We start from the raw sequence: 72,089 nt of genomic DNA, 5'->3' as shown, positions 1-72,089 counted from the left end.
ATGTACTTTAGTATCACCTTTCATCTTCAGATAGATGGACAAACTGAGTGAGTCATTTAGATTTTGGAAGACATACTTAGTTTACAACAACAACTTCCAGGTAAGAATTAAGATGGCTCCGTATGAAGCCTTGTATAGGTGTAATTTTATAACCCCATTATGATGGATGAAACTCAGTGAGGGTAAGATAGTAGGTTCCGACTTGATGTAAGGCGATTATACATACTTTGATGAAAAGAGTAGATAGCCTTATTGTGTCCCGATCTAGGATTGAGAAGTACTGATGTCCTTGAATTATAAGTTTGGGCTGCAAATAAGATAAGAAATAAATATGTTTAGTAATGGAAGGATAAATGGAATAATAAGATAAGAAATGAATTTAAAAGAATGGTATAGAGATGGCTGCGGAAATGGATGGTCTTGATGGATGATGTTGATGATGTAATGGCAATGGTGGTGATATTGTATCTCAAACACGCCAAAGATGAAATAGTGCTAAGGAGCACAATCCCGGTCTTCACAAACTTGCTTGTGGGGTGGTGATAGTGTCTTCAACCCACTAGATATCAATCTAGGAATTTTGGAATCAAGATGGAAAGAATGACGCCACAAGTATATGAATTATACTTGCTTAATCGATAAAGTTCACAAAGAACTTTGAAGAGAAATAACTCACAAGAGTATGTTTTATATAAGAGATGAGATGGGTACAAATGAAGGCAAGCCACTCTATTTATAGGAAATGAGAGGGCTTGGCCGAATGGTTACAAGTTGTTTCGGCTAGATACATAACTTTATGAAGATACATAATGTTTTAAAATGAAAAATTAAGTCATTTGGGCTTGTGATGGTTCGGCTAACTCTTCATGAAGGGCCTTAATGATTCGGTCAAAGGATGGAGAGACATCTCCCTTGGCCGAATGGTTCATGCTTGTTCATCTTGGCGCCAATTTCCTCTCCTTGGCCGAATAGTCATGTGCCTTATCATGTTTGGCGCCAAAGGCTCTCATGTGCATGCCATGTGATGTGGCCGAATATGCATGGCATTCTTCCTCATGATGATTTAAGCTTCTAATGGTTACAATTTCTTCACCAACGTGCTTCTAGATGAAAAGGCATCTTCATGGACAGCATCATTCATGGAAGGTCACAATGTTTGAGAAAGGTGTCCCTTCATGTTTGAGCAGCTCCTTGTGGAAAGGTACCTCTCGAGGTGGCAACTATTCGCGAAAATGTACGATTTCACAAATTTTAACTTAGGACATATTTGAAGTGTCCTAAGTGGTGATGATGATGGTGCAATTCCCCAGCTGAAATGAGTTCATCTTATAGCTCAAATCTTCAGCTCAATCCAGCTATGAGCTCACGGCCTCTTGACAACTTTTCATCAATTGTTCCTTGTGCTCTCTTAATTGATCCCATGTAAGTTTCCTTGTTGTTACATGCTCCATTTAGCTCCAATGTAGCTCCCAAGTGTTGGCCGAATGTGCCTACATGCGTAACATAAAAATAAACTAAGTATATAAACTTGTATATTATAAAAAATGTGACTATAGTATATGATAATAACTTGTATCTCATATATAAATGGATAACTTATTATCATAATAACTATAGGTATAATATATATATATGAAAATAACTATCTTATAACATATGAAATAAGTATCTATAGGTATAAAGATAGAAAGTTTCTTCCCTGGAGAGGTTGGAATAGCCATGGTAAATATGATGCTGAATTGGATCACATCATCCTCCCTTTCTTTTAATCGATTTGTCCTCAAATCGAATGATCGTCTTTTCTTAGTGTCCTTCCATTCAATCTTTACAAAAAGGTTCATATCCGTTGAAAGACTGCTTTGGAAGTTCTTAGGCTGAAAAGAAAGAAAACTTTTATTAGTATGAATGTGATCAAACAAATTTAATGTTAAGAAATACTTCCTGAAAAATGTAGGTTCAAAGTTCATGTCTATTGAAGACATTTGTCTTTGAACGTTAGTGCCCTTTTGTATTCCAAAAATCATGCTCCTTTCCATAGATAGAGGCATTGATTCATGACAGGTGGTGACTCTTGGAATGGTGATGTCCTCATAAGTCGTGCCCTTTGGATGAAAAATCATTTCCCTTTGGGTTTTAATAGGCATGACTCTTGATTCTTGGTGGATCACGTCCTTTGGATGAAGAGTTACCATTCTTTGCTCTTAAATAGTCGCACCTCTTGGCTCTTGAAAGGTCACGTCCTTTAATTTCCCAAATTGATGGATTGTGTCACTTGGATCATCCTGCAAATCAAAGGAAATTCCTGCATTGTCAAAGTTAGAAAAATCTTCATTGACCTTGCGCCTTGTCAGTAAACATCTTTGTAACAAGCACTTAGATGTATAAGCACTTGTTTTTGGAATGTTTTCTTCCTGGATTAACTTCGATTTTCCTTTCCTCATGTCCTCAACACTTTGTTTCATCTTGATTTGATCAATTTGAACTTGTCTAGGTGTCAAGGGTGTTAGGATGATCTTCTTCCCTCCATGGTTGAATGAATACTGATTGGTAAAACAATCATGAATGGTCCTCCTATCATATTGCCATGGTCTTCCAAGGAGTAAGTGGCTAGCATGCATAGGAACAACATCGCACATAACCTCTTCCTTGTACTTACCAATAGAGAAAGGAACCATCACCTGTTTGTTGACATTAAGTTCACCTCGTTCATTGAGCCATTGTAGTTTTTAGGGATTTGGATGTTTCAATGTTTGCAATCCTAATTTTTCCACCATGATGGTACTTGCCATATTCGTACAACTTCCACCGTCTATGATCATGAAACACACCTTTTCATTCACATGGCAGCGAGTATGAAAGATGTTTTCCCGTTGTACATCGTCTTCTACTACTTGAGCACTTAGATTTCTCTTGACCACTAGGGCTTCACCTTCCACCGGAGCACCAATTTCTGCTTCTTCCTCGACTTCGATTGGTGTTGCTTCTTCTTCTTCATGGTTAGATTCAATCTCACCATTTCCAAGTAGTAACATGGTGTTTCTATTGGGACATTGTGTGGATATATGCCCCCTCCCAAGACATTTAAAGCAACGGATGTCTCTTGTTCATTCAGGGATCTCTTTTCCTCGATTCTCCTTACCAAGTTGAGATGCATTTGATGATTTAGCCTTTTCTTTGGTAGGAATAGGGGTAGACTTCCTCAAATTATTGTTTGGACTCCATCTTGAAGATGTAGGCACTGAAGTACGAGAGATAGGTCTTCTCTGAAGTTGCCTTTCTATTTTCATAGCCATTTGCACCATTTCATCAAGTTCGATGTAATGATACAATTCTAACGTGTTGGCAATCTCATGATTGAGTCCAGCAAGAAATCTAGCCATGGTTGCTTCACGATCCTCCTCAATATTGACTCGGATCATTGCCACTTCCATTTCTTTATAATAATCCTCCACACTCCGTTGGCCTTGCTTCAAATTCTGTAATTTCTGAAACATGTCTCGGTGATAATGAGTAGGAATGAAACGTTTACGCATGATACCTTTCATTTCGAGCCTTGTTGAAATCGGTCTCTCTCCATTCCTTCTTCGAGTAATAGTAAGTTGATCCCACCATATCAAAGCATAATCAACAAACTCCATGGCTGCCAATCTTACTTTTGTTGAGTTTGGAATAGTTATGGCAACTAAACACATGTTCCACCTTGCTTTCCCATTCAAGATAGGCTTCTGGATCAGTCTTTCCTTGGAATTGAGGAATTTTGATTTTGATGTTCTTATATTATCATCAACATTGGCACGCCTAGGTCCTTGTATCAATGCTGGTTCTTCTTCATCATAAGGATTTGGAACATCATCTTCTGGAAGAGGTTGTTGCCTCCGAGGAGTATCATTGTTTCTAGTTTGTGGTTGATCTTGTCTTTGGTCTAGTTTCTCATGGAGAGCATCAAATTCTGTTCGAAACATTCTCATCATTTCTCCAATCAGTTCTTGTATTTGCAAATTGGTTTGACCTGCATTTCCTTTAGGACTTTGAGACATGGTTAGTAAATAAAACAAAAATAAACCTTACCAGCACACTCACAAAGTCTCACAATTTCACTCCAAAGAAAAGATAAGATCACTCCACTAAAAACTCGTGTTTACTCTCGGGAATATATATATATTTGGCTTTTAACAATTCCCCTTCTGATCTCACTCTCTCAATAGCCTTTTTCCACTCAATTTCTCTTGCTAAGTCCTTTGAAGAACTTACTCAAGATTAGAACAAGTTAATTCTTTCCTTGTGTGCGTCGGCTGCAAAATAGGTTAGGGTAGAAAAGAATAGAAATGGAAAGGTAGAAGAAAGGATTGAAAGGTATTTAAAAGAAAGAAATTATTGAAGACAAGGAAAATGAAAGGATAGAAAATGAAGAGGTGACTTACAATTCAAGAAACAACACTTACTGCAACCTTTCTCAAGAAACAATAAGGTTATCTTCTCTTAGTGTAGATGGCCTCTTTGATGTACTTGTAATGGTAGAGCACTTTCCTTGGCTTGCTTTCTTTTTGAATTTTTTTTCTTTTCTGATTTTTCTCTTCTTTTGTCTTTTTCGTTCTTTTTGCACTCCAATTCTGATGAAGGAGTATTTTCTTATGTTTTTCTTTTGCTTTGCACGCCAATGACACTTTTGTTGTCAATCCAACTATGCTCTGATTACCGCTTGATGTAAGGCGATTCTACATACTTTGATGAAAATAGTAGATAGCCTTATTGTGTCCCGATCTAGGATTGACAAGTACTGATGTCCTTGAATTATAAGTTTGGGCTGCAAATAAGATAAGAAATAAATATGTTTAGTAATGGAAGGATAAATGGAATAATAAGATAAGAAATGAATTTAAAAGAATGGTATAGAGATGGCTACGGAAATTGATGGTCTTGATGGATGATGTTGATGATGTAATGGCAATGGTGGTGATATTGTATCTCAAACACGCCAAATATGAAATAGTGCTAAGGAGCACAATCCCGGTCTTCACAAACTTGCTTGAGGGGTGGTGATAGTGTCTTTAACCCACTAGATATCAATCTAGGAATTTTGGAATCAAGATGGAAAGAATGACGCCACAAGTATATAAATTATACTTGCTTAATCGATAAAGTTCATAAAGAACTTTGAAGAGAAATAACTCACAGGAGTATTTTTATATAAGAGATGAGATGGGTACAAATGAAGGCAAGCCACTCTATTTATAGGAAATGAGAGGGCTTGGCCGAATGGTTACAAGTTGTTTCGGCTAGATACATAACTTTATTAATATACATAATGTTTTAAAATGAAAAATTAAGTCATTTGGGCTTGTGATGGTTCGGCTAACTCTTCATGAAGGGCCTTAATGATTCGGTCAAAGGATGGAGAGATATCTCCCTTGGCCGAATGGTTCATGCTTGTTCATCTTGGCGCCAATTTCCTCTCCTTGGCTGAATAGTCATGTGCCTTATCATGTTTGGCGCCAAAGGCTCTCATGTGCATGCCATGTGATGTGGCCGAATATGCATGGCATTCTTCCTCATGATGATTTAAGCTTCCAATGGTTGCAATTTCTTCACCAACGTGCTTCTAGATGAAAAGGCATCTTAATGGGCAGCATCATTCATGGAAGGTCATAATGTTTGAGAAAGGTGTCCCTTCATGTTTGAGCTATTTATGGTGTGAATGACCTGGTGGTGAGCTGGCCTTAGATGACTTGTAACATGATGAACGTTTGGGCATCTCCTTGTGGAAAGGTACCTCTCGAGGTGGCAACTATTCGCGAAAAGGTACGATTTCACAAATTTTAACTTAGGACATATTTGAAGTGTCCTAAGTGGTGATGATGATGGTGCAATTCCCCAGCTGAAATGAGTTCATCTTATAGCTCAAATCTTCAGCTCAATCCAACTATGAGCTCACGGCCTCCGGACAACTTTTCATCAATTGTTCCTTGTGCTCTCTTAATCGATCCCATGTAAGTTTCCTTGCTGTTACATGCTCCATTTAGCTCCAATGTAGCTCCCAAGTGTTGGTCGAATGTGCCTACATGCGTAACATAAAAATAAACTAAGTATATAAACTTGTATATTATAAAAAATGTGACTATAGTATATGATAATAACTTGTATCTCATATATAAATGGATAACTTATTATCATAATAACTATAGGTATAATATATATATATATATATATATATATAAATAACTATCTTATAACATATGAAATAAGTATCTATAGGTATAAAGATAGAAAGTTTCTTCCCTGGAGAGGTTGGAATAGCCTTGGTAAATATGATGCTGAATTGGATCACATCACGACTTGATTCAATAAATTGAAGAGAAAGTTTAGCTGATTCAAAGTCAGTTGAAAGAGGCTTCTGACAGACATAGGTCGTACGTTGATATGAAGTACAAGGAAATAGAGTTCGAAGTGGGAGACAAAGTATTTCTCAAGGTCTCCCCATGGAAAAAGGTTCTTCGATTAGACATAAGAGTAAGTTGACTCCACGATTTATTGGACCTTATGAGATTTTGGAGAGAGTTAGGCCAGTGGCATATCGATTAGCTTTACCTCTAGAGTTAGAGTACATCCAAAATGTATTTTACATCTTCATGCTTCGAATATACCGATTTGATTCATCCCATGTCATACCCCTTGAGTAAGTTGAAATGAGGCAAGACATGACTTTTGAGGAAGAACCGATCTGAATCATTACCTGAGATGTCAATGAACTAAGAAACAAGACGATACCGTTAGTAAAAGTTTTGTAAAGAAACCATGGTGTAAAGGAGCTGACATGGGAACCTGAAGAAGACATGCAACTTTAGTATCCATACCTCTTCTATTCTGGTAAATTTTGATGACGAAATTTCTTCTTAGGAGGGGAGAGTTGTAAGGCCTAAAATTTTGGCTCATGAAGAGTTTGACCCAAGTGGCTTTGATTTGGGCTTTAGGTGAGCCCAATAGTTACTAAAGAATGGTGTCTTCGGATGTAAGTCAAACGAGGAAGGACTAGATGGATAACTAACCCATTTATTTGAATCAAAGCTGAAATTTATTTATGAAGATGGTAGATAATGGATGTTATTCCAAGTGCGTAGACTATTCAGCTGACCATTCAATGTAGCTTAACACCAGTAGAGTCTCTAGCAGAGAGACTAAATAGGTATAAGATAATAGACTTTTATGGTTCAAACAATGATGATCCAATTTTGATCGATTAGTGGTTAAGAGAGACTATGAGGACTCTGAGGTAACTTCATCTTACCCCAAATGGTAAGTTATAGTGCGTTACTACTTTGCTCAAAGGTGATGCTATCGATTGGTGGAAAATTGTAGAGATGGCTCAATAGCCAAATGTGCATATGTGGGATCGGTTTCTAAGTGAGTTTAGAGGCAAGTTTATTGGTAAAAAACATATAGATGGATTGAGAATATAGTTCTCTTAGCTACTTTAGGGAGACCTCTTAGTGTACGAGTACGAGAGATATTTTCTTTGATTGAGTTGTTATGCTCCAGTGCTGGTTGTGATCGAGTCTTTGAGGTATGTAGAATCAGTAGAGAAAGTAGTCTTGTAGTTTTATTCATCAATAGAAAAGGGTTATATATACACAAGCTAGTATATCTAAACTAGGTAACTAAATATATTACAATTAATGGAATATATACTTTTCCTAAAAGTTAGCCTAATAATTTGTAACACTCCTTGTTGCATCTTCTCCGAATAAAATGGCAATCAATCTCAATATATTTGGCTCATTCATAGAAGACAAGGTTAGAACAAATTTGAAGCGCAACTTGATTATCACACCAGAGTTTTGCTAGTACTGAGAATTTAATTCCTACTTCATTAAGAAGCTGGTATACCCATATAATTTTATATACGAACTTGGTCATTTATCTGTATTCAGCTTCAACACTAGATTGTGAGACCACATTCTATTTCTTACTCTTCCATGAAACCAAGTTACCACCAACAAACACACAGTATCCCAACGTAGATCTTTTATCTTCCTTGCATCTTGCTAATCCGAACCTAAAAAACATTCTATCCTAGCTTGACATGATTGCTATATAAAATTCCACATCCATGAGCACTTTTCAGATAATGAAAAACTAGTTCTACTATTTTTCAATGATCAACAGTTGGAGATGGCATATACTGGCTCAAAACACTTACCGAATACATAATGTCAGGATGTATTACCATAAGATATTTTAGTTTTCCAATAATTCGTATGTACCTCTCAAGATTATCAAAATATTTTCCTTCTTTGGTTAATTATAGATTATGAACCATTGGAGTGCTATAAGGTTTATCACCTAATTTTCTCGTCTTCGATAATAAATCAAGCGCATATTTTCTTTGGGATATAATGATTCATCTTTTACTCCTGCTCACCTTAACTCCCAAGAAATACTTTATCTCCCTAAATATTTCATGTGAAACTGAGTGTGAAGAAAGAACTTCAAAGATGAAATTCCACTAGAGTCATTTCCAGTGATAATGATATCGTCCATATAAACCACTAACAGGATAATGCTTCCATTAGACTTTTTAAAGAAAATAGAATGGTCTTACTCACGCTTTTGCATCCAAACTTCTCAATAGCCTAACTAAACTTCCCAAACCACCCCTGAGGACTTTGTTTCAAGTCGTATATAGATTTATTCAAATAATATAATTTCCCATGCTCCCCATGAGCAACAAAACCAGGTGGTTACTCCATATACACCTACTCCTCAAGATCCACATGAAGAAAAAAATTATTTATATCCAACTGATGCAAAGGCCAATCAAACGTGGCTTCAAGGGAGATGAATAATCAGACAAAAGCAAGTTTAGCAACAAGAGAAAACATATAATAATAATCCTCTCTATATGTCTAAGCATATCCTTTAGTAATAAAGTAAGCTTTTAATCAATAAAAATAACCATCAGGATTGAATTCAACAGTAAACACCTACTTGCACTCAATAGCTTGTTTTCCAGCAGGTAAAGGTACCAAAGTCCACGTACATTGTCCTCGAGAGAATTCATTTCCTCAAGCATAATTGTACACCATCTCGGATGAGCTAATGCCTCTCAAACATTTTTAGGGATAAAAATAATATCTAAGGATGTAAGAAAAACACCAGAAGAAGAGGAAAAAGGATTATAGGAAACAACAGAAGAAATTGGGTATATACACTTACGTTTACCTTTTTGAATGGAAACATGAAGATCAAGATCATCTGTGGTAATCAGATCTGATGAAGAAGATATTGACTCATCAAGACATAATTCTGGAACCTCTATAACCGGGTTGGAATTGGGCAAATGTGGGTGACATGAGTAGGTGTTTTTAATGGGAGGCTTAACAATTGAAGGATGAACCAATGTAGAGGATGAAAAATCCAAGTTTGACAGTATATGATAAAGTAAGAAATCACCTTCCTCTTTATGCAGAGGACTTGAAGAAAAATGGAAAGGTGTTTCTTCTAAAAAAAAGTAACATCAACAGACACAAGATACCTACACAGACTTGGAAAATAACAACGATACCCTTTTTGTGCACATGAATACCCCAAAAACACACATTCAAGTACTTAGGATTAAGCTTTGTAACATGAGGATGAAATCTCAAAGATTGTTTCATAGTTTCTCAAAGGTGAAGGAACTTGGCATAATCATCCGCAGATATTGTAACAACCATTGAAAAAGTTTTTATATTCTTTTTATCAGCCATAAGTTCAAGATAACACACAACCCGCAAAGATAATAAGCGGAGGCAGTACGTGGTCAGCATCAAGCAGAGACGACGATGGAAGTAAATGGCATCGGAAAACAGACGGCCATGCGCTCTCACACGAAATCTTGTGGTGACACGTTAGTCTCACGCACGAGTATTCTGGCAACTGAACTTTCTAGAACGGTTGATCGATACACAGTAGACCTCCTGGAGCAAGCAGTATCGATAGATGGCCTTTAAAATCTTCAGTAAAAAAACCAAAAACCACTCATTTCTTTCGATACCTAAATAGCCAAAAAAAATATCAACTACTCAAATATATATATTAAACCATCCGATACCATGTAGAATCAGTAGATAAAGTAGTCTCGTAGTTTTATTCATCAATAGAAAATGGTTATATATACACAAGCTAGTATATCTAAACTAGGTAACTAAATATATTACAATTAATGGAATATATTTTTCCTAAAAGTTAGCCTAATAATCTGTAACAAGGTGCAAAATGTTGAAAGCATAATGATGGGTTTGTTGGGTGAGTCAGGCACACCAAGCATGAGGACTTGTGTATCAGCGGATTTATCTTAGTCAATGGCTAAGAGGGCCAAAGATTCATCTGAGAAATGGATACTGACGTCAGCTCAGTCACTCTAGCTCAGTCAGAGGTCATATTAAGTTCTCATAGGATTTCATCAATTCCTCCATCTGCGGTGAGCTTTGAAAGCTTCAATGTAGTAGTATGATATTTAGAGTGTGATCATTGTGGCGAGAAGCATAGATGAATATGCTTGAAACTCTATATGAAGTGCTACAGATGTGGATCATTGGAGTATGTGGTGAGGGATTTCCCTAGTTTAGAAAAACATGTCTTCGTTCAACCTAGGAGAGTGATCCCAATAGTTTAACATGGCATAAAGTTTGCTTAAAGAAGTGTCAACACTATTCTTAGATATGAGACCAGATAAGTGAATCAACCTATTTTTGATTTGACTAAGCGTAATTTAGTTTTTTAGATTTCTTCAAGAGATAAGAAGGATGTTGATAACGAATATGAGATGTCAGGTGTGTTTTATGTAATTATAGTAATTTATGTTGTGCTTGTAGTCATAAGTGTGTGCATTCTTTTGTGGTGTCAAGTGACCTATGTGGAAAAGTATTCTTGTAGAGGATATTGGCGTGAGAATCTAAGTACCTAGTTGGTGGGCCTTGGTGGAATAGATAGAGTTCTCTAAGATATTCTTTGAGGGATAGGGTCAAGCTCAGTAGCCGACCTAAGGGATGTTGTTAGCAAAAGAGTTGCTTTGACCTTGGGGTTACGAGTCTAGAGAGGTATGAGAACCATATGAATATAGGTGATCATCCCTTGTATGTTCTCATGGGGAACATCCTCGTGGGTTTTCAAGTTAGATATAAGACTATAAGGACGTTTTTGTATTGTTAGTTAAGAGTTTGTATGGCTGATCCCATAGGGTTTTAGTAATCCCAAGTTCATCATTAGATGTGGATATTTCTAGAAAAGTGTTAGGAATATCCAAGTCACTCTAGCCAGTTTAATAATCATCTTGTTGCCATAAGTATTAGGATATATCCTAGTTATTGCCAAGTCACTTCAGTCCCTAACTGGTGCAGAAGTCCTAAGTACTCGCAAGGAGTAAGCTAGCAGGTTGCATGTTTCTAATGCAACAGTTTCATATCTTACCTTAAGTACTAATGGTAATATAGATAAGATAGTGTGGTGTGAGTCTCGAGGCACAACAAACCCTCTAACTTCGCCATGATGAACTTTTACAAGAACAATAAGAGATTTAGCTAGGTGAGCCAAGCCTCATCCATGATATCTTCATGTTGGTATATGAGTACGATCAACCAGGGTTAGTTATGTAATATTATGGATTTTAGTCATGGAGTCTAAAAGTGACAAGACTTTAAACGTCGATTGACTAGGGTTAGTTATCATCGAATAGCACAATAGTGGTAAGTGATAGTGAGTGCAAGATGTAGAGTCACAGAATTCTTAAGTCAAAATACAGTTTCTAGAGATCTCTACTTTATGTTGTGTGCCCTCTAAGAGGACCAAATGTAGCATGTTTGCTAAGCAAGTAATCGATTCTCAACTTTGGTTACATTATAAGCATGAGGTGGTGAGTAGCGTGTATGTGAATTGCAAGAAAAGTGAGAACCATTCAGTTAGCATAGATGGATATTGAATCAGAGTTATACAGCAGAAATGTAGATTAATATCTAAAAGGTTGGGAGTTGTTGCACCCCTTTCTCGTATCCAACCCCGAACACGAGTCAGAGATGTAATAAAACATTTACAGACAATCTAGATTTGACAAGTGGTAAAATTTTGTTTCTTTATAAATTATACAATTCAACATAAATAATTTAATCACGTAAAATCAAAAAGTAATATTAAAAAATATTACAAACTTTTTTCTACAAGTATACATGCCAACTAGAAATCTAAAACAATAGTAGGATGTCATTACTGATACCTGTAAATGTTCATTGATGATTGATGCCAAGCTCAGCTTCTTACTCCTCTCGTTATATTTTACATACGCGAAAAAATCATCACACGCTAAGTATACACTTAGTGAGACAATAAATATAAATATTCAAGACAATGAAACACATAAATGTAAACAATAATAATAATATTCAATGCATTATGATCACTTTACATGTACTTTCATCATGCTACTAATATTAACATGATATGAACCACATATAAAATTCCTTACCAATATACTTGCTATTTTTTACATAAGCTCATAAGTTTATTCACATGTTTATCATTTAATAACCAATAAACCACTACCCAATATAAACCCTAAGGACCCTAGGTACTCGAGTTAAATATATGCACCATAGTGCTTCTACATAAGGTCGTATCCACCATATACACTATGTGTCTTGGGTATACACTCTAGTATTTTGCATCACGTGTCTTCGCTAGACACTTTAATACCTATACTATATGCCTTTGCTAGACACTCTAGTACATTTACTATGTTCCTTTGCTAGACACTATAGTACTACCAATTATGCAACTGTTAATGAACTCTATGGCATGCCAACTATACCCTGTCCCTCAATGACTTACTTGGGCATATAGTCTATATTTATTTAATCCATCCATGGAAAAGTATATTTGTATAGTTTCACACTGGGCAATTTAAACCCCAAAATAACATTCATAATAATCATTATATATATATATATATATTCATGATAAACATCATATATAACAACCAATTATCAATGCATTTTATATTCAGCCTTTGGCATATTTAGAATATGTCAAATATATAATAAATAACATAAATATCATTACAATATAAATAAGGTAGACTAATTGCAAGTCTTCCTAAAGATGTATAAAACATCCATGTATAATATCATGCATGTGTTTCACTCACTTTTACATTATATACAAGTCAAAATATAAGCCTCGCTAAGATTTAACTTGATCCCATGCTTTCAATTTGGTTCTATCCCAAATTTATTGCAATTTCATATTTTAGTAGTTTGCACCACCTTAAAAGAAATATCATTATTTATTAAATTAAACACTTAAAAATTATTCTATTTATACCATTGAAAACTAGACTCGAATGTGAATCCAACCATATAAGGTATTTCTTCTAGTTCAATTTGTACAATTTATAATGAATTTTCAAAGTTGACTTACCTAAGCTGTTTTGAGCAGAATCTGCTGCCCTATTTTCGGACCTATCATTGATTAAAAATTCATATCTTTTTTATACACATTGAAATCAGTATCCGTTTGTTTTAAACAAAACTATACTTATATAAAAATCCAAAGGTATAAAAATCATCCTCTAATTATTTTTGTGTAATTTATGGTGATTTTCTAATCTTAATGTTTAGAACCCAACTTTAGGCAAATTTCACTAATTTGCATTTTCAGCTTATTCAATAATTCTATTAGCTCACCAAATAAACATATATGCATGAACAAAAAATCACGTAACAATTAGGAGTCACTTATTGCCATATTAGCTTCGTCATTGGCTCATCGCAAGCCAATTTTTGTTCGATAACATAAGTACAAATTAAATTTGCACTCACCTGGTGTCCTTAGCTTGTAAACCTTCCTTAGAAATTTGCATTTCATCCTTAAGCTTCTCCTTAGCTTTAAAAATGTTTGATCTTGATTTCAATAACACAATCTAAATGATCACCATTACAAAACATATACAAATTCAAACCATATGTTAGAATCTTACTAACATAGGCACTCATTAGAAAATAAATTCCTAAAAATCTTTCGATGCTCATTCGATACGATTTCCATGTCACAACATAAATGTTAACTTTACCACTTTTAATTGACCATTCAAGTTCATTTTTGTCCAAACTTCACATAACATTTCACTTAAGTTCCCAACTTTTTCATATTTATGATTTAAACCTCAACTTTTACCAACTTTCCAAAATAATCCAATTTCACATTCTAATATCAATTCCAACACTCTAACATTAATTGCTAGCATAGTACATCAACTATTAAACAATTACACGTTATTTCCATAATTTTATATAATTACTAAATGGGTCCCCCAATATTCACAAAATTACATAAGGGACCTTATAAATTTCTAAGGCTTTTAGAATCCTTCCCACATCATTTCCAACGCTTACATAATCTTTCACAAATTTTCTCACTCATTCAAGCCATGGTCGAATACTTTAGTGCTAGGGTTCCACGATTTTCACTTGATTTCAATTTATTCAAGAATGAAATCAACCTCTAATCAACATTATAAAATCTCTACAATCAAACCCCTAATCAAATTTCATCAAAACATAAACTTCCCCAAATTTTAAGGTTATGCCAAAAATCATATATCCATTTTTAACAGGTTTGATCATGATTTGATCATCAATCAAGCTTGGAAATGATTTTACAACCTCAATAACATCAAAATACATAACTAATTCATGAAACCCTAACATGAATATAAACCCTAGAATTTGGGGTCTTTGAACTCAATAAAAATTAGAATGCAATAATGGTATCAAATGCTAGCGTTTTTTGAATAAAACAATTTTCTATTTAACGCCTTAATCCAAAATCCAAAGGAAATTGCTCAAAAAATGAAAAATAAAATTTTTCCTTCATACGTTACGAAGCTCTCATCCATGGCTGATTTTGGAGATGAAATATCATGAAATTTCTCATTAATTTCATGTTAATTTTTTATTTATTAAGCTTAAATGAATTTTAAATTCATTTAATGGGAAATGATAATTTTACCATTAATAAAACTTGATAATTACCTTCATACCAAGACAAAAAAAAACTCTTATCATATTCCCAAAGTCAAAGATGGCCAAAATATTTCACCCTTTACCATTTTATCCACATAACTTTCCAAAAAAAATCAATATTGTCATTTTAATCCAATAGTCCAAATTGAACATATGAATAAATCCTTAAATCCAATTATCTATATTATTTTCCATCATTTTAAAATATGGAAATAATATTTGTAAGGTTAATTTTAATATCCTTCAAATTTTCTCAAATTTCTATTCGATCCGATTTATCAAATTTTTTTACCGAACTTTAACACTTTCTAGCTTTTAACAATTCATTCTTAGGGGTGAAATATTCATTTACGGGACAAAATACATAACTTTTGTAATTACACTTTTGGTCCTTAAACTTTTGAAAATTACCCTTTTAGTCCCTAAATTTTTCTAAACTTTATGCTTTAATCACTAAACTTTAAAAATTTACATTTTGGTCACTAACCAAAATTTTGAGGTATTACAGGAGTTTTCATCATATCTTTAGTAGTCAACTTCATGATTGTGTATGACAATTGTCTGTATGATCTCGATGTGTGGTATGACGATTTACCTAAGTTTAGTAACTAAAAACAACTTAGAGGGTTATGCAAATGTTAACTCAATTCACAAGAGTTAGCTAGTGAAAGTTTAGTTGGGTGCAGACGAGTTGTGGAGAAGTGTTTGCCCTTATGAAATGTTTTGAGCATCCAGTGTTAAATAGTAAGAATGAGATTCTTTGGCTTTCTGACTCTCGAAGGTTTTTGGTTAGGATTCAACGTGAGTAATGTCCTTTGGAAAAATCATATATCGATTTTGTAAGTTGTTATTCGATTCAAGTAAATTTTGATGATGAAATTTCTTTCAAGGATGAAAGAGTTATAACACCCCGAATCCAGGGTTAGTAGTTTCGAGTTTACCCGGGAGGCATGTGGTCCTTGTGGAGTTGAAATTAAAGTCGTTGGACCAAGTTTGAACTTAATTAGATGAGAATTGAGCCCGATTAACCATAAAAAGGGGATTTTTAAATATAAGACAAAATACAAAAGACCAAAAGTGCCATTAGACCATTGATGGAAAAAAGGTTGATTCTTTGGGGTTTTATATCAAATTTGGATGTGGCGTTCTCCTACTTTGTCTTCTGTTATTCCTTTATTCTTCATCTTCCTCCTCCACAACAAGTGCCTAACCCAAATTAAGTGTTGGAGTTTCTTCCTTACTCCCTTAATCTTCAAAATCCGTTCTTAACCTCCTTCATGTTCATCTTGTTTTAAGAAATCTTTGTCTTTCATGCTTGGCTAGAGAAAATGGTGGAGAATCAACGAAGCCTTTGTGGTGTTAAGATAGTGTATTTCTAATCATTTGTGGTGTTAAAGCTTTCATTAACATGAAATTTTTTAAGATTTCAGTTTTTTGAGCAAATTAATGCTTATGCTTGATTTGTGCCATAGATAATGTTTTTAGTGTAAAACACGTGTTTTTATGATACTTTAGGACCCCAAGTAGCTTCAATAAGCTTTAGCACATGCTTAGGAACAAAACTAAGACCTTTGGGATGATTTTTGGGTATTTCCCGAGCTTAAACAACGCAATTCTAAGTTCAAGTATGATATTTGATTAACAATATTGATAATGGTTGAATTTAAATGATTTCTTGGCATTTTATTAGTGGAGCAATATAAGGAGCAGTATCAATACTGCAGCCTTGGTATCGGTACTGAGGGTAATAGTATCGATATTGAGAGCAATTTTGGCAAAACAAAAGCTATTTTCGATACCTATACTCTAAATGGTATCGATACTTAACCTAGGAGTATCTAGGGGTGTTCAATCAGTCGAATCGATTAACCGACCGAACAGAACTATCCAAAAATCATTAACCAAATTTTTTACCTTTACCCGTTAACTGAACCAAATTTTTTTGAAAATTTTTTAACCGAACCAAAAAAAGTTTGGTTGATTCAATCGGTTAACCAAATTAACCGAAATTTTAAATAATATATATTATATATTATATATTTAATATTTTTAGTTAATTCAGTTAAAATCTAAATTTAAACACTAATAAAGTTAAGTAATATACTAATATATAAATAGTATAAATAATATATTAAATATTTAAAATTTTCAATTAATTTAGTTAACTAATCGATTTCTAACTGAATTAACAGATAACTGAACTTTTAAAAAATCATTAACCATTAACCGACAGAACATAAAATTAATCAACCGAAAAACTAAAAAAATTTGGTTCGATCGATTTAATCAGTTAAAACCGAATAATGAACACCCCTAGGAATATCAATACTACATGTAGTGTATCGATACTACTCATTTCAGACAGTTAGGTTTGACTTCATTAAGGCTCGTAAGAGTTAAAGATGACTTGTAATGGTGGAACTTAGTCCGCGAGGAACTTAAATGGCTAAAGGTGCCTAGAATCATGTTTAGAAGTGGGTACGACTGAAGTAACCGTATTAGGTGTAATACATCTAAGAATCTTCGATATAGCACGTATCAAATTGCTAAGAATAAATTATTATTGTAGAGAATGTAATGACAAGCAGCATGATAAGCTGATCAGATTACAAAATAGAGGAATCATGTACTACGAGAATGTTTACGAATCGAGGACGTGCAAGTCGTCCCTCTAATTCAAGGGTAAATTGAGAGAATGTTTATAAGAGCAATTAGAGTGTCGCCACCCAATAACGAACTTTATTCAGGAATCAGGCTAACAAGTAATACAACAAGTGAACAAAAGACATAGTAAACATCATAAAATCATAAAATGCATAGAGACCTCCTCAGAGGCAAAATGGATAAAACGACCATAAGTGATAATTAACATAATAGAGCAACCTAATAAACTAGAAGAAGTTTCAGACTAATAAACCCTTGCATAACGTTCTAGATACATGAATGAGTGAGATAATAGCTAGTGAGGGGATGGCCTCACTTAAGTGTGTCGAGCTATTCTAGTGTGTCAAGCTATTCTAGTGTGTAGCTAACTTAGTTGCCCTAGTGGGGTATTATCAGTGTTATTGTTCTTTTGGACCTTAAATTACATGTGTAGTTGCGTCAATCCAATATAATGGTTGTCCTTAAATCTTTTCTTGATGTTATACCAAGCCAATGTTTTGGTTGAGAGAAATTTTTTGATGCTTTGTGACTCATGTTCCCCTTCCATGATCTACCTGATGATATGTGATACCAGAAGATCATTCAAAAAATTAGTGGTGATTTTACTGATGTTATGTGATAATGGTACCCTTCTCAATAGTATAGTATCTAATGATATGTAAGACAAGATACTAGCAGAGTGTTCCATTCAGATAATGCACAAGAGTGTTAGTGTCGCATTCAGATACTGCACAGAAGTGTTAGTGTCACATTAAGATAATGCACATTATTGTCAGTGTCGCATTCAGATAATGCATATATGTGTTAATGTCATATTCAGATAATACACAATAGTGCATCACGTGTCATATTTAGAGAATGCAAAGCAGTTACATTCATTATTATTAGAGACCCAATAGAGGTGTACTTATGGTAATGCTCTTATTAGATGATTAAGGGAAACATGAGACTTCTATTTCAGCGATAGAACAATTAAGACTTAAGTAGGTAACCCTTGTTTATGATCATGCATGTGCCTACTATTTGGTATCATTTCTTTAGCATGCTATTGTTTATGAGACTCGTAATGCTGCTTTAGATTAACGATTATATTGTTGGGCTTTGTAAGCTTACCGTTCGAATGCTTTCAGTCATGGGTTATTAGCTTGATTAATTCATTGAACAACATTGTAGAAGGATTTCTAGAATCTCTTCAAAAATAATGTACTATAGCTTTAGTGGCCATGTGTATTAATTGGACCCTTATTATTTTATTCACATTTATAACTATGAGTTTGTATTATTTTGGTTTTAAATGATGTGTCACAAAGTTCTAATTTATAGGAAGTTTTTTATAACTATCATGTATGTCTATTTTGGTACCATCCAGTATGTTTTGAAATGAAAATGAAAAAGTTTTTAAAAAATTAGGGTTGCCTCGGTAGCCTAATGTGGAAATTTAGACCCAATCAGGTTTAGGGTGTTACACTTTTGCTACAACAAGATTAACATCCATTGCATCCAGTACTAAGAGCATAGAAGATCAATTGGGCCTAATGAATAACAAACTAGGATTTTTTTTTTTGCTATATCAAAGAGAGGGATCATATGTTATTATCCATTTTTTTAGAAATGATGCCCCATATGATCATAGAGTTTCCCCTTTTCTTGAACCACTATTTGATATTCATAAGTAGAAGTTACCCAAAAAGACGAGCAACTAGTAGAAGTCACCCAGGAATGGAAATAAAATTAACCTCCTCAACAAGCTCATAGGGGAAAGACTCTCACGAATACTACACGCACTCGAGCCTAAGAAGATCAGCCCTTCGCGATTGACAACAATGATGATTTAGATAATAATGATAATGATTAACTTCCACCACTGACACCACCAACAGCTTCGACATTGATAAAGAAGCATCACTTATAGCGCAATGTCGGTCGTATTTGGAACTTGCCCACCAATGTTTTTGGTGAAGATACGACTACCTCTACTGATGAAGAAATGATACACATCACAACATTGAGAATGAAGAAATGTACAAGAATGTGGTACCCAAGAAAATCCCAACACCACCACATTAGGGCTTAAGTCAAGGCATTTTAGTATAGTTTTCATGTATTGAGGGTAATGTTTCTTTCAAGTTTGGGGGAGGTAGTGTTCATAGTTAGTCATTTGCATTTGTAGTAGTTAGCATAATCTTGCTATGGAATTTGTTTGTTTTGGAGATAGTTTTATGAATAATTTGATGATGTCCGATGATGAGAATTTTTTTATGGTTGCGAATTGAATGTACAAGATTATTGAGATTGGTAGAATTGACCCTAGGACTTGTTTCTTTGCGCTTAACTTTTACATGTTTGTATGTTCTCTATGCTTAAGAGTTATAGAAATTTTTTTATGAAAAGCTCTTGCATGACTTACTATGAAATAAAATAATGAAAGTTAATGGTCAATGTTATCATGAAACTAAATTGAACTCCCCTATGCTTGTTAAAATATTTTGATAAAATGTGAATTAATGACAATGGCATAAACTTTTTAGGGACACTTTGCTTTGCGTTGCTTGCCTAGAAACCTACCTTGAGTAAATGATAATAATTTCGTATGAGTGAATCAATGTCTTCACCGGATGACTTTTCTTAACAGGCTCAATGATGGGGTGTTTGCTCTACTTCATTTCAAGTCTATGATAGTAGGTGTCATGAGCTAAAGCCCTTTATAAATAGTACAAACTTGTTAAATTACTGGAGCAAAAGTGTGTGTAAATATTAAACAAATACTAAGGTAGACAAGAGAACATACTTAGGAAATTTCTATGCATTAAGCATAGATTAGATGCAAGTACGCACAAACATGCAAATAAACTGGTCTTAGGGAGTCATAAAATCTTGAAATGTCTAGCATGTTGAAGCTTAATATTTTGAGGATTGGAAATTTTTTCATAACATGTCTTGAGATAAATTATGCAATAGCATTTTTACTTTTGATTACTTTTCATTGCTTGAGGACAAGTAATAACTTCAGTTTGGGGGATGTTAACCTCGTAAAAAGGGTATATTTCATGCCTTTTTATCTGGGTTATTATTTAGTTTCAAGGCTCATTTAGTTATATTAATCATGTATTAATGGGGTTTGTTTGTTGATCTTTTAATTATTTATAAGATGATGCTTTGATGAAGTAAAGCTAGTGCTTTGGCGGTGTTTTTTGCAAGTTAACTAGGAAGGAGGAGGAGTGACAAATTGTTGTAGCATTTGTGCCCGCGGATAGGACAAAACAAGATATTTTATGGCTATGCATGTGATCTCTTACCAGTTGTGACCTACACGTAAAGGGAGTATTTCCCTAAGGCACACAAAGATTGGAGGGCATGAAACCCTAGGAGTCCCCACTAGATAAAGGAAATGAAACCCACAATTAAAAGTGGTTGAATTTATGAGATAAGAATGAGAGACTAAGTATCCAACAAGTGTGAGGTCTCATCATCTTATCTTGTAAAAATCAGTTCTCAACATCTTTCGCTGCATTATTTGTTCATACCACTTCACATACAATACTTTTGTTTATATTTCATGTGCAATTACTTAGCTTAGTTTCCCTCCAATTCATATGGAGATGATCCCACTCATCACTTTATTACTTGATCGAGGTATATACTTGCACAATTTATGCACCATAATTGCACACACAACAAGCAATTAAGCTCATCTTGTGTATGTACATTATTCACATAATCTCATAGGGATAGGTAGGTAAAATATACATTATGAGTCTTTCCATGGCTTTATTATACCACATTGAACTTAGATAACTAAATTAGGTATCCACCATGAATTCCTCAAACAATGGGCTTTGGACATATCCCCTTCGACGAATCCAAAACCAATTTCTGACTTAATCCTTTAGTAAGTGGATCAGTAAGATTCCTTTCCGACTTCACATAATCTAATAAAAGTACTTTGTTCCTTATTAAGTATCTCACTGATTCATGCCTTATGTGAATATGTCTTTTCTCATTATTGTAAGCTTGGTTTTGAGCCACACATATCGTTCCTTGTGAATCACAATATAAGAACACCAGAGGAGTCAATTTTTTGCATAAAAAAATTTTTGCTAACAAATTTTTGAGTCACTCAGCTTCTTGCTCTGATAAGTCAAGAGAGATAAACTTTAACTCTATGGTAGAATGTGTGATACAAGTTTGTTTAGCAAACTTCCATGAGATTTTTGTGCCACCTGAGGTAAAGACATACCCACTTGTAGAGTTTACTTCATCATTATTGGTAACTCAATTGACGTCATAGTATCCTTCTACAACCACATGATGTCTAACAAACTCAAGTTTCCAATCTATAATACCCTTAAGACACTTAAGTAAACGTCTAAGTGAAATCTAGTGATCACCACTAAGATTATGAGTAGGGATGGGCATGGGTCGGGTTGGGTCAGATTTTCGGTCCACCCGAGCTGACCCGAGAACAATGACTCCTCCACTAGAAATTCGACCCGACCCACATAATATATACGCCGAACCCGACTCGAAATAATAAAAAATATTATTTTTATTCAATTTAATTGGAAAAAATAATATATAGAGGGGTATTATTGTAATTATTCCTAAATATATAAAGTAAAATTATATTTTTTCCAGGTCGGGTCGGGTATTTTCACCCTAAACTCTAATCCGACCCGACTTGAACACCAACTTTAAAAAACCCGACCCAAACCCGAACTCGAATTTTTTTAAAAACCTGACCCGGTCGGGTTGGGACCCGTCGAATTCGGGTCCCATGCCAATCCCTAATTATGAGTATATCTACTCAATCTATTCACAGTATAGGCAACATCAAGCTAAATATAATACATTAAGAACATAAGACTCGTAATAATTTTAGCATACTCTAGTTGAGAAACACTACTTCCTTTATTTTTAAAGAGTTGTATACTAAAGTAGGAAGGAGTTCTAACAAGGACAACATCAAAATTTTCAAATTTCTTTAACACCTTCTTAATATAGTATGTTTGATTGAAAGAAAATCCCTTTTCATTTTTTGGTAACCTTAACTCCTAAGATCACATCAACCTCTCCCAAATGTTTCCTTTCAAATTTAGTGGTCAAGATTTTTTTTATTAATGGTTCAATGTTAGTATTTAATATCAACATGACATCAACATACAAACTTATGATGACGCAATCAGTCCAAAATATTTTTTTAATACACGTATGCATTCGCTTCATTTATAGTAAAACCAAAAACTCAGAAATGTTTTGTGAAATTTCTTATACCACTACTTTGGAGATTCTTTAAGGCCACAAAGGACTTTTTAAGTTTATACACTGTCTTCCATACTAGGTGCTTTAAAATTTGGTGGTTGCTCTATATAGATCTCCTTGTCTAGATCCTCATTCAAAAATACAATATTTATATCCATTTGATGTACACACAACTTGTGAATGGACGTTGTTGCAAATAAGGCAGAGTCATTGAGATTTTTGTAACAAGAGAATATGTATCAAAGAAGTTTATACCAAACTTCTAAATAAACCCTTTGACTACTAGCCTTACATTATACCTTTGGATTGATCTATCTAGTCTAAGTTTCTTTTTTAAAAAACCCACTTAGAATTGATTGGTCTAAATCCTCTTGGCAAGTCAACCAACTCTCACGTGATTAGACATTATCAACTTTAGTTCATCATTTATGCACTTCTCCAGAAACTAGCAACAATAGATCTTATAGTTTCATTATACGACTTTGGATCACTATCTAACAGTAAAGTCTGAGCTATAGGAACAAAAATTGAATCTACATCCCTATATTCATAAATAGACAAGTCATGCAGATACATAAATCTGTATGCGACATTATTTGAAGCATACCCGATAAACACTACATCAATGATTTTGGGATCGATGGTGGACTTCTTAAACTCATGCAAACCACTGGTTTGGTAAATTCTTTACCAACAATTTAGAAACGAATTCACCTTGATGGATGTAATCGTTGTAGTAGGTGATCGTCTCCGAGGTTAAAACGGTATCTTCAAATATTTGTACACCTGAAGATTGGAGAGGACAATGGTGGTGCTAATTTTCTCTATTAAATCACAATAGAAAAAAGATTTGAGAAAGGAGAATTTTTTAATAGAACAAATGAATTGCTTTGGATGATTTTGAAATCTAAGAATGGTCTTCTATTTATAGGCTTGAAATCGATGTTAAAATTGTCTATTAAAGAATCATTATATATTTTAATTTTAATTTTCATAATTAATAGCTTATAATTTGTTGTAATAGTTCTGCTATAGTTGGCTAAATCTGGCCTCAAACCTGTTCAAATTCAGAAAAATATAGTTGTTATAACAGTTGGTCAAACGAATGTAATTTGTATAAACGCTGATTTAAAACCAGAAACTATGTTATTGTATGTTGTTATAAACAACTATATATGACCCTGTAGACACCCGTCTTGTCCGGGATATAATAATAATTATTATATTATTAATACTATTTATTTTTATTTTGCAGCTCCTACGTGCTGGTGTCATCCACGAGAAAACCAAGTCTCAGCCATCAAGTCACCACCGAAAGTTGTCATCATCAAAAGTGGTTGAATAGTGCAAAACAAAAGCAAAATCAGTGAAATCAAACCAAAGCCAAGAAGATCCAACAGAACCTTACCTAAACATTGAATTTTCGGGTTTCATTTACTCCATCAACACCTAATCCCGTGAAATATGGAAATTTGTCTCCTGAAGAGAGAAAAAAAGACTTCAACATACATCATAAAGGGGCAATTTTAGAAGAGGATGAGAGATTTTGAACAGCTATAAAAAGGGGCTCTCGATCAACAATAAAGAGGAGGGATTCAAGGTAGAAAAAAATGAAACAATTAAAAGAGAAAAGCATTTAGCAATAAACAGGAATCGATTAAAGCAAAGAAATCATCAACAGCCCAAACATTCGAAACAAAAGAAATGTAACAAGGGTCATACCCGATTTTTTTTCGAAGGTAGTATCAATGCATTGAGGTTTTTTTATTTATTTCGTTTTTCCAGTGTGTGGTGTGTGCATTTTATTTTCTAAATAAATAGCAAAAGAGTAAGGAAAAGAGAGAGAGTCTAGTTTACCTTGTTGGTTTGAGCCCATCGCCGGATAAATAGAAGAGCCTTGAGGGAGATAGTTTATCGAGAGTGAGATTAAGACTACAGGCTGTTAGGTGGTCGGTTTAGGTTACCGGGTCGTTGGGTATGGTGGCCGGAGCTTGGGTGAAGCAGCGATGGCGTGGAGAGCTTTGGGTACTCTCGGTGGATTCGGTTTTCGAATTTGGAAAGGAAGAGGTAGATGACTCTAGGTTGATTTGAGTATTGGTTTGAGCTAGAATAACCACCACCAGTGATGGGCTGCTGGCGGCGTAGAAACGATCTTTGAAGCTCTCGAACGGTTACCACCAAAGAAGAAGATAAAGGGAAAAAGGAAGAGGAACAGTGCTGGGGGCTAGACTTAACAGGAGTGTGCTTTAGATATTAGGTTAATTTTAGTTTAAAGATTTAGGTTATTTTAGTGAAACTACATCGTTCTGTTTGGAGCTAAAGTAGGCCACCTTTGCCCGAATGGGTTTATCTTTGTAAGGGTCATACTATTTTCCATTATAGTTCGTTTAGGTCCTCAAATTAAGTCTCTTGATATTTTAATTTGGTCTTTATACTTTGTGCACATTTAATTTTCATCCGAAAAGCTGATTTATTTATTTTCTGTTATTTAGATATTAGATCTCTAATTTTCTGAATGTTACTTTTTTTTAGTCATCAGATTAAGGTTTATATGTTTTCAATTTGATCTTTGCATTTTTTACGTATTTAATTTTAGTCCTTTAGGATGGTGATTTGTTTTATTTAGGTGTCATGTCCATTTTAACTATTATTTTGTATTTAAAATAGCAAAGTTTGGTTTAATTAATATTTAGTCATCCATGTTCTTTTTATTTATTTTATTTTAGTCATGTATATGATTTATGGGTTATTGTTGTTTCTTGTTCTTTATTTATTTTAATCTAATTATTAGATCTCTAATTTGTTCATATTTGTTTATTAGATTGTTTTAGATAATATCATTTTAGATCCTTAAATTTGTATTTTTGTTATTTTAGTACTTTAACTTTATGTTTTTTGATTTTGATCCTTAAAGTTTTTGTTTTTCTCTATTTTAGCCTTTATAAATTTAAATACATATTTTCCCTATTTGTATTTAGATTTGTAATATTTATTTGTTTTACTCCAGCCCTTTGAATTTCCTCATTTAAGTTATTAATTTGAAGCAAATAATAGTCAATAAATGGATCATATTTTAACTTGATATTTGATTCAGGATTTCCATTATTACGACGTGTAACCGACACAGTACCAATTTTGGGCGTTGTGGGGGTGATAATCCTTCCCCACGCGTAACCGACTCCCGAACCCATTTTAATTGAATCTTTGGTAAACGCAAACCAAATTTTCTCTTCAAAAATGATTTTTCTTAAAATTGTTTTTTAAAAGACTTTTTAGGTATTCGACCTACCTAACCCAAAGGTTGATAGCGACTCTTTTCAATTTATTTCAAATCACCCCATTTCCCAAAATAAAAGTCGTAATTGTTTTCTAAAATAATTAAACGATTGCCCCGCCGGAAAATGGTTACGACAGCTTGGCGACTCCACTGGGACATTTTTTTAGAGAGTCAAGTTGTAAGTCATTTATACATTGTCGTTGTAATGGAAATTATGAGTTCAAGTTTTTAGTTAATTTATTATTCATTTATTGAAGTTTGTAATTGCTTCATTTTTTGTTATACTAACATTTTGATTTTTGCTTTCAGATCTGTCCAAGTTTTTGTCGTGGTTTCATTTTCCTTTTGAGTTAGAGGGTTGAATATTCCTCCTCACACACATCACGTTCATTTGTATACCATAATCTCACTTACGAGCTTTGTCCCTTTTAAGTTGAGATGAAAGCTTAACCTACGTGAGATAATTTGTTTCTCCGCACGGGTTTTAGCAAGTAATCTTTGGGGTTCATACCTTATGTCTACGTGAGATAAATTGTTTCTCCGCATGGACATAAGGGAATGTATCCTCTTGAATTGAACTCTATCCGTACGAGCCTGTAATGGGCCAGGATTGAGGGTTTGGTAGCCCAAGGGGCACCAACTTTAAAGACAATTCAAATACCTTTTTCTCGTTAGAGCCAAAACAATGCATATATTGAACCGTAGAACCGTTACCCTATGTATTAGACATACCAAACCTCTGACCGTTAGTAGGTACCCAAATTAAGTGTACACAAAGGAGGAGCGTTTCTGAACTTTTTTATTTTTTGTTGAATAACATCATGTGAACTAGATATTATACAGTTAGGATCATTTCATTGAAAATAATTATTTTGGGTAGAAAGCATGTTTGGGTAGGATCACTATCTAATAAAAGCATGATCAGGTAGATATCATGATTGAGTAGGTGTTATATTTATCTTTAAATAGCATCTTTTAATTTTATTGATTATTTCTCCCATACTAATTTATTACTTTTCTTTTTCGTATGCCATTTTTTCGTCCTTCTTTGCATTGCATCACTTTTGCATCTGTATTTGCATCTTCGCATTTGCATAATCATTATTAATAAAAGAAAGGTATTGATTAAACCAAGTAATCATCATATTAGAAGAGCGATCATTGAAATGGAAAAGAGTTTTCATAACAAGGAAGAACTCAATCCAGCAGTTCAAAATTAGTCTGAAGAAACACAAAGGGCGAAGGAGACAATTTTTCTGGGGATTATGTATCACAGATGATCACAAATGTCAATGTCAATCTCAAACAATAATGATTTACAAGAGTTGATAGAGATTTGGGATATTTAGAGAATAGTTACTAAGGAGAAATTTCACAAGAAATATGGTGACATGGTTTATTTCCTCTGCGTAAAGATAGATGAGTCGTTGCTTAAAATCTCTGGTCTAATGCCGAAATTCTGCATACAAATGTTTCACTTTTAAAAAATAAGATTTGACACCAACAATAGAAGAGTTCTGCTCTATTTAATTTTGAAAACATATAGGTGGATAAAGTTTATTCCAGACATCCGAAAGTTCAATCTTTCAAGAATAAACTGATAAAGAATACCGGTACAGGTGAAAATTGGATAGTACAACATTCAACAAAAAGGAGAAAGTGAAAGATTTCATTAGCATTGTCTTAATAAGGTAATACTCGAGCATATAGATGAAGATAAAAGATTGGACACATTTTCTTTGACATATTAGAGAAGGGTATAAATCCAGCATCGGCAGTTTTGGCAGAGACTTTTTGATCCCTAAATGATTGCCATAAATTAGAAGGAAGGCAATTCAGATGTTGCACTCAAATACTCACCGTCTGGATTCAGAATCATTTCTAGAAAGATGAGAAAATTATTGGGGTCATGATCATGGAACTAAATAAAAAGGCAAAACTGCATTCATAGATTGATCTCTCTTGTAAAGATGGAAGTTCTTTTGGAAGAATGGAACTCTTTCTAAGAATGATTACTTTTGGAAATCGATACTTTTTGCATTTGCATTTACATTTGCATTCACATCTTTACATTTTTTACGTTTGTATTTACATTTTTTGCATCTTTGCATAGTTTCAATCTTACATCATGCATTTGCATTTTGTTTCACACTAATTTACATGCATTGAATCATGAAAATATGGGAATAATTCATGGAGGATTCCATGATAGAATTTTCAAAATCAAATTGGAGCTAACTTGGTCTTCTTAGAGAATGATAAAAACCATGAATGAGATTGTAGCAAGGGTTGGTATAATCGAGAAACTCCAAGAGCAACTTATCAAGATTCAACAAGAAATGATTGATGAAGCTAGGAAATTCCAAGTTGAACTAGAGAACAGATGTCCAAGTTGATGAGCATGATGGTTACAATAATATATGGGGGAAAATCATTAAAAGACCCTATTATGCAAGAAAAGATGAAGACTTCAAGTGATAATATGAATAATAGTGGTGCAGCCAATGCGATGACAGAAAATGATCAAGAACCTATTAGGGGATATGGTAATTCAAGTCAACTCCAAAAATCAAGTATGATTCCAGAAAATACTATAGAGATCATACTGGGAAAAGAAGAAGTTAAGGGTGAAACTTCTAATACGAAAATGGAGTCGAACTCAAAGAAGAGAGGCATAGAGGAGGTTCAAATGGCAGTAAAGAAAGCCAAAAAGAATAGAAAGAAGAAGAAGATGATACCTCTGATTCCGATTCCGATCTCATATTCAGACATGTTACCTTTTCTCTTTGAAAGTGGCTCCTAATGTCTATTTCTCCAAGGCCTAAAACTTATTTCCGCCCAGATTGACAAGGTGTCAAAAATTCATGCGGTTATCATTATGGAGAGTTTAGCCACTCCATGGAAAATTGTACGATATTGAGATTAAAAGTTTAAAACCTCATCATGGAAGGATTGTTATGCTTTGAAAATGGAAAACCTAAGCTCCCCGGAAGCTCAAAACTTGTCGATGAAGGGATATCTGCAAACCAATGTCTCTCCCAAGACGTTGGTCAAACGTTGAACCTTCAAAATGAACATCTCAATGATCAGTCACAAGGTCTTCAATATGGTCATAATAATGGCAAGGAGAAAGTGAGATCAAAAGAACTTTCGTACAACCAGTTATATCCCAAGTTGCTCTAAACCCAAATGATTGCTCCACGATTGGCTAAGCCTCTGCTGCCCCCTTATCCGATCTTGCATAATGAGAAAGTTTCTTTTGAATATCACGTCGGAGCCCGAGGACACTCTATCAAGAATTGCAGCAACTTCAAGTGACAAGTCCAAGATCTTTTGACTCATGGAGTTATAGAGGAGGATGTTAACAATCAGTCTGTTTCGGTTAGACAATTGGGAGTCAGTTCCCAGAATGGTGTTGATGAGGTAAGAAATGAAGTGCAAACGGAAGAGGGCGTAAAAAGAGGAATAAGCAAAATCAAAGAAAGCAAGATATGTGAGGCAGAGATAAATGATCCAACTTTTGAGACCTCTCTGACACTGAAAAATAAGATAAGTGTGGGAAATGACAAGCAAGAAGCTAAAGGAGAGGTAATCTGAGATTGGCCACAAAAGATATCTTGGGAAAATACGACCCTCAAGGTTTTTCAAGTGCCCATTTCCAACTTGCTATCCCCTTTAATCAAAAATCAGTACCTCACTCCAAGGCCTTTAAGAGTGAAGACTAGTTCATCTGCTTATGGCTATGACCGAATAGTGCTTGCAATTTTCATCTAGGGGTATTGGGCCATCATACTGACAAGTGTATACCATTGATGGAAGAGATAGAAAGGCTCGTTGACAATGGAGTCCTGACTAGAGAAATGATCAAGAAATGGGGGGAAATGAGGACAAGGACCCCGAGCCGATTATATACCCAACATTATAGGAGTAATGGGGCATGACAGATAAATAAGTGGAAGTTATTATCTACCACTGTAGTACTTTCTATTTTCAGCATCTTGTTTAAACTTGTTTTTGTTCCTTTCTCTACCTTTTGTGTAATAATTAAATTTTTGTTGCTTTTAAGGTTATGAGTATTGAATAAATCTTGCAATCTTGTAGTTCTTTGAATATCAACAGGACTAAAAACTCTTTATGATTAGAGTTACACATCTTTGATAAATTATCAAGATTGGAAACTGGTAAAACAAGGACCTTGACTTGACTTTAGATGAAATATACCCAAACATTGTACCCTTCTACAAATATGAGATAGCCTTCTCCAGTGCAAGGAATTAGATAAAAGGCTTGGTATTTACATATATGAGCGTACAATATGGGGCATCTTTTGTGTGACTTTGCAAAATTGTCTAGATTACTTTCTATGGATGACGTTCGATGATGAAATATTCATAATTAGGTAAAGTCAGTTGCTTGGGAATTGAACTCTAACGATGAGATTTTCTGATTTCCACCAAACCACCTAGGCTATAACAGGTTTTTCTTAAGAGTTATATATCCATGTTATATTATTATATATACAATAAAGCTTGAGTTATCCCTCTAAAGCAATTGGTTAATAGCCCCGGCTTTATGGATAATATTCAGCTAGCTTATTATATTATATGTATACAATAAAGTTGAGCTATTACGCTAAGGCAATTGGTTTTAGAGGAAACTCAAAAGCCCTGGCTTTATGAATAGATTATATTTAAACCATGACCTTGATCGGGTACTTGGCAATTCGGTGTATGCTCCACTGCGATTTTCAAGTCGAAGACTTTGTGATGAGATGAACTCTTCAGCTAGCCCGATAAAGGCAAATTATAATAAAGCTGATCTCAGCTAGCCAGAACATGGAAAATTTTATAAATAAAGAGTTTCGGTAAAGATGGACTAAGGGAGTTAAGAAACACCTGTTATAGTCAACTACACACGAACACACAGAAATTTCATTTTTAGATCGATATTTTCGCATTGCTTTGGTTAAAGGGAAGATTTTAGAGAAGTGAAATAGATGTATTCTAGATAGTCTAGTAATTGGCTATGCTAGTTGCGTCATTTTGTCCGCATCCGATTAAAATACCAAGTCATAAAAGTGTGGCATGTGGCAATGTTCACAAAGAATGAGAGATGAGTGACATCTTCAATAGATGTAACCATAGCAAATAGGAAAGCCAACCTGATATTTACCCATAAATCTTGATACTTGTCAAAGAACTATAACTTTAAAACATTAAAGAGATGTTGATTCTTTTGATATTCTTTAAACTCGTGCTTATGATTTGATTCTATTGTGAACCTGTAAGAAACAATACTTTACAAAATTCTTTTATTCTTTGATAACGAAAGAAGGAAAACATTTTCAAACATGACAGTCTCAAATGAGAAAGGTTCTTGAATTAAGTTGAGGAATGTTATTCCTCTACTTGAGAAAAATAATGAGCGATGAAACACTTCACATTCTTGAAAGCAAGTGGTCCGGAAGATCAGGAGGGCTGGAGGAGAGAACTTATAACACTCTTTCATGACATTATCAGCAACCTGATAAGAAGAGGATGATTGTCTCATTCGAAAAAAGATTACATATCCAGTGCATAGCAAAAAAGGCAAAAATGCAACCAGTCAAGCAGAAGATGAACACCTTACTCAGAAGAAGCACATCTCTCAGTCATTTCTTGTTGAAAACATTTTTGTATTTCGATATAACAAATTAGTTTAAATGGATTTTAAGATTTTACAAATGATTTTCTAAATATATTCGATTCAATTAATCGAATATCAAATTATTACTCCAAGTCTTTTAAGATCAATTTCAAACCTTACTAAATGTGTAAAATTGTGTTTTCTACTTAATATATTTTTGAAACAATTTTCACAAAGTATTTTGAACCAAAATCAAGCCTAAAATCAATTTTTCAGAGTGATGCACCGATGCACCAATCCATGCATCGATGCACCATGAATTAAATCGAACATCGAATGCATTTCATGCATCGATGCACATACCATGCATCGATGCACTGAGGATTTTATGAAAAAATCGAATGCATTTGATGCATCGATGCACTAAGGGTACAACGGTCAAAATATTTGAATTTTTTTTACACTAATGCACCGATGTACCATGGGTATGCATCGATGCACTGACGCTCCCAACTAATTTTATTAATTGTTTTCACACTTAAACGGCTCTATTGACTCCACTAATCATCCCCAACGTTCAGAAGTGATTCAAGGTGTATTTAAACAAGCTTAGAAGCCATTGATCAATAACAAGAAACATCAAGCAACTAGAATCAAGAGAGAATCAAAAAGAAAGCATCAAACCTCAAGTTTGAGCATTTTAAGCCTATTTTTCATTCAATATTCATTTTGCTTTCAAGAACACTTATTGTGCTCAATTGTATTTATTCTTGAGTGTTCTTCCTTTGTTCTAGAATTGTGCAAACATATTTGCCTTGTGAGGTTTTTCTTGTGAGTTTGCAAATGTGTAATCTTCTCTTTGAGAAAAGAGTGTTCTCAAGAATTGGGGTATATTCTTGAGGGAGTTGTAAGGTTGTCTCTTTGGCCTCAAAAGAAAGAACAAATTAGTGAATTTTTTGGAAAATCCTTAGTGTGGATAGCTAAGGTAGTGGACGTAGACTTTGTTTGATAAAGCCGAACCACTCTAAATCGCTGTGCAATTACTTTCAATTTTTTGCAAAAGCTTCCACAAAATTTTAATTACCAATTCACCACCCTCTTGGCCGATTCCTTTAATCGATTAACTCAACAATTGGTATCAGAGCCTAACTCATTTGAAGGTTTAATCGCCTCTTGAGTCGATTCGGGAAGAGTTACATCGATAATCAAAGTCATCAATGGCCTATACTTCAAACTTTGACTCCGGTCTCGATTCGATGCCCGTCAACAAGCCTCCTTTCTTCAATGAGGCTAACTATGCCTATTGGAAAAATAGAATGATGTACTTCATTTAAGCAAGTGACATGGGAGCATGTAATGTCATAGACGAAGGATATTTCAAGCCTCTCACTCATCCAAGATTATGGAGTGAATGAGAGACAAAAATGTTCCAGCTCAACTCCAAAGCCATCCATATTATATTTTGTGTTCTTGGACCAAATGAATACGGAAGAGTTTCATCTTGTACAACCGCCAAAGAAATATGGGATAAACTTCAAGTCACTCATGAAGATACTGATGAGGTAAAGAAATCTAAAATTAGTATTCTAACACATAGCTATGAAAATTTCAGGATGAAACCAAATGAAGATATCAAAGCTATGACGGATAGATTCTCAACGATTATCAATGGTCTCAAATCATATGGAGATATCATTTCAAATGAAAAACTTGTGAGGAAGTTAGTTTACTCCCTTCCAAAATCATGGCAATCAAAGAAGACGGCAATTATCGAGTCTAAGGATCTAACGTCCTTAACTCTTGAAGAATTAATCGGTTCACTCCTCACTCATGAAATAATGCTTGAAGATGAGGTGGACCTCGATAATATTAAAGAGACACCAAAGGATAAGGAGAAGAAGAAAAACATTGGAGTTGCTCTTAAATCCACAAAATATGAGAGTGATTCGGATGAAGATGACGATGACGAGGAAATGGTATTGTTTGCCAAACGGTTCAGAAAAATGATGAGACCTTACCGAGGAAAAAAATTCAAACAAAATGAAGGCCTCAAAAATGAATCAAAAGAGAAGGAGACAATCATTTGCTATGAATGCAAAAAGCCGAGGCATGTCAAAAATAATTGTCCACAATTGAAGAGAAATGGTCAATCAAAATATAAGCACAAGGCTCATGTGGCTACATGGAGCGATGAAGAAGGTTCCGATGAAGAGGAACAAGAAGTAGCAAACTTGTGCTTGATGACATTCGGGGAAGATTCTAAAGTAACCTCTAACTCATCTGATTTTGATGATTTATCCTATGATGAGCTATTAGAGAAATATAATGGGTTGGCTTCGGATTATGAGAAATTATTTTTAAAATATAAAAATGATGTTTCAAAATTGAAAAATGAAAATAAACTCATATCCAAAACCAACAACGATCTTGAAAGTAAAATCAAAAATTTGAAAATCAAACTAGAAGAGTTTGAAAAGAAAATTTTGGATCTGTAAAATTTACTTTCAAAGGTCAATGATGATCATCAAAAGAAAATTGATGATCTTAAAGCTTCTTTTGATAAAGTTGGAACAAGACGTTTTGAAAATGGAGAAAATTGAAAATCCAACTTTGTTAGAAAAAGTTTTAAAAACTACAATCATAGAGGTCCCCAAAGAACCTCTAATAGAAAAATCGTTAGAAGTATATGGGTTCCTAAAGAGCTCATTACTACTAAAGATAAGGATATCCTACACAATGGATACCTAAGGGGACTAGGATTTTGGAAACTAATGAATATGGACCCAAAAGAATTTGGGTACCAAAAATCAAAAATTAATCTATGTTTGTAGGAAAAGGAGCATTGCTACAAGGTGTGGGAAACAAATATAAATTCATGGTACCTTGATAGTGGATGCTCGATACACATGACCGGGGACAAAAACCGGTTCATATAGCTTAACGCCAAAAATGGAGGAGAAATTACTTTTAGTGATGATTCAAAAGGTCACATTGAAGGTATGGGTACAATAGGTAATACCTCTTCCATACAAATTAAAAATGTGTTATATGTGAATGGATTAAAGCATAATCTCTTGAGTATTAGTCAATTATGTGATAAGGGATTCAATGTCATATTTGAAACTAATGGTTGGAAAGTCATTGACATTGCATCTAATAGGATTATGCTTGTTGGTCATAGAATAGGAAACATATACATGGTGAATTTAGACTCTATAGAAATGACTAATTTATGCCTATTTGCAATGGATGAGCATGATAGTTGGTTGTGGCATAGGAGACTAGGACATGCTAGCATGAGTGTTTTGCAACGGTTAGTTCAAGGAGAATTGGTTCGAGGGTTGCCTAAACTAAAATTTGATAATGATAAAATATGTGATGCTTGTGCTAAAGGAAAACAAAAGCGAGTTTCTTTTAAATCCATTAATGATGTGTCAACTAGTAGAGTATTACAATTGATCCATATAGATCTTTTTGGGCCAACTAGGACTACTAGCTTGGGTGGAAAACAATATGCATTTGTCTTGGTATATGACTATTCTAGATATACTTGGGTTCTATTCTTAAGAACTAAAGATGAAGCATTAGAAAATTTCATCACATTTTCAAAAGTAATCCAAAACGAAAAAGGTTACTCTATCACTAGTGTTAGAAGTGATCATGGTACTGAATTTGAAAATCTTGGATTTAATGAGTTTTGTAATTCTAATGGTATTAGCCACAATTTTTCAGCACCTACAACCCCTCAACAAAATGGAGTTGTTGAGAGGAAAAATCGAACTTTAGAATAAATGGCTAGAACCATGCTTTGTGAAAATAATTTGCCAAAATATTTTTGGGCGGAAGCCACAAATATCTCTTATTATGTTGTAAATCGAGTAATGATTAGGCCAATTTTAAAGAAAACTCCATATGAAATTTTCAAAAATAAAAAGCCTAACATTAGCTATTTTCATCCTTTTGGATGTAAATGTTTTGTTTTAAATAACGGTAAAGAAAACCTTGGCAAATTTGATGCTAAAAGTGATGAAGGACTTTTTATGGGTTATTCCTTAAATTCTAAAGCTTATCGAGTATTTAATAAAAGAACTTTGGTTGTAGAAGAGTCTATACATGTTGTTTTCGATGATAATCTCCTTTCGAGGAAGGATTCTTGTTTGAATGATGATGTAGGTATTATTAATACAAATGACGTTAGACATGACGTTGGAGAATCATCATCAAATGAAGAAACGAAAGATGAGGAAACTCATGATCCTCTTGAGAATCCAACCATTGAAGAAAGGGAAGTATCTTATCCAAGAGAGTACAACTATGTCAAGGATGGTGAGATTATAGGTGATCCATCCAAAGGGGTAACAACTCGATCTTCTCTTAGAAATATTTGTAATTATGTTGCATTTATTTCATGCATAGAGCCTAAGAATATTAAAGAAACATTAAATGATGAACATTGGATTATGGCTATGCAAGAAGAATTAAATCAATTTGAGAGAAGTAAAGTATGGACATTAGTTGAAAGGCCTAGTAATAAATCTACTGTATGTACTAGATGGGTATTTAGGAATAAGCTTGATAAAAGTGGTAATATAGTGAGAAATAAGGCTAGACTTGTTGCTCAAGGGTATGCTCAAGAAGATGGCATAGACTATAATGAAACATACGCTCCCGTAGCTAAGATGGAAGCAATTAGAATGTTATTAGCATTTGCATGTTTTCATGAATTTAAACTATATCAAATGGATGTTAAAAGTGCATTTTTAAATGGTTTTATAAAAGAAGTGTATGTGGAACAACCTCCAGGTTTTGAAGATTCAAAATTTTTGGATCATGTTCTTAAATTGACAAAAGTACTTTATGGTTTAAAACAAGCTCCTAGAGCTTGGTATGAAAGATTGTCAAAATTTTTAATTGAAAAGGGTTTTTCAAAAGGAAAGGTACACTACATTGTTTTTAAAGCATAAAGGTAAAGATTTATTAGTAGTTCAAATCTATGTTGATGATATAATATTTGGTTCTACTAATGATGTTCTTTGCCAAGAATTTTCTAAGCTAATGCAAAGCGAATTCGAAATGAGCATGATGGGGGAGCTCTCATTTTTCTTGGGACTCCAAATCAAGCAAAGAAAAGATGGCATCTTCATCAATCAAGCTAAATACGTCAAAGATATGCTCAAGAAGTTTGGACTGGAAAATGGCAAACCTCATGACACTCCAATGAGCTCTTCAACAAAGCTTGACTTAGATGAATGAGGTAAATGTGTAGATGTTAAATTATATAGGTCAATGATTGGATCTCTACTTTATCTAACTGCAAGTAGACCGGACATTATGTTTAGTGTTTGCTTATGTGCTAGATTTCAATCATGCCCTAAGGAATCACATTTACTAGCTGTTAAGAGAATCTTTAGATACCTTAAGGACACTCCTAGTTTAGGACTTCGGTATCCTAGAGACTCTAGCTTTAGCTTGCATGCCTTTTCTGATGCGGATTATGGAGGATGCAAATTATATAGGAAAAGCACCTCCGGTACTTACCAATTCCTTGGAAATATGTTGATTTCTTGGTTTTCAAAGAAACAAAATTGTGTTGCATTATCTACCACTGAAGCCGAATATATTTCAGCCGGTAGTTGTTGTGCACAAGTTTTATGGATGAAACAACAACTTTTTGATTATGAAATTGAAGTAGGCACCATTCCTATCAAGTGTGACAATACTAGTGCTATTTGTCTCACTAAAAATCCCATCTAACACTCTAGAACTAAGCACATTGAAATAAGACATCACTTCATTATAGACCATATCACTAAGGAAGATGTAGTTCTAGAATTTGTTGATACTTTGCATCAATTAGCGGATATCTTTACAAAACCTTTGGACAAGGAACGTTTTTGGACACTTAGGAGAGAATTAGGTTTAACTGATCTATCTTCACTTAGTGTTTAAAATAATTTTAGCACTTTTAAGACTAAATGAAAAATGCTTATAATAGTAATTTCTGATTACATTCATTACTATTAGTTAGGGGGAGTTTATGATTCTTGATGAAAATTAATTTTATGTTCAAATAAATATTAATTTGATTGATTGAACATGATTAATTTTTAATATATGAGTTGCCAATACCACTAGAGCTAATTAATTTAGCATTTTAAGTATTTAAAACAGATTTTTGACTTTTTGTTCTTCATGCACCGATGCACTTAACAATGCATCGATCCATCCCTTTGAATGTGCATCGATTCATCATGTTGATGCACCGATGCACAGGGTCATGCATCGATGCATCCGTCGGGTTTTGGGTTAAAATGTTTCATTTTCTTCATTTTCTCAAACCCTAAAACTAAAACTCTCCCGCCGTTCATCCCTCTCTCTCTAAAAATATCCATTCTTGCTCAAAATCAACGGTTTTTCGTTGGAATTTTCAAGTTTTTCAAATTTCAAACCTGCTTATATCATTAAATCGTGCAAAACAACTCTTGGTCCCTCTCAATCCGAATTTTCAAGGTAATATTTCAAAAACCTCTATTTTATTGAGTTTTGATTTTAGAACTAGTTTTGATTAGTTCTAGGATGAACATTATATTGGGCATTGATTGTTTGTTGGTTCTAAACTAGATTTTACTATCAATTTCGTCAAAAACAAACAATTTTTCAAGATTTTTCTTTGAATTTCGAAATTAAAAAAAAATTGATTTCGAAAATTAGTAATATTTTGATTTAATTGTGTTGTTTTCATGAAAACTATATTATGATTATCAAATATTATTAAATAGTTTTCAAAACATGCCCATTAGGATATGGTTTAGAGAACCTTGAATTATTGAGGACTCATTTGAGTTTCGGGATTGATTATGCATACATGTGTTTCAAATTGCAGGTGATATTCCTTATTCCGATTTCCTTTAAACAATGTCAAATCCTAAACGCCCTAGAACTTCATCGAGTCGTTCTCGTTCAAACCAACCTCCCAATCCCATTCCTCCTCCATCTTCATCTCTATTAGGATCTTGTTTTAACATGCCTGAGTGTCGTAGAGACGAATTGTACTCTAGGTACAAAAATTCTTTCCAAACTTATAGAATTCGCGAATAGCGTATTCCTTCGCTTCAAACCATGGTTGACATTGACTTCGAATACCTTCCGACTCTTAAAGCTTGGAAGTTTGATAAATTGTTTCAGCTTAAACCTATCGTCTATTAATAATTGGTCCGCATTTTCTATTACAATGCGGTGTGTATTCAAAATGAAACTCAAAGTGGAACCATAGCAATTAGATCCTATCTTTTAGGCCAATATATTAATATTGACCCCGAGACTATAGCTTTTCGATTTGGGTTAGATGATAGTGGTGTATATAATGAGAATGAAAATGTGGAATATCCCTATGTTTCAAACTCCAGTGTTAGTACTCTATGATCTCATCACGATCGTTTTCTCCATTTGATGATCTCTTGGTGGTTTAGACCAACCGGGGGTAGGTACTCTACACTTCGTGCTTGGGATTTATGATGGATGTATTGTCTTAAAAATAAAATCAAAATAAATCTGCCCCACATTATATTCAGTCAACTAGTGGACATCATAAACATTGTTCCTTCAAAATATGTTGAAACATTGATTTATGGATGTCTTCTTAGTAACCTCTTTATCAAACTTGGTCTAGACGTCTCTCTTGACAATCCTATCCCACTTCAAAATCAAATCAATCTCACATCCTTGAAGAAAGAGGATTGAAAACAAGACGAGGTAACCGGTCAATGGGTTTTTAGACCAGGCAAACAAACTCCGGGAACTAGTTCCTCACGAACTGCTCCTAGCTCCTCTCGTGCTCCTCCTCCTCCGACTCCGACTGATGACGATGATTCTGAATTTCAACAACTTATGCAAGACATCGATGATCACGTACCTGATGACGAGCCTGCACCGGAACCAGCTCCACAAGAAGAACAAATGCCTTCTTATTTTCATTCATTTTTAGACACATTTGATATACGGTATGCGTCCATGGATTCACGCTTCACATTCATTGAGTCCCAACTCTCTACCCTGGGAGCTAGACAACAAGATATGAATGATCGTTTAGATGCACTCTCGCTTGAGATGAGAGCTTCTTACCCTCCTTCTCCTCCCGATCCTTCTATGGATGAATAAACTTATTTTGCTTTGATTGTTTTTGGGTTGAACTTTAATTTAAATTGTTAAAACATTTTGGATTGTCTTTATTTGATTGTTGGATGACTATTTGATGGATATTTGAACTTTTATTTCATATATATATTTTGGTTTGTTTCGATATATACATCATTTACCTTTTAGTTGAAATATGACCAATTTACCATTTCACATTTTATTATGAATATTGATTATGAAACTAATGGCTAATCTCTCTTTTGATTGTGATCTTAGCAGCTTAAGCTATATATATATATCAATTGGCTATGTTTTTCAAAACCTTGTATAAATCGAATTTAAGTCTTTTTGATTTAATAAAAAGGGGGAGAAATGTTATGTTTTAAGGGAGAAGTGTTATAGATGTTTTAAGGGAGAAGTGTTATAGTAAGGGGGAGTAATTTCTCAAAATTGATTTCAAATTTTAGAAAATCTTAAAATAACAAAAATGTTTTGTTATATCAAAAAGGGAGAGATTGTTGAAAACATTTTTGTATTTCGATATAACAAATTAGTTTAAATGAATTTTAAGATTTTACAAATGATTTTCTAAATATATTCGATTCAATTAATCGAATATCAAATTATTACTCCAAGTATTTTAAGATCAATTTCAAACCTTACTAAATGTGTAAAGTTGTGTTTTATACTTAATATATTTTTGAAATAATTTTCACAAAGTATTTTGAACCAAAATAAAGCCTAAAATCAATTTTTCAGAGTGATGCACCGATGCACCAATCCATGCATCGATGCACCATGAATTAAATTGAACATCGAATGCATTTCATGCATCGATGCACATACCATGCACCGATGCACTGAGGATTTTATGAAAACATCGAATGCATTCGATGCATCGATGCACCAGCCATGCATCGATGCACTCTGGCTATTTTGAAACATCGAATGCACTTTATGCATTGATGCACTCTTAGTGCACCGATGCACTAAGGGTACAATGGTCAAAATATTTGAATTTTACACTGATGCACCGATGCACCATGGGTATGCATCGATGCACTGACGCTCCCAACTAATTTTATTAATTGTTTTCACACTTAAACGGCTCTATTGACTCCACTAATCATCCCCAACGTTTAGAAGTCATTCAAGGTGTATTTAAACAAGCTTAGAAGCCATTGATCAATAACAAGAAACATCAAGCAACTAAAATCAAGAGAGAATCAAAGAGAAAGCATCAAACCTCAAGTTTAAGCATTTCAAGCCTATTTTTCATTCAATATTCATTTTTATTTCAAGAACAATTATTGTGCTCAATTGTAATTATTCTTGAGTGTTCTTCCTTTGTTCTAGAATTGTGAAAACATATTTTCCTTGTGAGGTTTTTCTTGTGAGTTTGCAAATTTGTAATCTTCTCTTTGAGAAAAGAGTGTTCTCAAGAATTGGGGTATATTCTTGAGGGAGTTGTAAGGTTATCTCTTTGGCCTCAAAAGAAAGAACAAATTAGTGAATTTGTTGGAAAATCCTTAGTGTGGATAGCTAAGGTAGTTGACATAGACTTTGGTTGATAAAGTCGAACCACTCTAAATCGCTGTGCAATTACTTTCAATTTTTTGCAAAAGCTTCCACAAAATTTTAATTGCCAATTCACCCCCTCTTAACCAATTCCGTCAATCGATTAACTCAACATTTCTGTTAGAAAGATTGATCACTTCTTAAGTTTGTGATAACATGAAGATAATCCCTCAAAGTCACTTGACAACACTGTTGTTTAGTAACACCAAAATGAGAGTATTCAAGATAAACACATTTGAGCATGAATAAAGCCATAATGATCCACAAATGGGGCATTATCAAAGTTGACTTGAAGGTTGGAGGTTCATATTATCCATGTGGGGCATCATGAAGGTTCACATCAGCATGAAAAAGACATAAATGATCCATGTAGGGCATTTTGAAGGCCTATTTTAGACATAAATGATCCATATGGGGCATATTGAAGGCTCACACTAGCATGAAAATGTTAGGATATTTTAAAGGTCCATTTCAACCAGAAATAGAATGTTGGGGCATTTTTAAGGCCCATCTCAGACAAAAAATGATTCATGTGGGGGCAATTTGAAAGTTCATTTTAAAGGCTCATATCAGCAAGAAACAATTTTGAATACATTTTGAACGTTCATATCAGCAAATGTTCGGGCATACTGAAGGACCATATCATCATGTGTCAAGATCATTGATTTGAAAAAATATTTCCAATGATACAAAAAGATATGAATAATTAAAATGGTGAAATAGTGACAGTGGAACTAACTATACATAATTGCTTTGTTCATCAGGTAGTTGTATTATTCTGGTGATTTGATGCTGGCAGTTAAAACATCACACTTGTGGTTTCATTGAACTTTATTCTTAAGTGACGTCCTACAAACGCTCCGAACATTATGCAAAGAACTTCACTGACAAGAAATTTGGGCAGAAGCCACAGGAAGGGATGAATGTGTTGTCAAATGTTTTACAAAAATCTGGGCAAAAACCACAGGAAATGATAAATGTGTTGTCAAATGTTTTACAAACCAGTGTTTATGGTGTTGAACCAATGTTGCAATCATATTGGTATTTCCATTTGTTGGTCTAAGATGAATTTTGACTTCTTCAATCCCAAGTTTAGAAGTGAGAAAATATGAAGATTTCTTTCCACAGAAGGGGAGCTAAAATTTTAACAACGAGAAACTAGTGAAGTCAACTAAGGTTAACAACAGGTTGTTGTTAAGCATCTCGAAATCATATGGTCCAAATAGCCTTATTTGAGATCTGATTGGATATGGAGACAAGAAAGGAATTAGGATAAATCTTCCTTGTAATCAGTTTCAAAAGTCAAATTGGAACATACGTTGCTCTCCTAATTAATCTCTGCTGAGTTTAACATATCTACATCTACATTTTTCAAAGATGATAGATTCTCTTTTCCAAGATGAAAGCTTTATTGGATTTCTACACAACTCCAAGCAAAGAAAGCTTGTGTTATCCAGGACAAAATGGGGCATCAAGATCATAATTCTAATTATGGCAAGAGTTACACAAATGAAACATTTTTTTTGAGACTTTAATACAAGTGGATCAGATGGTTCATCAGAAATGCCAACTTGAAATGACATTTTGACTAAGTGAAGGAAGACCGAGTTCACCATTTTGAAGTCAAATGAAGATTGCATCAACATTTTTTGCATTCATAAGAATATCATTTGCATATAAAAAAGTCATGCATTATACCTACATGAATTTGCATCTTTGCGTCAAACATTCATTCATAATAGTTGCATTCAGCTACATTTTTGCAGATCTTTCAGGAAAAAATGAGAGTAAAAGACAACAAGACATCCTCGGTAAGAGTGAGCAATCATCTTCAGATTCAACATTTTCAGACAATTTTGTCTAGCTTGAGACAGTCTCATTTAATACAAAGGATTTATCTCACTCAAGATTGTTTTTCCTTGAAACAGAAGATTTTATTTCATTCAAGATTTTTTTTCCTTGAAACAAAAGATTTTATCTCACTCAAGATTGTTTTTCCTTGAAACAGAAGATTTTATCTCATTCAAGATTGTTTTTCCTTGAAACAAAAGATTTTATCTCACTCAAGATTGTTTTTCCTTGAAACAAAAGATTTTATCTCACTCAAGATTGTTTTTCCTTGAAACAGAAGATTTTATCTCACTCAAGATTATTTTTCCTTGAAACATAAGATTTTATCTCACTCAAGATTGTTTTTCCTTGAAACAGAAGATTTTATCTCACTCAAGATTGTTTTTTCCTTGAAACAGAAGATTTTATTTCATTCAAGATTGTTTTTCCTTGAAACAAAAGATTTTATCTCACACAAGATTGTTTTTCCTTGAAACAGAAGATTTTATCTCGCTCAAGATTGGTTTTCTTTGAAACAAAAGATTTTATCTCGCTTGAGATAGTTTCCCTCGAAACAGAAGATTTTATCTCTTGATACATTTTCCCTTGAAACAAATTTTGTCTCCCTTGAGATAGTTTCTCTTGAAACACAAAATTTTGAGAACGTTTCCCTTGAAAAAAATTTGTCTCCCTTGAGATAGTTTCTCTTGAAACATAAACTTTGAAAACGATTCCCTTAAAATAAATTTTGTCTCTCTTGAGACAGTTTCCCTTGAAAAATTTGTCTCCCTTGAGAAAATTTCTCTTGAAACACAAAATTTTGAGAACGTTTCCCCTGAAAAAAAATTTGTATCTCTTGAGACAGTTTCTCTTGAAACAAAATTTTGTCTCCCTTAAGATGGTTTCTCTTAAAACCAAATTCGTCTCGCTTGAGACAGCTTTCCCTTGAAACAATAAATTGAATCTCACTTGAGATGGTTTTTCTTAAAACTTACTTCGTCTTGCTTGAGACAATTTTCCTTCGAAACAAAATTTATCTCACTCGAGAGAGCTTCTCTTAAAACAAGTTTCTTATTAATTTTCATCAAGTGCTAAATATCTGACAGAAATTCAAAAAGCCAACAAAGATTTCGTTTCACGACTTCAACAAAGAATCAATCCATATTTTTCACCATTGAAAGAAATGGATCTCAACAAAGATTCGAGAACCTTTGGGTCAATACCTTTGGGTACTTCAAACACAATTATTACTGACACATGATAATCTTTTGCAGGTCTGAAAAATTTCAAAGAGAAGATAAACAGATCAACATTTCCAATGGACAGTTCATAATGAGAAGAACTCATCCGACAGAGGGAGAAAAAGTTCATAATGAGAAGAGCTTGTTCGACCTATCACTCGATTCATGGTATTTCGAATCAGTGACACCTCGCTTGAGGGATTGACATTTTCAGAAGAGTTCATAATGAGAAGAACACGTCCTAAAGGAGAAAGTTCATAATGACAAGAACTTGTTCCTTTCAAGTCCATCACAGAAAGAGATGGATCAACATTTCCAATGAAGAGTTCATAATGAGAAGAACTCATCCAACGAGGAAGAAGAAGTTCATAATGAGAAGAACTTGTTCAACTTCGCATCAACATTTCCAATAGAGAGTTCATAATAATAAGAACTCATCCGATAGAGGGAGAAGAAGTTAATAATGAGAAGAACTTGTTCGACCTATCACTTGATTCATGACATTTCGAATCAGTGACGCCTCGCTTGAGGAATCAACATTTTCAGTGAAGATTTCATAATGAGAAGAACTCATCCAACGAGAGAGAAGAAGTTCATAATGAGAAGAACTTGTTCGATCTCACATCAGACATTTCCAATGGATAGTTCATAATGAGAAGAACTCATCCGGCAGAGGGAGAAGAAGTTCATAATGAGAAGAGCTTGTTTGACCTATCACTCGATTCACGGCATTTCGAATCAGTGACACCTAGCTAGAGGGATTGACATTTCCAATGAAGAGTTCATAATGAGAAGAACTCATCCAACGAGAAAGAAGAAGTTCATAATGAAAAGAACTTGTTCAACCTTGTATCATTATTTCCAATGAAGAGTTCATAATGAGAAGAACTCATCCAACAAGGAAGAAGAATTTCATAATGAGAAGAACTTGTTCAATCCAATGCTTTACAACGAAGGATATCCAAATCACACGCTAAAAAAATCGGGCAAAAATTGGTTGTCTTTTTTATCTTTGCCCTATTCTTTTTAACACGAGAATGAGCAAAGACTGGCAGCTGTAGACACTCGTTTTGTCCGGGATATAATAATAATTATTATATTATTAATACTATTTTTTTTATTTTGTAGCTCCCACGTACTGGTGTCATCCACGAGCAAACCAAGTCTCAGCCATCAAGTCACCACAGAAAGTTGTCATCATCAACAGTGGTTGAATAGTGCAAAACAAAAGCAAAATCAGTGAAATCAAACCAAAGTCAAGAAGATCCAACAAAACCTTACCTAAACATTGAATTTTCGGGTTTCATTTACTCCATCAACACCTAATCCCGTGAAATATGGAAATTTGTCTCCTGAAGAGAGAAAAAAGGACTTCAACATGCATCATAAAAGGGCAATTTTAGAAGAGTAGGAGATATGTTGAACAACTATAAAGAGGGGCTCTCGATCAACAATAAAGGGGAGGGATTCAAGGCAGAAAAAAATGAAACAATTAAAAGAGAAGAGCATTTAGCAGTAAACAGGAACCGATTCAAGCAAAGAAATCATCAACAGCCCAAACATTCGAAACAAAAGCAATGTAACAAGGGTCATACCCGATTGTTTTTCGAAAGCAGTATCAATGCATTGAGGTTTTTTTATTTATTTCGTTTTTCCAGTGTGTGGTGTGTGCATTTTATTTTCTAAATAAATAGCAAAAGAGTAAGGAAAAGAGAGAGTCTAGTTTACCTTGTTGGTTTGAGCCCATCGCCGGATAAATAGAAGAGCCTTGAGGGAGATAGTTTATCGAGAGTGAGATTAAGACTACAGGTTGTTAGGTGGTCGGTTTAGGTTACTGGGTCGTTGGGCATGGTGGTCGGAGCTTGGGTGAAGCAGCGATGGCGTGGAGAGCTTTGGGTACTCTCGGTGGATTCGGTTTTTGAATTTGGAAAGGAAGAGATAAATGACTCTAGGTTGATTTGAGTATTGGTCTGAGCTAGAATAGCCACCACTAGTGATGGGCTGCTGGCGGCGTAGAAACGAGCTTTGAAGCTCTCGAACGGTTACCACCGAAGAAGAAGATAAAGGGAAAAAGGAAGAGGAACGACGCTGGGGGGTTAGACTTAACAGGAGTGTGCTTTAGTTATTAGGTTAATTTTAGTTTAAAGATTTAGGTTAATTTTAGTTTAAAGATTTAGGTTATTTAAGTGAAACTACATCGTTCTGTTTGGAGCCAGAGTAGGCCACCTTTGCCCGAATGGGTTTATCTTTGTAAGGGTCATGCTAGTTTCCATTATAGTTCGTTTAGGTCCTCAAATCGAGTCTCTTGATGTTTTAATTTGGTCTTTATACTTTGTGCACATTTAATTTTCATCCAAAAAGTTGATTTATTTATTTTCTGTTATTTAGACAATAGATCTCTAATTTTCTGAATGTTACTTTTTTTTAGTCATGAGATTAAGGTTTATATGTTTTCAATTTGATCTTTGCATTTTTTACGTATTTAATTTTAGTCTTTTAGGATGGTGATTTGTTTTATTTAGGTTTCATGTCCATTTTAATTATTATTTTGTATTTAAAATAGCAAAGTTTGGTTTAATTAATATTTAGTCCTTCATGTTCTTTTTTGTTTATTTTATTTTAGTCATGTATATGATTTATGGGTTATTGTTGTTTCTTGTTCTTTATTTATTTTAATCTAATTATTAGATCTCTAATTTGTTCATATTTGTTTATTAGATTGTTTTAGTTAATATCATTTTAGATCCTTAAATTTGTATTTTTGTTATTTTAGTACTTTAACTTTATGTTTTTTGATTTTGATCCTTAAAGTTTTTGTTTTTCTCTATTTTAGCCTTTATAAATTTAAATACATATTTTCGCTATTTGTATTTAGATTTGTAATATATATTTGTTTTACTCCAGTCCTTTGAATTTCCTCATTTAAGTTATTAATTTGAAGCAAATTAATAGTCAATAAATGGATCATATTTTAACTTGATATTTGATTCAGGATTTCCATTATTACGACAGTATGTAACCGACACAATACTAATTTTGGGCGTTGTGGGGGTGCTAATCCTTCCCCACGCGTAACCGACTCCCGAACCCATTTTAATTGAATCTTTGGTAAACGCAAACCAATTTTTGTCTTAAAAAATGATTTTTCTTAAAATTATTTTTTAAAAGACTTTTTAAGTATTCGACCTACCTAACCCAAATGTTGATGGCGACTCTTTTCAATTTATTTCAAATCACCCCATTTCCCAAAATAAAAATCGTAACTGTTTTCTAAAACAATTAAACGATTTTCCCGCCGGAAAACGGTTACGACAAACCCAAAAAAACATCTTGATACATCCTATAAAATGCCATCAGTCAACCTACAGAAATAAATAGTTGTAACAGTTGTTAAATTACAAGTAAATCTCGTAAATCGCTTCAGTCAGTAGAGAATACATAACACCAAATTATTTTTAGTAAAGACGTACCAATAAATACCACGACCATGAACAAAATCGAACCGACGGCAGCCGTGACGATGCATGCATACGTAGGCCTTATCATCTACCATTCAACAAAGAAGAGAATGAGAGGTATTATAAATACCCTTCCAAAAGGCTTTTCCTTCCCAATAAGAGACTTACATGCTCGTACCCTCTTGAGCATTAACAACACTTTTAGTTATCTCAGCTAAGGTTTACAAATAACACAATACAATAAACCACAAACCAATATCCCTCTCTAATGGTATACATATTCTCAACACACATCATATTAGTAACTCGTACTATATTGCTTAAAATAAAAGTACATGAATTTTAAAAGTTCTATTAAAAATTTATAGGTACGAAATAACAAAATTTTAAGAGATTAAAATTTAATCATTAAAAATATATAAAAATATTTAAATTACATGATAATTTAAAATTTTTAAGTACTCACTCAATTCATCCCTATTCTAACTGATATATGTTTTGAAAAAAATACCGGACCTTATTAAAAATTCCTTTTAAACCAACACCAAATATTAAACCTATTAAGGAAAAAAGAATTCCATCTACGACACCATTAACGAAAATTTACGTCGCTCAACACAATCGAAGAAATCATCTCAAAACAATCGATTCAAAAATTAATGCATTTGTAGATAGGGATGGGCATGAGACTCGAACCTAACGGGTTCCGACTCGACCCGACCCAATCGGGTCAGATTTTTTTTAAAAAATCTAGTTTGGGTTGAATTCAAATTTAGGGTGAAAATACCCGACCCAAAAAAATATATAATTTTACCTTATATATTTATGAATAATTACAATAATACTCCTCTATATATTATTTTTTTTCAATTAAGTCACTATTTTTATTGAATAAAAATAATTTTTTATTATTTCAGATCGGGTCGAATCGGGTTTTTAAGTTTTATATCGGGTCAGATTCGGGTCGGATGAAAACTTATTTTGGTCGGAGTCTCGGGTGAAAGACTCCTTGTTCTCGGGTCGGATGGACCAAAAACCTGACCCGACCCATGTCCATCCCTATTTGTAGATCTAAGAGCCCAATTTATCTGACAATTGACAGATGTGTGTTTCAGATCTAACTCAGCTCATGAATTGATTTGCGCCACAGCTCAATCCATTCTTACTTCCCCCTAAGTGCCCTTACACTGTTTTCACTTTTCCAATACGACCACAAACAAGTTGTCGTGAATAAAAATGACAGAGATAACATTTTTATGCTGTTGACGAACTGAGGATTCAGATTAGGAAATTGAATATCAAACGTCATTCTTGACCTTTGAAATTTTAAGGAAGAAGGGTAGCGTATAACATATTGAAGAGACTAAGTTGTGTTTACCGGAAAATGAGAAAATTACAATAGATTCACATATTATTTCATATTAAGGATAACAATACCAGTTTAAAGTGTTAAACCAGTATCTGAATAAAGCAAGGTAGTTCATTCATATGGCAGATTCGATTTCATCAGAGTTCACAGCAACTCCATTTGGGGCATCTTCCGATTGAAGCTGAGCAGATACATCATCAATAGCAGAGTTCAGCTGAGCAATCTTTTCAGTCAGTATCTTCCGTGTTTTGTGCACAACAAACCCCAACTATTATTTACTACCATTCCGCTTTAAATTAAAATCTATAAACTTTAGGAGGAACATGTTTAATACCTAATCAGCGGCGATTTAATTTCGATGCACACAATTATTTAGGCCATTCACTAATCCTCAGAAGACAATAATTATAGACAAATACAAAAGGGGTTTGGAGGGGCTTACCTCCAAAACTTTTTCTTCATCATATATGAACTTAGGCAATCTCTTCATTAGATCCTTTCTATCAGCTCCAGCTAGTGCCTTGCTGATCTATTGAACGAAAACAAGAAAACCCAGTTGACCATCAAATAAGTCATGAAAAATAGTACAACAGATGTACAAAAAGCCGAACAAATAATAGTTTCCACAGATCCGGACCTTGGGTTTTAGTCATCTAAAACAGAAAATTCAGTAATGATAAGTTTCGTAAGACAAGAACTATAGATGTGAAGCACAACTGATTGATAAATATATAGCAGAATTTTAAGTGAGCAGAAAAACAGAAATACGTAATTGAGAAACAAAGAGATATTTTAGTGCAATTTTGCATTATTCGGAAGGCTAATATCACCTGAGGAGCAAATACACATCCAAGTGCACCAACCACAAGTCCCCCCAAAATAAAACCTCCGACAAAGATGCTTGCACTGCTTGGCCTTTCACCATCACTAAGAACACAAGATGCAGAGGACTCCCACCGAGTATTTCAGTAATTTTAATGTTCGCAACATTACATTCAAAAACATAACAGAAGAGAGAACAGGAATACAATCAAGCATACAAACTTAAGTAATGTAACTTGGACTTAGATATGAACTTTGGCTATAAGACTGTTTAAGACATCGATATATTCAAAATATTCCAAGTTTTTCCATGTATTTGGAGGATACTTGGAGTGTCATGTCTCCATATCCAATCCTTGGAGTATTTAGTTGATAGTGCTTTTATGACTATGTGCACGAACCATTATGCATCTTTATGCTCCAAACTTGATCAAAGATAATACCTGTAGGAAGCTCGAACTGTTACTGACTTTCTAGAGGTAAAAAGATGCAGTTTTCCCAATCTATTAGAATTGAATGACAAGTTTGTGGGAATACCACACCCAAAGCTTTGATCCACTGTCTTTAGATGTGAACCTAGCCAAAAACAGAAAAGGAAGAGAGTAATGAACAAGATAGTAATACAGCTTCGATGTAGAAATGTAATAGAAATTAAAATTGATGTTAGCTTATTTTTGCAATTGTATACAACATAAAGCAAAGATAAACAGTCTTTCGATTTCAAAGAACGGAATGAAAATGATGATGCTATGATATAAAACCTGAAATCTGAATCAAAATTGAACCAGAATTCTTGTTATAAAAGATCTGAACTGCTGGATTAAAATTAACAATCATAAGCATCAAGTTAACAGTTAATTCTTCAACCATTGTACAACTTTAGCAAAACCTAACGCGTCTCTTTCTTCTTCTTTTTATACAATACTTAAACTACCCACAATTCCAACGATCTTAAGCACGTTCCAACCCTCCACCACCAAATTGTTGAAACAGTAACACTCAATCGACATCTCTCTTTCATCTTCAGCTTACAGCATTTGCAATCAATTAAGTGCTCGGGTTTAATGGCACACCATTTTTCTTAACAAATTTAACATATTGAATTACAAACAAAATTTTATAAAAAATTGTTTAACGATCCTTCCCACATCTTCAATATTGAAAAACGAATCGAAGTCCACGTAAATAACGAAGATATATTATATTGCTTTACAATAAAATCTGCATTAATGCCATTTTCACAAAAGAAAAAAAATAACAAAACAAGAACAGTATAGGGCAATTAAAATTAAGCAGGGCTTTTGAAGAAGAAATTCATGGAAATTACTATAGTACTAATCGCAGCTAAACTTTTCATATACTGAAACAAAACCCAACAGCTTAAGCAAGAAAAAAGAGATTATTATGCATTAGAGCTTGGAAGTTGAATTGTGCACCATTTTTTTTTCCAAAAAAAAAGTTGCTTACAATTAATTAACAACCAAAAAAGGGGGAAGAAAAGGAATTAAATTACCAGATGAGGATAGTTGGATTGGGAGATTTGTGGGTGAAACCAAAGAATTTGAAAGGATATTCATTTTGAGAGAGAGAGAGGGAATTGAAAGGAAGCAGGCAGGCGAGGAGAGTTGATTTTGACTTTGATAAGCCCCCTGCCCGCTGTTGTTGTTGGGCCAGCCCTAACTTCATTGGGCCCCGTTGTTTCCTTACAATTCTCCGATTTAAGATATTTTCTCAGGCGATGGAGGGCTTGAACTCGATCTCCTCGCGTGTAACAATGAAAATGTATAATGTAGTATTCAGATTCAAATAGTCTGTTAAAGTCGACTTACCTAGTATTCTCAAACGTTACAAGGAACTCCCATCTAAAGCTCCTTTCAACTGGTCCATATCTCCAAATTTTATAAATTCATCTCCTAAAATATTACTTTAAGTTTAAGTCCCTGACATAAAATGTCCATGCAGTTTCAAGACAACACAAAAGCTATTATTTGCATAGTAAACTTAAACTCGTAATGCTCACCCTTAACTAAATGAGAATACCTACAAAGATATTTCGTTGTAGCAGAAAATACTACCATTATACGGACCAATGGGCGGTCTTCTTCATTTCAGTAATTTAGTCACTCTTCCATCTAAATGTGTGTCAAAAGCCTTGCAGACTAAGAAAAAACACACAAGACGTCCAACAAAGAAACCAAGTAAACATTCCGGTCCCAGCATTACAAATCGCAAGGTCATTCCAGTTGGAACTCAGTTCTGCGGTTTGGACCAAACTTTAATGCCTACTTAAGCACTTAATATTATATTTCATCAATTAACTCAAGAAGATCGTCAACTTCTTGCCTCAGAGCGGTAAGTTTCTGTTGCTGCAAAGTCACCCGGTTCTCGATATCACGGGTTCCAGACTTCTTCTCATAGCCGTCCACTGTAGAGTGCTTCACCATCACCTTTTCTTGTAATTCTCTCTCCTTAGCCACCAGCTCCTCCACCTACACATAAAAATATACATTACTTGAACAATAAAAACACTGCCGCATATCAAAGGTTTAAAAGTTACCAAAACAAGATGCTGCAAACGTAAAAGGGGGAAAAATACATGTCAAATTGAACTAGAAAAGTTTAGCACCAGAACCAAATAGCAAAAAGACGGATCAACCATGGGTAATATTTGAGCAGCTGATGGAGAAGATTGCAAGGTGATTAGCAAGGGTTTCAATTCTTTGGACAGCTCTTTTAACAAACCATCCGCTGCTTTTCGAGCAGCTTTACAAGCTTGAATGTCCCCGGTCCTATAAAGATCATGTAGTGATGCCTCCATCTTATCATGTGTTGCCAAGCATCTTAATTACAATATTCTGAACCCGCTGAATCACTGCCTGAACCTGAAATTATAGATAGAAAAACCTTAAACCAATTCACTTGCACATGGTGATCCGGGATGAGCACAGTAAATGGCATAATAACACCCTACAAACCTCTTCCCACTGTTGTTTAGCCAAATAAGCAGCAGAAGACTTGGAGAATGATATGTCTGCACGTGTGTAAACAATGCAAGCAACAAAGAAGAGGAAAAATCCTAAAATTAATATCAGGGGCTCCCTAAGCTTAGATAGTTTGCTGAACCTATAATAGACCTGAAAAAAAACAAACAGTAAACTATACGATAACCTAATGTCCAACATTCTGTGTTTGGATTCTATTAAAAAAAAAATTCTGTGTTTGGAGGTGGCAGAGTGGAGTGGAGGATACTAGAAGCAATGTGCATGACATTCAGACTTAAAATTGACAAAGAAAGAATACCTGAAAATATTGATTGTGCTCAGGCACGACATTGGTCTTTTTAAGCACAACTACTGGTCTACTATCAATATCCAAGTGGGAGATCTTGGTCTGCATACAACCAAAAACATATTATATAAAAAAGATCAAGGCCTTCAAACACAAATACAACCCTTTGTAATACAACATATGGTCAAACAAAAGGAAAAATCTTAAGGTAGCAAATACCTCACGCCACTGCTCCACGGGAAATGGTGCAGCTACAGATATGTCACTAGAACCCTCAGGCAAAACAACCAGTAATCAAAGTACAAGATCAAGGTAAGAGAACTTTCTTATTATTCACCACACTGCAATTATATCACACAAGCATGTATCATATTCCCATGTTCATAATAATACAACAGCATTGGTGCCCATTTTAGTACTTGGTAACATGTCATATTCATAATAAGTAAAAGATGTTATTATATTCTAATTAAGAGTTGAAAAAAGTACTTAAATACAAGTTTTAGGCATGGTTGGGAAGGAAGTGATAAAAACCTTCACAATGAGAGTATCAATAACCAACTCAACCATTGAGCTACCATAAGTGATATTAAGAAAGCGCTTCCCCTCTGACTCATATAAAAAATCCTGAAGTGGCAGGCCATATCCAATGGTAAAAGCAGTTCCGTCTGCAAAGAAAATGGTACATCAATAAGAATAAAAATACCAAATGACTGATACTTTTTTAATCCTACTCAGCAGTATAACCTTTTTGGAGTCACCAGGCAGATGAGATGTTGATATATTGCCAATTTCATCCCTGTAATAAACAAAATGTACCCTCAGTGGCATATTTGCGACAAGATACCTAAAGGCTGATGCACCTCGAACATTGGGCCTGGCCTGGAAATCAAGCCTGTGGTGTCAAGGTAATAGTTTAGAAACAAACTTCCAACCTGGTGCGATGTTCACCATAATCCACAAAAAGGAAAAAGTATGATGTAACCTGGAAAATTCACCCTTGTTTTGGGCACCACAATGGATAAGCTTGAAATGTTCAGTGGCCTGCACATTACCCTCAAGGTTTCAAATCGCAATCGCGGTCGCATTTTCTGTTATTTTGAGTTTATCGTGATTGTGGCCATCACGGACCCTATTGGGCGCTATTGCGGATGTAGTGGGCAACAAGGACAGTGGCGAAACCGCTATATCGCAGACGAAATCACATTTTCGGAACATTTTTTGAAACCCTGATAAGGACCATATTTGATTTCTGAACCATGAATCTTTGTATTCTCCAGTTTTGTATAGAATTCAATTCTAGAATCAGGCAATTTAACAGTTACAGACTGAGCCATGACGGCCTAAGGAGATAGGTAGTGTGCACTATCCTGGTATAATACAAGCTGAATATCAGCCTTAGTGATTTGCTCAGGAATGGGTCGCAAGGCATGGGTAAATACAGCCAGGACATCAAAAGTGAAGCTATCACCCTCAGCTAATCCCTTAGGCAAGGTTACTGAATAGAATGTTAAAGCAGGAGGCATGTCTTTTGGGTTGGCAACTGCAATAGGGAGAGCAACAACAAGGTTTTCGAGTTTCCCTTTCCCTTCGTGCGGGCCAGCCATCAAATATGCCATGTCTTAGGCTTGCTGCTCAGGAAAAGCCAGCAAAACCTCGGATACCGTCTCAGGACCTCCATTCTCCACCTAGAAGACAGTATAACAGAAGATGTAAGAATACACACAAAAAGAGATAATAAAGCTGAAAGCATCAGCAAATTGAGAGTGAAAAGAAAAAGTTGGTGTTACGGAAGCACCTTCAAAGTTGAAGAAACCCGAATAATGTGTGATGTCAAATATATCTGCGACACAAAAAGGAACGCTGTTAACAAATATTTACAGCTTGCAACAATCAAAGATATACAACTGCAGAACCAGTTCAGATCAACCCAAGATTTGAAGTTTCATATGGTTAAAATCTTCAGAAACATCACAAAAAGTAGTGAACTAATCAGAGAAACAAACTCGCATGGAATACTAATAATTATATAAAATCCTAGAAAACTTGGGAAAATGAAAAAAGAAAAAAAAAGTGAAAACTCACGCGTTGATCTACTTTGGAAAGGACCAGATCGGAAAGTGCCGGTGATGCCAAAATGGCGACAGTAAACATAAGCATGAAAATCCTTGAACTCTCCACTGTCAGACAAATCTCTACTGCAATTCACGCGAGATTGACACTCGTCTTCTGTCAGGAAATTCGAAGCGTTAAAAGATAGTTGTGGACTAAGCCAGGGTACCGTCAGTCAATACAAGTCTCAAATTGGGCATCGATGAGTTGAGTTTGAATCATGAAGACAGCCCACTGCATGGCTGGGCTAACTCACAAACTGCAAAACTTCACTTAGCCGCCCTTAATAACATGACTGTCTCAAGAAATGCGGGTTAATATATGACTAATATACAGTATTATCGGATATATTATAATATATTTAATAAATTCGGTTTAACGCTATCAGAAATGTTGAGTAATAATAATGTAGTAGGTCTAAATCATGAAGAAATATTAAAAAATTTGGCAACCGGCAAACTTAGTTTGACGGTTTGTGTCTATACAAATGAAAAATGTATCGATCTATAACAATATAACCGGTCTCAAAATAACAAAACGGTAAAATGCTACCAGATATGTTGAAAGTGTCGATAATTTAATATAAGAATCGACACTTTCTGAATTTAAAAGAGAAGAAGTTATAACGCCTAAAAAAAGTTGAAACTTTATGAAAATGTATCGATCCATAACAATATAACAGCTAAAAATATGACAAAACTGGTCTCAAAATGACAAAACAGGTAAATAACTACCGAATATGTTGAAAGTGTCGATACTTTAATATAATTATCGACACTTTTGGAATTTAAAAGAGAAGTTATAGCGCCTATAAAATGTCGATACTTTAAAAAAATGTATCGATCCATAACAATATATTGTTAACATGTAAAAATATGACAAAACATGTCTCAAAATGACAAAACCGGTAAAACACTATCAGATATGTTGAAAGTGTCTAGAATTTAATATAAGTATCGACACTTTCTGAATTTAAAAGAGAAGAAGTTATAGTGTCTAAAAAGTGTCGACACTTTATGAAAATGTATCGATCCATAACAATATAACATCTAAAAATATGACAAAACCGGTCTCAAAATGACAAAACAGGTAAATAACTACCGGATATGTTGAAAGTATCGATACTTTAATATAATTATCGACACTTTTGGAATTTAAAAGAGAAGAAGTTATAGCGCCTATAAAGTGTCGATACTTTAAAAAAATGTATCGATTCATAACAATATAACAGGTAAAAATATGACAAAACCGGTCTCAAAATGACAAAACCGGTAAAACGCTACCGGATATGTTAAAAGTGTCGATAATTTAATATAAGTATCGACACTTTCTGAATTTAAAAGAGAAGAAGTTATAGCGCCTAAAAAGTGTCGACACTTTATGAAAATGTATCGATCCATAACTATATAACAGCTAAAAATATGACAAAACCGGTCTCAAAATGACAAAATCGGTCTAAAAATGACAAAACATGTAAATAACTACCGGATATGTTTAAAGTGTCGATACTTTAATATAAGTATCGACACTTTTGAAATTTAAAAGAGAAGAAGTTATAGCGCCTATAAAGTGTCGATACTTTTAAAAAATGTATCGATCTATAACAATATAACAGGTAAAAATATGACAAAAGAGGTCTAAAAATGACAAAACCGGTAAAAAGATACCGGATATGTTGAAAGTGTCGATAATTTAATATAAGTATCGACACTTTTAGAATTTAAAAGAGAAAAAGTTATGCGCCTAAAAAGTGTCGACACTTTATGAAAATGTATCGATCCATAACAATATAACAGCTAAAAATATGACAAATCTGGTCTCAAAATCACAAAACAGGTAAATAACTACCGAATATGTTGAAAGTGTCGATACTTTAATATAAGTATCGACACTTTTGGAATTTAAAAGAGAAGAAGTTATAGCACCTATAAAGTGTCGATACTTTAAAAAAAATGTATCGATCCATAATAATATAACAGGTAAAAATATGACAAAATCGTTCTCAAAATGACAAAACCGATCTTAAAATGACAAAACCGGTAAAACGCTACCGGATATGTTGAAAGTGAGGATAATTTAATATAAGTATCGACACTTTCTGAATTTAAAAGAGAAGAAGTTATAGCGCCTAAAAAGTGTCGACACTTTATGAAAATGTATCGATCGATAATAATATAACAGCTAAAAATATGAGAAAATAGGTCAACATAAAGTATTGTCACTTTTTAAATCTGTGTCAATACACTTGTCCAGACGAGGTGTACGCATAAACTGTCGATACATTTATAAAAAGTATCGATCCCAATACAATGAAACCGATAATTATTAACAGGTTACAATGTAACCGATAAAAATATACCGGTTAATTAGCAAATATGTCTACATTATGTATCGACACTCTTTAAATATGTGTCGATACTTTTTTTCCAAAATGAAAGCACAAACAGGTGCACGCATAAAGTGTCAATACATTTAAAATTGTATTGATCTCAAAAACATCGAAACCGATAATTATAATGTAATAGGTCAATTTACAATGTAACCGGTTGAAATTTACCAGTTATATGAGAAAATAGGTCAATATAAGCGCTACATATTACATTATATAAGTGTTACCTAATATGTTATTATACTTAATAATATTACCGGTTAAATGCCTATTTTATTATATAAGCGCTACCTATTACATTATATAAGCGCTACTTAATATGTTATTGTGCTTGATAATATTTTCGGTTAAATGATATAAGATAACCAGTCTAAATTTTAACCGGTCACTTCTTTAACCGGTCACGCCATTTTTTAGGCGCCGCACAGCAGAAGGGTGTTTTTCCCGAAAAATCACCAGTGATCGGTATATTTACCGATCTAACACAGGTCAGATTATATTTCCTGATCTAACACCCGTAGCAATAAAGCGCGCTCCCTGCCTGCGCTATATGCTGATTTGGCGCCACGTGGGGTATAGCGCGTCCCCTGTACCACGTTATACACTGACATGGCGTACACGTGGGTATAGCGCGCGCCCTGATCCGCACTATACGCCACGTAGGCGTATAGCACCGCCCCTGCTCAGCGATATACCTAGGTATCTGATAGAATTAGGTCCGCGCTATACCTTTTATCTGAATAATTACATATAGCGCGGTGCAGGTACCGCGCCTTATATGGTTATAAATACCATTAACTCCCGGTTAAGTTTCTCACATCTCTCCTCTCAACTTATAAATTAATACAATAATTCCGTCAACGAGTAATAATTTTGGTAATTTTCTTATATTTGATTTAGAAGTTCGTGCGATTTTTCGTTATAAATTTTGTTATAATTTTTTTTATTATACTTATTGTTTATTATGATTATTTGGAAAAAATATTATACTAATTATTTTCAATTAATTTCTGTGTTTGTAAAATTGAAAAGCAGGAGCATACGTCAAAATAGTTTTGCGGTGCAGGTAATAATATAAAATTATATTATTTAAATTATTTACATTGATGTGTAAAAAATTTATTGTGTTATATTTTCGTTCATATATAATTTATTTAATCAGGTTTGTTTTAGTTTTTTTTTTTTTGCAGATATAATATTGTCGCACTTTTAAACTCAAAGAATGGCGCGACTTTCAGCTATTGTTTATTATGATGGTGAAATTCGAGAAGATGAAACCAGCGTTTTCGTATCAAATGAGCGTGTTAAAATATCATTCAAGAGAAACATAACTCTTGAGGAGCTGATAACGAAGATTTCGAGGAAGATTCATGTTGGAAGTAGTAGAAGAATGTCGTCGTTGCAGTACAGATTTCCAACATCATTGTTGTCATTAACTTATACAGCGTTCGAACTTTCGAACAATGATGATGTTCAAATGATGGTTAAAGCTCAAAGTAATTATTCAGACGCCGCTATTGAGATGTATGCATATTTTGTTTAAGTGAGTGTTGTTCGGGGTCAATCATTAAGCTCCCACTATGGGCTGGCTGAACAAGTTGATCAAGTTGACAGCCCGACTACAGTAATGTGTAATGATTTTAATGCCATAATGGGGAGACATTCATCCGCAACTCCTTACGAAATGTACCGAGGTGGGTCCACGAACAATCCGTATGGCAACACTGCGTCCAATTTAAGGGGAAGGCATTCATCTACAAATTTCTTTGACCATATGGAGATGCTATCGACGCAACCATCTGTGCAGTTTCCATTTGACACGATGGCTTCAAGCTCTAAGGGAGGCATTCGACTGCGAGCTTTTTCAATCTCAATGTCGATATGCCTTCCAGTTCAAGGGGAAGGAGTGCAAGTAGTAGGTTCTTCGACCCAAATGTAGAGAGCATGGAGGAACCATCATCTCCACCAGAAGAACCGCTTCGTGAGCCTGGTGCGGATGGTGCTAAGACTGGACTATTCATTCACCCAGAATCACCGCAATTCAACTCCGATGATGATGAAGTTCCAGGAAATGTGGCACAAACTGACCCTCCTGCATACATGTATGAAGATGATTATGGTGCAATGTATGGGCCAGAATTTGCGGATATGCCTCATCTCGGTGACTACGGATATTACTCATCAATAAATAATGGTGAGTTATATTTAGGCATGGAGTTTTCAAGCAAAGAAGAAGCGGTGATGGCTATAAAAAATTACAATATCCATAATTTTGTTCAGTCCAGAGTCAATCGATCGACGACAGAAAAATATGTATGTTATTATGCCCTATGCGAAAACGAATGCAATTGGATGGTTCGCGTATCAAAAATAAAGAGGAAAAACAACATATGTGAACTAACAGTATACAACGGTCCTCACACATGTTGTGTTGGAGGGGCAACCAAGATCATCCCAACTTGGACTCTGAAATGATATGTCAAGCCATCATACCCATGGTAAAAACAAGCTCTCATATAGTTGTTGCAGTGTTGATTTCAACTATACAATCGCAGTATGGGTACACTATCTCCTATAAAAAAGCTTGGTTGGTAAAACAAAATGTCATTGTCAAACTTCATGTCGAATGGGATGCATCTTACAACGAACTTCCAGGTTGGTTTAGACTGGTGCGAATGTTGAATCCTGGGACAATTGTGGACTTCGAAAGCTCCTATGCATACCATAATGATCGAGTTATTCGCAGTCGAAGCCAATTCTACCGGGTTTTTTGGAGTTACCCACAATGCGTTAATGCTTCCAAATACTGCAAGCCTGTGGTCCAGATTGACGAGACTTTCTTGTATGAAAAATACAAGCAAGTTTTATTATTGGCAGTTGTCCTAGATGGCAATCGCAACATTCTTCCAGTTGCTTTTTCTCTTGTCGAATGAGAAGATACAGATTTTTGGGCTTTTTTCCTCCGAAATTTACGTGCACATGTTATCACGAGGGAAAACATCTGTGTCATATCAGATTGCAGAGCTGGGATCAAAGCAGCAATGGAGTATTTGGGTCCAATATGGCAATCACCCTTTGTCCAACATAGGTATTGTCTCCGACACATTGCTGCGAACTATTATGGAAGGTACAAGAAGAATGATGAGCGTCAATTAATTGTGCACATGGGTAAGTGAAACTGATGTAGTTTGTTTTATTTCAATCGTTTTAATTTTGCAAAGAAAGCAAGTTAGTAAGTTATACATTTTTTGATCAGGTTACGAACTACTTCCTCAAACGTTTGAATCAATGCTTCAAGGTTTACGGGTGAAGAACGAGGAAGGATACGATTACATCAGCTTCATCGATAAAGAAATGTGGACGAACGCTTATGATGGTGGATATCGATATAGACACATGACGACCAACTTGACTGAGGCAATCAATTCAACCTTAAAGGGTGCACGTCACTTACCTGTAGTGGCTTTGGTAAAAACTACATATTTTTATTTGGGGCCGCTTTTTGTGAAGCTCGGGGGAAAACAAACCTAATGCAAGGCGGTCATATCTATCACCCTAGATTAGTTGCAGATCTACAGAAAAAAATTATTGTATCAAATGGAATGTCTGTAACAAGCTTCTCTAGAAGGCATGAAATGTTTCGTGTCACAGAGTTGCCGCGACCTCTTCAAGAGATTCAAGCCTTGTCGTTAAGAGTAAATCTAAGGGACAGAACATGGGAATGCGGGTTTTTTTAAGCTCTGAAGTATCCATGCTCTCATGTGATAGCAGCTTGCTCGCATACACATCAATACTATATCCATTTTGTAGATCCCGTATACCTACTATATGAAGTTTTTAGGGTATACAAATTTGAGCTTCCCCCCATAGGTAATGACAAAGACCCTGATGAGGTTCAAGATTGGCTTCCGACTGTGAAGGTCCTACTGGTGGAGCCGAGGATGAACCGGAAGCACATGCTCTCCGTCCACGAGTCGGGGGATGATGGTACTGTTTCGGTGAACGTCTCTGTCGACGTCGCGGAAAGGTCTGCCCTCGTGCATCCTCGGGAAGAAGAAACGGTTTCCCGTTACTGTTGAACCACTCATAATAACCGTCAGCAACACTCAAGTGGCCAAGTAAAATGGGCTCTCTACGGGGAAGGCACCGATGTCGATCCTCCCACAACACGACCCACTCATGATGCCTTACCAGCTAATATGTATTTATCTTGCCGCGTCTATCTAAGCTATGCAACTCGTCCATATTACGAGGTGCTTCCGTAATTGGTTGAAAACAACCAAACTGCCGGAGCACACGATTAGTAGAGTGTCACTCGACGGTCGCATAACAGATCAGAAGGACCATCGCCATCCAAACATCTGATGGGCCCCTCAACTCAGGTGGGATCATCGCCCTCACATCATCAGTACAATATGGCACCCATTCAAACTAAAACAAATATTATATAATTTTTTTATCAAAATAATAATCTAATTATATAACTATAATCTAAAATCGATTTTTAAACATTAAAATTCATACCTGTGTGTCAGCCTTCTGATCGATTAGCACCCTAATTTTTTCTAAATCATCAGGTAGCTCCTGATAATTTTTCCTATCAGTAGACCACCTATTCAAGGAAAAAAATTATTATACGCTGTTTAAAATTATTAATATACAAAATCAGTTTTATAATTACCTCAGAAGTAGTGGAAATACGAATGGGTTCTTCACAACGGGACATAAAAAGGGCAATCGATACCATGCCCAAGACTGCAGCAGCAGGAGACATCCGCCGATAGCATTACGCCTGTAGTTAGTGGCTCCACACATCTCCCTGTACAGGAAAGCCAAAACTGCCGAGCCCCAACTGAATGATCCGGCCAGACGAAAGTCGCTAAGATGTCGCAACCACATGCAGTGAACTAGGTTGCGTGATTTATCCGGCATCAACAACCCTCCTATCAACTGCAGTATGCATGCCCGTGCATACATCATAACTTCATCCTTAGAGGCGTCTACACTCAACTCCCGAAAATTAGCATCTAACCAATTTAACGGTATCCTACCTCCGATAAAACTTTCTGGGACACGTCCTAGATTATCCCGGCACAAAGTAGTCCAGGAACCCTGTGAGATCCCTGATATCACATCTCCATCCACCGAAAGCCCTAGGTACATAACAACATCCTCAAGTGTAATCGTGCACTCTCTGCACGGAAGATGGAATGTATGGGTCTCCGGCCTCTACCGCTCTACTAAGGCAGAAATAAGGTCTGGTTCTATCTTACAGTGACCCTGATATCTGCCTATGTAACCAAATCCAGCCTCTACTAAATACGGCAAGACACGACTAGGTATCACTAACTTAAGATTCCTAATAAAAGGATCTAATACACGGTCCTTCTCCTAAAATTAAATAATTACACAAATTAATTCTTAATCTAATAATCATGCATTAAATAAATCAACAAATTATTACAAATAATTTAAATTAAATTAAAATGTTAAAATGTTACCGTATCAGCAAAGTGTCGAGATATATGATTTTCATCCATGTGAAGTAGACCGCCTTCCATTATATATCTGCAAAAAAATTATATTAGTAAAATATAAATAAAGTAAAATGCTTAAATAAATTAAATACATAATATTAAAAATATTATAAAATATACCTTAAACAGAGAGAGTATTTGAGAGAATTTGAGAGAATATGGTGTGATTAAAGTAATAGAGGATGTGGGTATTTATAGGGAGGATTGGGGGGTAATTAAAGGTATAGCGCTCCCCCTGTACCGCGCCATACCTCACATGTCAGATAAACAGCTATAGCGCGGATCAGGGGGTGCGCTATACCCACGTGTACGCCATGTCAGCGTATAGCGCGGTACAGGGGGCGCGCTATACCACACGTGGTGCCAAATCAGCATATAGCGCATGGCAGGGAGTTCGCTTTACTGCTACGAGTGTTAGATCGGAAAATATAATTTGACTGGTGTTAGATCGGTAAATATACCGGTCACCAGTGATTTTTCGATAAAAACGTCCAGCAGAAGTACCCCTTAACATCTAAAATTTGAAATTTATTTTCTTTTAAATTATCGATATTAAATTTATCGGTTAATAAATCTAAATTAGATACTATATAAATCTATATAAAGATATTTTTTTATTTTTTTAGTAGTCTCGAGTATAAGGATAATATATATTCAGAATCTTTTTTAATCATATACAAAGTATACATCCTACAAACGTAATTATTCGAACATAATATGTCAATAACATATAATACTTCATTTAATCACTAAAACCACTTGGTGAGAGTAAATACAATATAGTATTTGTTCAAAGACAACTGTCAACCATTTAACATCAAACATTCATATCATTAACATTAATGGTGCTCGAACATGAGACTTCAAAGAATAAAAACAATTCATTTACTACTAAAATCACTTTGGTTTTTGTGTTTAGATGATTTATTACTTTATCAACGGCTTTATAATTGAAATTTTATTTGAATTAAATAATGTGATATTTTTAGAACGTTAGATGTATTCTACATGCTTCTCGACTATGTTATGATATCTGGAGTCTTTTAAAGATTGTTGAAGGTTGTTCGTATTTTTGTTATGTTGTTGGGTTGGTTAAGCCCAGCTATTCTTTAACAGGTTATAGTGTTGATCCGTGTGACTAGTTAGGGGACTATAAAAATGTGCTTAATGGTTAAGAGCCAGAATCACTTTTGCTCTATATATATATATATATATATATATATATATATATATATTTATGATTAGTTTTCTTAATCCTAGCCAGATATTTTCAGTTGCTGCTCTTAGTCGATTCACTTTATTCTTGGTTTCATGTATACATTGAAGACGATGAAGTTAAATGCTCTTTAATTTTTTTCCTCTGCTTTTTAAACAGTTTCAATATGGTATTAAACATATGACGATCTGTGTACATGTAAGAAATTAGATCTTGAGAGTTTGGTTTTCTAGCTTCATTTTTCTTTCCTCTTTACCATGTTTGCGTCTGGTTCTTCAGTTGATGCCACTTTTGGTGAAATTAGAGGTGCTTCGATTCTTAATCGCTCAACGGAGGTGTCCTTTGCCAACAAGTATGTGAATGTGTGTTCAGATGACCACAATTTCCATCTCTGAAAACAAGTCATTCTTATGATACGTGGCATGAGTTGAAGCATCTCTTAGACGAATTGATTCCGATGCTGACGCAGACGATAGTGAATGATAGTGGCGAACTGATTGTGAATCTGGCGTATCGCCTTCATAAGAAGTAAGACAGTTCGTTACCGTATTGGCTCCCCTCAGCCCTCAGTCCACCAATCTTGCCTCAACTAGGAGTAAAGCCTTGTGTGTTCCTTGGTCACAATAGACACAAGTTTGACTACAGATCAAAACCTTGTGTAGTCCTTGGTTACTCGCCTCAACATCACGGATTCCAATGTCTTGACAATACAGGCCGGATTTTTGTGTCTCGCAAAGTTAATGAGCATGTTTTCCTTGTTCTGCAGTGCATACAAATACGAGAAAAGGCAGCCAACAGTCTAATTGGGCTATTCTCTTTCCTGAAACAGCAAAGCTTATAGGTGACAATTCTGCTGGGTGTGATGTACAACCTTGTCATGATAATGTTCAAGTAGAAGAGTAAGGATGGTAACTTAACCCAAAATTGCTGGGTTCCGACCTGACCCAAAATTGTAATGTGTTAGATAGTTAATAGTTTGACGCTAGTTGATAATTGATGAGTGTTCAAAATCGGTAGTATTTACTCGTTAATTCTTCGATCTTATGATTTATTGATGCTGATTTGATTGTGTTATGCTTGTTTTTGTGCAGGGTCTTACTTTCCAAAATTAGTGATAAAACGGATGCATTCTACATTTTTTTTATTATTTGGTCACGGCTGGAGACATGGGCACGACACGGTCTGACTAGGTAGTTTCTAGAAAGTCAAGTCAGTGGCAATTTCTAGAAGATCTACTCAGCGCACCTTCTGGAATATGGACGAGCAGATTTGCATTAGGAGACTTCTTTAAAGTTTGAATTTAGGAAAAACAATTATCTTTAGGATTATTTTATTTTAATTTCTTTGTTTATCTTTAGGCTTTGAGAGACTATAAATACCCTCTTGGGGTAAGCCTAAACTCACAATTTAGATTACAATCTTCTTCTTCTTTCTAGTTTTATAAAAATTCTCTCTTTTATTTTATTTTCAAGTTTTGGATTTTTACTTTATTTTTTAGCTTTGTTTTTAAATATGTTAAGTATGACTTTTGTCATGCTTAACTAATTTTCTCACAAGCCGAGAGCTGAAGCGATGAATCAATTCCAGCAAGAGAACTGAAACTGGCCCTTAATAACTTCGGAATATGTCTCTTAATCTCAGCGCTTATTTTTCAAAATCAAAATAGTTTTCAAAATCAAAGATTGACTTTGGTCAATAGGTTGTTGCGATTAAATATGTGGGAGGAAGGATCGGCTTATTGAAAGCACATTCGACTTCCTGGGAACACACTTGGCAAGATAGTTTCACCAAGAATGAATTAAGATCGGAATTAACGGCTATTGAAGCAATAATCCGAGTCGGTCTCCACGAACTTATACGGTAGTTGATCTACAACAATTGATATTGATTGGATCAATATCCGAAGCCGGAATCAAAGATTGCCTTGGGTATTCGGTATACAAAATAGAGTCACGGGGATTTCCCTTTTACATAAAGTAACCGACATGAATCCCGAAGGAAAAATCTAATTCAATGATTTAAAAGAAATTGAGTCAAAGCGAGGCTTAAGGATATTTTTACCATATCCATTTTCAACTTTAAAATATTTTCTTTATTTTACTTTAAATCATTTTTATTATTACTTAAATATCTTTTTACCAAACCCCCCATATTACTGTTTCATGCCTGATTTAAACAATTCAGACAGAAAGTTAGAATTTTACCAAGTCCCTGAGGATCGACCCTTACTTCTCTTTACTACGAATTTCCTTATTTATTAACTGAGAAGAAGGAATTTTATTTGACATAAAAAATGACAGTTGTCAAATTGGCGCCGTTGTCGGGGACTTCGCCAAAGTTACTAATTTTTGTTTGCTTTATATTTAGGATGATGACAAATCCGGGCGTTTTAGTGAAGTACGACCCGAAAATCGAAGCCAGAGCTAGGAGACTTCACGCACATACGCTTCGAGAAATAATGAGACAATAATCAAATCCATAATCAGAATCAAATTCAGGTGAATCCGTTAATATAGAACCAATTTTGATGGTCGATCTTACTATCAGAGAGTTAGCCGCGACACCTACTGAACAAGAGCCTTTGTGCATTGATTTTCCCCAAGGCGAAACTCCATACCAGTTAAAAACTGGCCTTATTCATATCCTCCCTACATTCTGCGGGTTGCCAAACAAGAATCCACATAAACATCTCACGGAATTTCACATGGTCTGCTCCAGCATGAGACCACGGGGAGTGGCCGAGAATCAAATCAAACTTAGAGCTTTTCCTTTTTCCTTAGCCGATTCGGCTAAGGAGTGGTTATTTTATCCACCCCTAATTCTATTACTACATGGGCTCAAATGACTTGTCTTTTTCTTAAAAGGTTTTTTCCTCCGGCAAAAGTAAGCGAACTACGAAGGAGAATACTTGGAATCAAGCAACTTGATGGAGAGTTACTCTATGACTACTGGGAGAGGTTTAAGAAGTTATGTGCTAGTTGCCCACAACATGGGTTAACTGAACAGACACTTCTTCAATACTTTTATGAATGATTAACTCCCTTGGAAATAAATATGATCGATGCTGAGGAGCTTTTGTGAACAAGACTCCTATTAAGGCTAGGGAATTAATTTCCACAATGGCCGCAAATTCCCAACAGTTTCGCCCAACTAATGAACCTCCTCAAAGGGTTTATGAGATAAGTTCATCTTCTTTAGAAAATAAGATAGATAAATTAACTGAAGTAGTCAACTCTCATGTTGTAGGAAAAACATGACTAAATAGATTATGTGAAATATGTGCATTACATGATCATCCAATAGACGGTTGTCAACTGATCCAAGATGACACATCGACTCAAGTCAATGCAGTCGGGAACTTTTCGGGACCTCCCCAGAGGACTTATAATCCCTACAACAATACTTACAACTCAAGGTGGATGGATCATCCAAATTTCAGTTACGTCCAAAACTCAATGCCAAATCAAGCTTATCAACCAAGGCCACCTCCACCGCCACAACAGTCGCAGAATACATCGTTAGAGTCTATTGTTGAAAGATTATCACTTTCCCAGGAAAAGTTCTAGATTCGTATTGAAGTCCACTTCCAAGAGATTAACAAGCAGATAAGCCAACTGGCTCAAACCATAGGACTCTTGGAATCACAAGGTAAACTTCCGTCTCAAACCGAGGTAAACCCAAGGAAGAATGTCAGCGCCATCACTCTTCATAGTGGTACAGTAGTGGTGCCACTTGTCCCAAAAGATGAAGCAATTCAAAAAGGGAAGAAGACTACTGATTCAGGATCCCATAAGAAAAATGATGAAGTACAAATAGATCCAACACCATCTCCCTATGATGTGCCACCACCTTTTCCATCGAGGTTAGTACAAAGGGATAAACAAACTGAGGAAAATGAAGTACTAGACGTATTTCAGAAGGTGGAAATCAATATACCTCTCATTAAGGTTATCCGAAAGGTTCCAAGATATGCTCGGTTTTTGAAGGACCTTTGTACAACAAAGAGAAAACTTACTGGGAATGAGAAGGTAAATCTAGGAGAACATGTCTTAGCTGTCTTCCAACAAAAATTACCGTCGAAACTGAAAGACCAAGGTATGTTCGCAATACCCTGTAAAATTGGTAAAGTTGGGATAAAGCGAGCCATGTGTGATCTTGGCGTCTCAATTAATGTAACACCTCTCTCTGTTTACAATATGATTACTAATGAGCCCTTGAAGGATACAAAAATATCAATCTAGCTTGCTGACAGATCTGTCATTTACCCGGAAGAACTCTTAGAAAATGTGCTAGTGGAGGTAAACAACTTAATATTTCCTGCTGATTTTTATGTAATTCACATGGAGAATGATCACACTAGCACTTCTTCCGATATTCTATTGGGGCATCCCTTTCTAAGTACTGCGCACACAAATATTGACGTAAGAAGCGGGACATTAACCATGGAGTTTGATGGCGAGGTCGTTAAATTTGATGTGTATAAGGCAATGAAATACCTAGACAAAGTGGCGAGCATAAATTATGTTGATATTATTGATCCTTTGACAAATGAGTTTATAGAAACTAATGTATCTTTTGATTTATACAGGGAGTTAGAAGACCACAATGAGGAAATCAGGGAGTTGGAAAATTTATTTTCTGTTCATTCTGATTTACGTTTGATTCTTTCTAAGTCTAAAGGTCTCGCTTCTATTTTAGAGGCACCTGAGATAGAACTGAAACAAATGCTGAAGAACTTAAAGATAGCCTTTTAGGAGAAAATGCTACTCCATTGATTATTTCGGATGCGCTTTCAAAGCTAAAAAAGGTCCGAAGAATAACCTATGAGAATGTCAAATTCTACAAGGAGAAAATAAAAGAATTATACGATCGTATAATTTCTCATAAGGAAATTCTTAGTTGGAAAAAGCATATGAAGTGGATGAAGTATTTCTCTAAGAACATGTAGTCTGAATTAGGTCGTCAACCTAACGACGATAAACAAAAGCGTTTCATGGGAGGCAACCCATTGTATTTAATTACGTTACATTTTCATTTTCAATTTTAATTTTAATTTTTTTATTTTGATTAAGCAAGTTTCATTTAATTTTTATTATTATTTTGCAGGAACCAAATGTTTTTTTTAAAACTTAAACAACGAAGATTTACGAAATTATCATCTGAACAGTGCTAAATTCAAACCCCAGGAGCAGTATAAAGTCGTACAAAGCAGTGTAGAACCGATACTGCTAAGGCAGTATCGATACCATAGAAACATAACCAAAAAATGGTATTGATACCATTAAATGGTATTGATACTACTCTAAATAGTTATATCGATACTTCTTTGATAGTATCGATATTATTGTTTTCCAACGGCGCACTTTAGCATATTTCTAAGGAGACCGACACACGTTAGTAAAACCCAAATTATTTCCCACCATTTTTTGTTAACATTCTGCCGCCTACCCCACTCCACCAATCCCATCTTTCTTTATTCTTTTACCGTGGGCCTACCCCTTTCCTTATCACTTAACCTTTATAATTTTTAAAACTTCCCTTTTATCCTATCAAAACCAAATTGCACTCAACTTCAAACACTACCCCCCACACATGGTAGAACCAAATTAAAACACCATTTCTCACGTTTTTTTAACCAAACAGAAAAAAAATCAAAACCCAACACATTCAACTTCTCCAAGAAAAACTTGTCGCCCCTTCTCTTCTCCTTCACTCCCACCATCGGCCTTGTCCCACTTTTTACGCCGCACCGATCACTTCCCTTGTCGTACCCACCACCGATCTTTTAACCGTCCATCACTTCCACGATGATGCGCATGAGGAACTAGAAAAACAATGATGTCGAGGTCACGCACCAAACGTCCACCTTCTCCGTATCACTCAATGTTTGCACCCACCGTCTCATTACTCCCCGGGTCGAGCACTGCTCGTTGTACATCTCCGTCGTGCTCTCTTTCTCCATTATTCCAGTCAATGCCAACCGTGGCCACTTCATCCTCTTGTCTACAACAATTGATCTTCCCGACGTGTTCCATGACTTCGGTGGCATCGGACAATACTCCAGAGCATCAACCCAGACAACCCATTTTTTTGCCCCAGCGCCTCCCACCATAGTCGTGGTCGACAGTAAATCCGGGGAGTATTATATTCCTTCTCTCTTACTTTAATTTTACGTTTTGAGATAAAAGGCTTTAAGTGAGAGGGAATAGAGTCTAGGTTGAATTTCCCTTTGCTCATCTTTATGTTTTGATGCTAGTATGTGTTGGTTGAATTTACGAAAATTTCATTGAATTTATTTGTCTTGTTGAATATTTTTGGTATGGTATGCTTGTTTGGGACCACATGATTGTTTAGGTTTGGATATTCTTGATAGTGGCATGAATTGAGATCAAGTTGGTATTTTTGTGATATTCCATGATTCTATGGTTGAAATGCGCTTAGCTTAATGCATGAAAATAATTTGGTGAGATTTGAGCCTTTATGAGCATATCATTTTGCTCTCATTTTGTTTGATTGAGTGTGCTGATTTTGACATTGGTATTCTAGAACCTGTATTTTAAATACTGTCGAGATTACACATGAACATGATGCTTAAAAATGATTTGGGCACCTTAGGATTAACCATTCCGTTTCCCCCACTAAATTGCCCACCCATGCATTTTCCCCCTAGTTAACCACTTTTGAGCCTATTCCCATTTCTTTGTTTTCACCACATTTATAAACTCGAGCCTTTTTATTTTAACCCTCTTTTCTACCATTTTCAAGGCAAGTGAACAATCAATCCAATGTATGCTTCATAAAAGAAGAAAAAAATAGAAGAAAAAAAAACAGCAGCATTTTGAAAGAAAAAAGTTGTTCAAAAAAAGAGAAAAAAAATATTTGAAAAAAAATGTAACACCCCAACCCGTACCTGACCCAGATATGAGTTTGAGGTGTCACATTGACTTTTCAAACTTTGACTCTTGTCGAAAATCAATGAAATTTTAACCTTTCATTAAAATAAAAGTTATTACTTTACAAAAGTTGACCAAAACAAGACAAAATTAATCAGAGCATTCATAACTAACACGTTTCTTACATGCCAACACACTATATACCACGAAAATACTTACTTTATCAGTTACTTCTGATATGATCTTCTAGCAGTGATGTTGTCATTGCCACTCCTATTTCTGTTCTTCTTGATTCTTAGTACCTACGTGTAAATCACTTACACGCTAAGTCACAGACTTAGTGAGGCA

The 72,089-nt window shown here is 34.8% G+C and overlaps 1 protein-coding gene and 1 pseudogene across 1 annotated transcript; both read right to left on the bottom strand.

Moving 5' to 3' along the window:
* Positions 1-49,491: 49,491 nt before the first annotated feature.
* LOC120211045 lies at positions 49,492-51,931 on the bottom strand. The gene is made up of 5 exons (XM_039209665.1): positions 51,820-51,931; positions 50,750-50,882; positions 50,315-50,411; positions 49,927-50,013; positions 49,492-49,734 (listed from the first exon to the last, which is right to left on the bottom strand). Exons 1-5 carry the CDS (start codon positions 51,881-51,883, stop codon positions 49,600-49,602), a joined length of 516 nt encoding a protein of 171 aa, XP_039065596.1. The 5' UTR covers positions 51,884-51,931; the 3' UTR covers positions 49,492-49,599.
* Positions 51,932-52,493: 562 nt separating this feature from the next.
* Positions 52,494-70,960, bottom strand: LOC120211023 (annotated as a pseudogene).
* Between the last annotated feature and the right edge of the window lie 1,129 nt (positions 70,961-72,089).

Source organism: Hibiscus syriacus, unplaced genomic scaffold (assembly GCF_006381635.1).
Source record: "Hibiscus syriacus cultivar Baekdansim isolate YM2019G1 unplaced genomic scaffold, ASM638163v2 tig00109957_pilon, whole genome shotgun sequence".
Lineage (NCBI taxonomy): Eukaryota > Viridiplantae > Streptophyta > Magnoliopsida > Malvales > Malvaceae > Hibiscus > Hibiscus syriacus.
This window is presented reverse-complemented; position numbering and strand designations above follow the sequence as displayed.

Bases quoted from the DNA above. Each gene is read 5' to 3' on its own strand.
- LOC120211045 (XM_039209665.1), bottom strand. From the start codon at position 51,883: ATGAATATCCTTTCAAATTCTTTGGTTTCACCCACAAATCTCCCAATC. The intron at 50,014-50,314 runs GTGATATTAGCC...TTCGTTCAATAG, and splicing joins GATGTGTATTTGCTCCTCAG to ATCAGCAAGGCACTAGCTGG. The intron at 49,735-49,926 runs GTAAGCCCCTCC...TTTGTTGTGCAC, and splicing joins ATGAAGAAAAAGTTTTGGAG to AAAACACGGAAGATACTGAC.